Here is a 72089-nt window from a genome sequence, read left to right on the forward strand (position 1 = left end):
GTGTCGGTCACGCGTATGCGTCACTGGTCTTCTACGCCTGTCACGCGTACGCGTCAGTCACGCATACGCATCGCTGTGAAATGCTCCAAGTCACGCGCACGCGTGAGCGATGCGTGCACGTCGATCCTCACTGGTCATCTCCTTTGTTTCTTGTATTCCTTCCATATTTTGCTTGCTTCCTTTCCATTCTCTAAGCCATTCCTGCCCTATAAAGCCTAAAAACACTTAACACACATATCACGGCATCGAATGGTATAAAGGGAAATTAAAAATTGATAATTTAAAGGCTTTGGAAGCAAGTTTTCAATCATGGAACAAAATTAGGAAGGATTTGTAACACCATGCAATTTGTATGAATAAGTGTGCGAAAAACTGATGAAAACCACTCAATTTAGCACAAGATAAACCACAAAATAGTGGTTTATCATTAGTCTTAGATTTTACTATTTCTTGTTAATTTTCTATGTTTTTTTTGTGCCTTCCAAGTGTTTGATAAAATGCTTGGTTGGATTTTAAAATATATTTTTGTGTTCTTAGCTTGGATTGAGTAATTTGGAGACTCTTGAATTGTCAAAGTCTCTTGTTGATTGGTGATTAAAAGTTGCTAGTTGGCTTGAGCTTCACTAAATCTAGTCTTTGATTAGGATTTGTGAACTTAAGTTGATTTTTCTCACTTGACTTTCCTTCAATTGTCAAAGGTTATCTAAGTGATAGCAGAAGGCAATTATCATCACAATTGACGATGATAATGAGGATAGGAATTCCAATTCTCAACCCTTTCTAGGACTTTTCTTAGTTGTTAGTTTATTTCCTTATTATTTACATTCCTTGTTCATCATTCAAAGACTCCAAAAATACTTTCTCACAACCAATAATAACTACACTTCCCTGTAATTCCTTTGAGAGACGACCCGAGGTTTAAATACTTCGGTTATTTTTATTGGTTTGCATTGTGACAAACAAATTAAATGTTGACCGAGGATTGTATGTCAGTTTAGAACTATACCTGCAACGTGATTTTATTGAGAAATTCTTTACCGACATTTGTCCTCCGTCAAGTTTTTGGTGCTGTTGCTGAGGAATTGTAAATGTATGCCTTATTATTGGTTATTGTTTATATTGTGAATAGTTGCTTTTGCTTCTTTGTTGATTTTTGCTAGTTCTAGGAGTTTATTTTCATTAGTTCTTATTAGTGTTTATTTTTATTTTGTATTCCTACTATGAATTCTTATCACTTTGGCTATGGGTGTGGTTACAACTATGTTGCAGGAAATTGGAACTACAATGAAAACATGCATTAAGGATGGGACAATCAAAAGTAGGAGGAGCCTCAAGCTTATGGACAATCTTCATGGCAACAACCTTCTCCAATACACTATGAGCGAGAGCCATTCCAAGATGCATACCAATCCAATGGCTATGGTGGACCTCCTTGTGATTATCAACAACCTCCACCATATTCCTATGAACCTCTGATGAGCGGATATTTTATACGCTTTTTGGAATCACTTTCATATAGTTTTTATTATGTTTTTTTTAAATTTTATTACATTTTCATAGGTTTTAGTGCAAAATTCATATTTTTGGATTCTACTTTGAGTTGTGTTTTATGATGATTTCAGGTATTTTTTGGCTAAAATTGAAGAGTTTTGGCAAAGTTTGATTCTGAGACAGAGAAAGGACTACAAATGCTGTCAGATTCTGACTTCCATGCACTCGAAAGAGCATTTCTAGAGCCACAAAAGTCCACATGGTGCGCCCTTAACAGATATGTAAAGCTAACATCCAGGGCTTTCTAGAAATATATAATAGTCCATATTTTACTTTGGAAATGAAGGCCAAAAACTGGGATTCAACACCACCCACCAACCCCACTCCTGGCGTCTAATGCCCAAAAGGGAGCAGCTGGAGTCCAATGCCCATTCAGGAGCCCAAAGTTGGCGTCCAACACCCCAGAGGGAGTACCAACTTGTGGCTTCACTCAAGCTCAGCCCAAACACTCACTAAGTGGGCCCGGAAAGTGGATTTTCGCACTACTAAACTAGTTTATCTTATTTCTGTAATTCTTAGTTATCAGATTTGTTATATAGGAGGATATCACCCTTGTTTAGGACCTTCTTCCCCCACTTTTACATTCGAACATTATTGTACAGTATGAGTCAAACCTCCTAAGTCAAGGTTAGCAGCTCTGCTGATTCTTATGGATTAATAATATCACTATTCTAATTCAATCTATGACTGGTTCCATTCTAAGGTGTATCTTCGTTCTTCATCCTAATGAATTGGGAGTGTATCTTAACCGTCATCCCTATTTCACATGGGTTCGTCGAGTCCTTGACGGGATAGTACTGAACCACAAGCTTGATTGTACATCTCTTAGACAACTAATCCATGACTTCGTTGGGTACTTGGAGACATCAGTGCAGCTGAGGTACGGGTCGATTACGGCCTTTGTGGTATAAGCTAGAATCAAAGTAGCAATGTTCTCAGATCCGGAAGATCCGACCTTGTCTTTGGCATTTTGAGTAGGATCACCAAGGGAATGGACTGCTAGAGCTTCACCCCCGTTCATATTGGATGACCGCTGACCCGGCGTTTGATATGAAGCAGAGGAGATTAATGACCGCTGAGCCGGCGTTAATCATTTACAGCTTGCCATGGAATGGATCAATCAAAAGTTGGAGTAGATGGTGAGAAACGTTGATCCAGATGGACGAAGCATCTCCGAAGCCTCAACCATTCTCTCATCACTGATTTCACACCTATCTAGTAACATTTTATTTATTTATCTGCTTTATGCGTTTTTCACAACAACTATCATATTTTCTATCTTCCTGACTAAGATCTACAAGGTAACCCTTGCTTGCTCACTCCAACAATATCCGTGGGATCAAACCTCACTCACATGAGGTATTACTTGGACAACCCGGTGCACTTGCCGGTCTATCTATGCTAATATTGCGGAGTCAATTTTGTGCAACAAATTTTTGGCACCGTTGCCAGGGATTGTTCGGATTTGACAAACTACCGGATTATCTTGTTGCTTAGATTAGGTACTTTTCATTTTTGTTTGTGCCTTTTGTTTTCTTTTTCAAAAACTTTTTCAAAATCCATCTTTTCTTTGACTTTCGTTTGAGTCTAGTGTTAATTCTTAAGTTTGGTGTCCTTTGTGTTTTTTTAAATTTTTGAATTTGTTCTTGAGTGTTCTTCTTGGTATTCAAGTTGTTCTTGTTTCTTTAAATTTTTAAGTTTGGTGTCTTTTGGTGTTTTTCATTCTAATTTTCGAAAAACTATTGTCTTTAATCTAAAAATTTGAAGTTTGGTGTCTTTCAGTTGTTTTTCTCTTTCTCCATTAACTCAAAAAAATCAAAAAGATTTCTTTTATCTTTATTTAAATTTTCGAAAATCTAGCTTTCTTTTCTTATCTTGATTTAAAAATTTTAAGTTTGGTGTTTCCTTCTTAATCAAGTTTGCATTTTTAAAATTTTAAAATCCTATCTTTTCAAATCTTTTCAAATCTTGTCATATCTTTTTAATAAAAAAAAACTTTTCTATCTTATCTTCTTTTAAATTTTAATTTCAAATCTTTTTAATATTTACTATCTTTTCAAATTTAATTTTTCAAATCTTTATCTTATCATGTTTCATTTTCAAAATTCAAATTCAAATCTTTTTCAAATCTTTTCAATTCTTATCTTATCTTGTTGAATTTTCCTTTCCAATTTTAAATTTAAAAATTTTTTAAATCAAATCTTTTTCAAATCATCTATCTTATCTTATTTTTAAATCTTTCTTAATTAGTTACTTATTTTATCTTATTTTAATTTTAAAAGTTTGGTATCTCTTTAATACTCTCCCTTCTCTTTTCTCTTTTTCAAAACTTCCTAACTAATTCCTCTCTTTTCTATTTTTGAAAAATTCTTACCTTTTTCTCTTTCTTCTTTTTTGAAAATCACCTATTTAATTTTCAAATCTTTTTAATCATGTAGTTATCTTAGTCTTTAATTTTGTTTTTCTTTTTGAATTTAATTAATAAATAAAAATAAAAACAAAAATATTTTAATTCTAGTTTCCCTTTTTACCTTCTTAATATCCAAATTCTTCTACCTTTCTTCACTATGAACCCGAATGGGAATGAACATTTCAGAAGAACTTTGGGGTCCTATACGGCCCCACTCCTTATTTCTATGGGAGAAGTATTAGTATACCCCCCATTACAGCAAGTAATTTTGAGCTAAACCCTCAGCTCATTACTCTGGTGCAGCAAAGCTGCCAGTACTCTGGACTTCCACAGGAAGAGCCTACTGAGTTCAAATTTCTTACAAATTGCTGACACAGTACATACTGAGGAAGTGGATCAAGATGTCTACAGACTGCTACTCTTTCCTTTTGCTGTAAGAGATCAAGCAAAGAGGTGCTTAGATAACCAACCCAAATCCAACTAGAAAACATGAAAGTAGCTAGTAGACAAGTTTCTGAATCAATACTTTCTCCTAAGGAAGTTGGCCCAGTTAAGGCTGGACATCCAAGGCTTCAAGCAAGAGAATGATGAATCTCTTTATGATGCCCGGGGGAGGTATAGAAAAATATTACAGAAATGCCCCACTGAAATGTTTTCAAAATGGGTGCAATTAGACATCTTTTATTACGGCCTAACAAACATGGTTAGGATGTCTCTCGACCACTCTGCTAGTGGTTCTATACATCTGAGAAAAATAATTGAAGAAGCTCACGAACTTTTTGAGATAGTTGCCACGAACCAGCATCTGTACTCGGTTGATGAGCCTTCCATAAAAGGAGAGGTTAAAGCAATATCTACTGAATTTAACCCTCCAAAACGAAATGGTCCATTGACTCAGTAGCTACACCCCCTTGCACAGCAGTTGCTGGAATTTCAAGATCCTTTCTGAGAAACTCAGACTTCTAATAGGAATGTAGAAGCACAGTTGAGTCAAACTAGGCGACAATTGTCTAAGCAGATAAAAGAAGAGTGTCAGGCTATTCAACTGAGGAGTGGGAAAACATTAAACACTTAACCTCAGAACAACAGAAGACCAAGGGAAAAAAAGCTGACAGAAGGGAACCAGACTGCAATCCAAGATACCTCTGAGGGCATTGAACGCCCAGAGAGGAATGTCATTGGCATTCAACGCCAAGAAAGGGGTTGAATGCTCAAAAGGGGACAATATTCCTGGCATTGAACGCCAAGAAGATGGCAGCAACCCTGGTGTTGAACGCCTAAAAGAGGATAGTATTCCTGGCGTTGAACGCCAGGAAAGGGGTAACAAGGGGTTTAAACGCCCAAACAGGGATGATCAGACACATACAAGTGCTAATAAGACCCCTCCTAAGCAGGCCAATAAACTCCCTTATAATTCTGTAAGCATTCAAACTACATGAAGTAAAGTTGATGAATACAGGGCCAAGATGCCATATCCTCAGAAACTCCGTCAAGTGGAAAAGGATAAATAGTTTTTCTGCTTTACGGATTATCTCAAAACACTTAAGATCTAGATCCCTTTTGCAGTGGCTCTTGAGAAGATATCTTCTTATGCTAAGTTCATGAAAGACATCTTAAGTCATAACAAGGATTGGAGAGAAGCAAAAATAGTCCTCCTCACTGAAGAATGCAGTGCAGTAACCCAAAAGAGTTTACCAGAGAAACTCAAAGACCCTGGGAGCTTTTTGATACCCTACACCTTAGGGATGCCTGCACAAAGATAGCCCGATGTGATCTTAGAACAAGTATTAACCTAATACCTGCATCACTAATAAAGATGCTCTATTTAACTCATGAAGTTAAACCGACCCGCATATGTCTTTAACTTGCTGATGGCTCTGTTAAGCTTCCATCAGGCGTGATTGAGGACATGATTGTTAGGGTTAGACCCTTTTCTTTCCCCATAGATTTCATGGTGCTGGAAATGGACGAGCACAAGAGGGCAATCCTCATTCTACGAAGACCCTTCCTAGCTACAGGACAGACCCTTGAGAGTCAATGAGGATGATTTTGTGCTGAATGCTTTCAAAGACATGTAGAATCTAGACACTCCAGAGGAGTGCATGAGTATTGATATCATTGATTCCCTGGTGGAAGAAGTGAACATGGTTGAGAGACTCATAGAAGAGATGAACGACATCTTTTATGATGCTCAGCTTGAATTAGAGGAGCCAGAAGAAATAAAAGAGCCTTTGAAAACTCCTAAGGAAGAGGATAAGACTCCTAAACTCGAGCTCAAGCCATTACCATCCTCCTTGAAATATGCATTTCTTGGAGATGAGGATACTTATTCTGTGGTTATCAGTTTTGCCTTAGAACCATAGGAAGAAAAAACACTAATTCAAGCGCTAAAGACATACACGATAGCTCTTGGGTGGATAATAAGTGACCTTAAGGGCATTAGCCCAACCCGATGCATGCACAAGATCCTGCTGGAAGATGATGCCAAACCAGTGGTTCAACCACAGAGGGGACTGAATCCAGTCATGAAGAAAGTGGTGCAAAAGGAAGTCACAAAATTATGGGAGGCTAGGATTATTTATCCCATTTCTAACAGCCCCTGCTGAGCCCTGTCCAGGTTGTTCCCAAAAAAGGAGGCATGACAATGGTTCATAATGAAAAGAATGAACTGATTCCCATAAGGACAGTTACAGTGTGGCGTATGTGCATTGACTATAGGAGGCTCAATAATGCCACCAGAAAGGAACATTTTTCTTTACCATTTATAGATTAAATGCTGGAGAGACTAGCAGGTCATGCAGTCTACTGCTTTTTGGATGGCTATTTAGGCTATAATCAAATTGCAGTAGATCCTCAGGACCATGAAAAGATAGCATTTACATGCCCATATGGCGTATTTGCTTATAAGCGGATGCCATTTGGCCTGTGCAATGTCCCTGCCACCTTTCAAAGACATGACAAGCTTCTGCATGTCATTTATTATGCCAGTCGTGTCCTAAATGACGCATAGAAGAACTACACTACTACAGAGAAGGAATTACTCGGAGTTGTTTATGCCATTGACAAGTTCAGATCCTATTTAATAGGATCTAAGCTCATTATCTACACTGACCATGCTGCTCTCAAATATCTACTCAACAAACAGGATTCTAAGCTTGGCTGATAAGATGGGTACTACTCCTGCAAGAGTTTGATATAGAAATCAGAGACAAAAAAAGGTCAGAAAATCAAGTGGCACACCACTTGTCTCAGATTGAACCAGTAGAGGGGACATCTCCTTCCTCTACTGAGGTGTCTGAAACCTTCCCGGATGAGCACCTCTTTGCCATTCAGACAACACCTTGATTTTTAGATATTGCGAATTACAAGGCTATAAGGTTCATCCACAAAGAATACAGTAGGCAGCAAGATCGAAAACTCATTCATGATGTAAGGTACTACTTGTGGGATGAACCATATCTCTTTAAGAGATGCTTGGATGGTATCATCCCCCGCTGTGTGTCTGAGGAAGAGGCACAAAATATCCTATGGCATTGCCATGGCTCCGATTATGGAGGACACTTTGGAGGTGAGCGAACAGCTACAAAGGTTCTCCAAAGTGGTTTCTACTAGCCCACACTCTTTAAGGATTCCCAAAAGTTTGTCCGTCACTGTGACAGTTGCCAAAGGGCTGGCAATCTCCCTCATGGTCATGACATGCCTCAGCAACGAATCTTAGAGATTGAGCTGTTTGATGTATGGGGCATAGACTTCATGGGTCCTTTCCCACCTTCATACTCAAACACCTATATCCTCGTGGAAGTGGATTATGTGTCTAAGTGGGTTGAGGCAGTCGCATTATCCACGAATGACATTAGAGTAGTGATGAAGTTCCTTCAGAAGAACATCTTCAATAGGTTTAGTGTCCCTCGGACACTGATCAGTGATGGAGGAACTCATTTCTGCAATAAACAACTTGACTCTGTTCTGAGCCGATATGGAGTTCACCATAAAGTGGCTACCCCATATCATCCATAGACAAATGGCTAAGCTAACGTCTCAAATAGAGAGGTGAAGAGAATCCTGGAAAGGACGGTGAATACCACTAGAAAGGATTGGGCAAGAAAGCTTGATGATGCTCTCTGGGCATACAGAACAGCTTTCAAGACCCCTATAGGAACGTCAGCATATCAATTGGTGTATGGGAAGGCGTGCCACTTGCCAGTGGAGCTGGAGCACAAGGCTTATTAGGCAACCAATCTCCTAAACCTTGATATAAAGGCAACAGGAGAGAGAAGGTTGCTCCAGCTGAATGAGTTGAATGAATTCCGACATGTTGCATTTGAAAATGCAAAAGTTTATAAGGAAAGGGCTAACAAGTGGCATGACAAAAAGATATCTTCTAGAGTCTTTGAACCTAGACAGAAAGTTCTACTCTTTAACTCTAGACTAAAGCTCTTCCCAAGAAAGCTTAAGTCACGCTGGACAAGACTTTTCTTGATCACTAATGTGTCACTCTATGGTCATATAGAACTCCTGACTAATTACTCTGATGAAAGATTTACTGTTAATGGCCAGAGAGTGAAACATTATTTGGTTGGTGAAGTTGAGCAAGAGTAATCCACCCTATTGCTGACATAAGCACAGTACAGTCCAACTAAATGATAGTAAAGAAGCGCTTGTTAGGAGGTAACCCAACCATAATTAAAGTTATTTCTATTTTTCATTAAGTCTATTTCAATTATATCAGTTTTATTTTCATAATTGTTTCCTTAGGTTTGTGATCATATGTAGTATATAAAACAGAAATAGAGACAAGTCATAACTAAAATCAGAGTACCCTGGGGAAAGCCCCTTGCTGGCGTCGAACACCAGGCAAGAGCGAAGGATGGGCGTTGAACGCCCTAAAAGGAGTAGCAAGCTGGCTTTGAACGCCATCCAGGGGACACTGGTTGGGCGTTAAACGCCCCCAAGGAGCAACAAGTCTGGCGTTGAATGCCAGCCAGGGAGCACTGGCTGGGCGTTCAACGCCCTGAAGGGGGAAGAAAAGCTGGCGTTGAACACCAGCCAGGGAGCACTGGCTGGGCGTTCAATGCCATGAAAGGAGTAGTAAGCTGGCGTTGAACGCCAGCCAGGAGGCACTGTTTGGGCATTCAATGCCCAGGAGGGCCATACAGCTGGCGTTGAATGCCAGAATATGGGCATTTTGGGCCTTCAACGCCCAACAAAGGTGATGAGTTTTTTTTGACTTCTTCAAAACATATCTTTCTCAATTTTATCTTTTGACTATATCCTTTAAACAAGATTCTTTCAACCATCATCTTTAAATTTCAAATTCCTTTCAAATTTAAAATCTTTTTAAATTTTTCCCAATTCTTTTTCAAATCTTTTTCAAATTTAGATTCTTTTCATATCTTTTGCAATACTTTTTCAAATCCTTCATTCAACTTTCAAATATTTTCCATATCTTTAATAACTTATATCTTATCTTTCTTTATCTTTTTTATATCTTTAATACTCCAACAATTTTAAAAGTTATCTTTCTTATCTTTTACCAAAGTGTGAATCATATCTTCTTTATCTTTTATCTAATTAATTTTGAAAACCTACCCTTCACTCCTTATATATAACATTCGCCCCACACACTCCCTCATCCACATCTTATTCAAATCCCTCTCCTCTTCCTCGTCTTCTTTCTTTTCTTTTTTTGCTTAGGGACGAGCAAACCTTTTAGGTTTGGTGAGGAAAGAGCCTTGCTTTCTCACTCTATTCGAATTCCATGGCTCCAAAAAGTGGAAAATCCGCTTCAAGAAGCAAGAAAGAAGACAAGCCAATAGCTGTTTTCAAACCTTTCAGATTTTACACCAAGCAGCATGAAGAACATTATTACAAAATAATGAGCAAGAGGATAGTGATCCTAGAAGCCAAATTCGAATTAAAAGAAGATGAGTACTCGGAGATCCAAGAGCAGATTCAAAAGAGAGGCTGGGAAGCCCTGGCCGACCCTGTGACCAATGTTGGATTAACAATGGTTCATGAATTCTATGCAAATCTGTGAATGATAGATAAGAAAAAAAAGATGGACAAAGGTTCCATACTTTTTGCATCATGGTCAGGAGTAAGACTCTCTATTTCTATCGTGACAAGGTGAGAGATGTCTTTAAATTTCCTCCACAAATGGATGATCTAGAATCCTTTAATAGGAGGGTGGTAGCTAATCCCAAGCTGGATCAGATTCTAGAAGGCATATATCTATCTTAAACTCAGTGGATCAATAACATAAAAGGTAAACCTAACTGTTCCGAGGGTTACCTGAAACGGAGAGGTCGATCTCAGGCGAGATCTTTTGGTATGGTCTAGTCTGCCGTACCCGATCTGTTTGAGATGGAGGAGCAGTTGTTCCACGTCCACCGGATGGGAGTGGTACCTGCAAGAGACTCCGATGCTTAAGTTAGTACAGGCTTTAGGCAGGTTTTTTGTAGAATTAGAGTATGAGTAATACGTGGGTGCTCCAGTGTATTTATAGTAGCGTTTGGCGATCTTCCTTTGAGATAAGTTTGTTATCTTATCTTATCTTTTGTGGGTGAGATCCTATCTTTAGGCCAACCGCTTTCTAGCGGACGGTGGCCTTTTTGTTCCGGGCCTTTTAGGGCCTCTACGGTGACAGTCTGACCTCTTTACAGAAGAGGTCGTCCAAGGGGCCAACCTTTAGAAGAGGTCGGTCCTTCCATCCTTGTCCGGCCTAGACCTTATAGCTCGGTCCAGGGTATGAACAGTGCCCCTGCTTGAGCTTTGATCTTCCCCGTGAGGTCGTGCTTCTAAGCTTCGATCCCTTTGAGGAAGTCGTGTTCAAGCATCTGGCTGGTCATCTTCTTCTTATGTGAGTTTCGTGTCATTTAAATGCTGTTGTTTTAAAAATGCGATGCGTTTTTTGCTTTCTCTCCTTTATTGCTATGTTCATTTCTCGTGAGCGTTGTTTCCTTGGGAATATGCGAGCATTTTTAAAGCCTATTGATTGGGCTTTTTATCCCTTTGGCCGTTTCTTCGTCCCTCTTTACATTTTGTTTGAAACCATCATTTTTTGCTTGCTCTTCGTTTTTGCTTTCTCATACCTAGAAAAAAGAATTTCTTTCCTTCGGCTCTTGTTTCTTTGATTTTTCCCTAAGCTTCCTACTTTCTTTGAAGTTTCGAAGCGCTCATTGGTGTGGATTTGTTCGTGTCTCTATTGTACGCTTGTTATCGCTTTTTTTTTTCCTCGCTTGCAGGTTGGTATCTTGTCGCATTTTCTTTTTTGTTTGATGGCTGTGATCTTCCTTAGTGTTGGTTGCATGCTTTTTGTTTTCTTGAAAAAGTTTGGATATTTTGTTTTGCTGTGCCCTGAAGTTATTGGCGACTGTGTTTCTTGGTTTTCTCTTTGCATTTTTCTTTTTGCTGAAAAAGGTTAGTGTTTTGTCTTTTTGCATTCCTTCTTTCTTGTGCCTGTGTTGTTGCCTCCAAAGGGTGCCCCTGGTTTCTGATTGATTATCTTCCACTATTTTCGTGAAGCTTGGGGCGTCCTTTTGCCTGCTATTGATTTTCTACCTTTGCTCGAGTTGTTTGATAGTAACCCTTCTAAGCTCTAAAATTAATTATTTTAATTACCTTTATTTCCATTCGATGCCATGATCAGTGTGTTGAGTAGTTTCAGATTTTCTAAGGCAGAATGACTTAAAGGATGGAAAAGAAAACATACTAAAATGGAAGGAGAAAGCAAAACGGAGCTTTAAGGAAACTGGTATCCACGCTATCACATGGACGACGCGATCGCGTGCCAAGCACGAATCAGCAGCGACGCGGCCGCATGACTGGCGCGACCGCGCGCCTTAAGCAGAACGCACATGACGCGGTCGCATGACTGACGCGACCGCGTGGCAAGGAAAAGCTCCAAATGACGCGACCGCGTGACCCACGCGGACGCGTGACAGAGGCCACGCACCAGAAATTGCAGAAAACGCTCATAGCGATTTCTGAAGCCCTTTTTGGCCCAGATCCAAGTACAGACAGCATAGATCAGAGGTTATAAAGTGTGGGAATGCATCCATTCAAGGAGAGCTCGCACATATTTTACTTTTCAATGATTTAGATTTAGTTGAGAGGGAGATCTTCTCCTCTGTCTCCCTTAGGATTTAGGATTTCTTCTTGTTTTAAGAATGACTCTCAATCCAGGTTTTACGTTCCTTTGTTTTAGCTTCCTTTTTCTTTTATTTATTCCAGCACCTGAATTGATCAGTGAATTTATGAATTTCTTCCATGTTATAGATTGTTATTTGAATTAATAATATTTGAGGTATTTTCAGTTTATGATTGTTCTCTTTGAATTAAGTTACCATTGCTTCCCATCTAAGGATATTTTTTATTATTCCAGCAATTTTACTTTTTCCCCTTTTGGCCCTGGTTAAGAATTCAGTAACTCAACAGTTATTAAACTCAACATAACTGATAATCGTTATCTTGCTAATTGAGCTGAACTTAAGTAATCCCAACCTTTTCTTAGGAAATAAATAGGATTCAAAGGTCAATTTAATTAGTCCCTTGACTTTCCTTTGCCCTAGTAAAGGTTGACCAAGTGGAGTTTAGATTCAACTTTCATTATAGTTGAGAGAGATAACTACGTTGGATCTCCAACTTCTCTTACCTTGCCAAAATTCTGCTTTACAGTATTTATTTATTTTAATTGCCATTCACTTTACTTGTCATTTAGATTACTTGCTTCTCATCTTCTAAACCCCGATTACAACCTTTATAGCCAATAATAAGAACATACTTCCTCGCAGTTCCTTGAGAAGCCGACCCGAGGTTTGAATACTTGGTTAACAATTTTTAAAGGGGTTTGTTACTTGTGACACTCAACACATTTGTACGAAGGGATTTTTGTCGGTTTAGAGACTATATCTACAACGCAACTGTTTCTATGAATCTCTTTACTGGTAAAAAGCCCAACGTCAACTAGCAAGCCACAACAGCATGAAAACAAACAGACAGTAAATAAATCTACGATGACACTACTCAACTGGGAACATTTGCACTTTCAATTAGCATGTTTAAGCTAAAGTCAGTTAGAGAACAATACAATCTCTTGGAGTCCATTTGTTTCCTCTGTGTCCTCATCATTGTTGGGTTCCATATCCTTCCTTTGTTCATCCACATGATGATGTATCTTTCCTTCCAAGAGATTGAATGACTTTCTACAATAGATATTGAAAGTTGCTTGTTCCCGAAGCACTTGAGAAACAGTTAGCATGCATGTATGCTTGTGATTATCTGAACCTAAGTTGGTGTGAAAACACCAAACTTAGTTCCTTGCCTACTTCTATATGCAGCAAAATAAATACATGCATGAAACATCAAGTACTTTTTATTAAGAAAGTAGACTATGAACTAGAAAACAAATATACACTAGAAAACAAACTAAAAACTAGAAACTTAACAATCATTAAGTAGTTTCTCTTATTGTTTGGAGCCGATACTAGTCATGCTGAGGGCGCAATGTGTTCTTAATGAAATTTTTGGTGGAACACCAAACTTAGCATCCAACATTCACCCCTTAATTATTTTGGTGTGCAACACCAAACTTAGCTCTTTGCAATACAGAGAAATCTACTTAACTCCTTTATTGAAATAATTAAGAAAGGAAAACTACTGACCTGTAGCTGATGACTTTCTTCCTCTTCTTCCAATTTGTCAAGAAGAATGACCTCAAAGGTAGAGAGTAGCCAGTTAGTGCCCCCTTCTTAGCTTCCTCCCAGCATGCTTCCTTTTGTAAATGGTTTGATTAAGCTTGCTTGCTGGTGGTTCAGGGGTTGGATTGTTCGTGGTTGACCTCTTCCTTTCCCTTGATATGATCAATTGTAGCTTGGTCACAATCGTCTTCTCGGTGTTGTTATTGGTTGCCTTCACTTCTTGTATATCAAGACTTGGTGGTTGTGTGATTGTTGGAGTGTTCCCTTCATCAAGAGCTTCTTGCATTGGTAGTTCCATGAGCCCTTCTTCTATGTAACTTTCTACTTTAATTAAGTGTAGACTTCCTTTATTGTCTTCCTCCATTTCTTCTTCATGATTTTCCATTAAGTCCTTTGGAAGGGAATCTTTATATTCCATTGTCACTTCAATTAGCCTCTGTGGATATGGAATCCTTGGCTCATATACCTCCACCACCTCATTCTCCCTTGATGTGTCACTCGATACAGGGACCTCTTCTTCCTCTTCTTCACTCACAGTTTGTTCTTCACCCTTACAATTTGGCAATACTGAATGTGTCCTCCTTTGCTCTAAATGCCCCTCTATCTTCTTGAAGAGGAATTCTTGCTTTGTCCAGAATTATTTTTGTTCTTTCAGGAGTTGTTCTTGTCTTTCCCATAATTATCTGGACTTTTGAAGGGGATCTTCAACTGCTGGCTCAAGAGATGAAGGCTGAGAGTAATTTTATGGTCATGGATGTGTTATGGTGAAGTTGTTTTGAGGGATATGGAAGGAGCTTTGTGTTGAGGTATATTCAAGTGATGGAAAATTCTGACATGAGAAATCAGGAGGTGGGGTTTTACTTTGTTCAGGAGCTTCTTCATTTTGCTCTTCCACCTCCTCTCTTGCACTTAATATTTGGTTTACCAGCACTTCCATATTTTTGAAGGAGTTCTCTTATTTTTTCTAGGATATCTGTGCCTCCCCCTCATATCTTTCAAGCATGGTCTCAAGCTTTGAGAGGCTTTGGTTCATGAAAGTTTGTGTGGACTGTGAGTTTTGGAAGAGATTTTGTGTCAAGGGATAGTTAAGTGATGAAGAATTTTCAGATGAAAAACTGGGAGGTGAGGTTTGACAACTTTCCTTGAATGAATTGAAGGTTTGCTCAAGTGATGATGACTCTTGATATGTGGAATATGAACTGTCAAATGCTTTCTGATTTTGATCCTCCCAAGCACAACTTGAAGAATTATTGAATTCATCACAGTATGGATCATCTTGTGGCATTGGGGGACAATCTTGCATGAATTTATTGACAACATAATCAAGTGATAGTGTCTTTGAACGATTAGGATGTGAATCATTGCAATTTCCTTCCCAGCCATCATTTTTATCCCATGAAATTTGTTTGATCAAAAGATGCGTTGAACTCCATTTGAATTTTGTAAAACACAACACCAATGAAGATTGAAATTCATGTCACAGATGAGAATCTCTTAGGGAGGCAATAACTCAAACACCTTGGTATCAGCCTTAAACAGAAATTTTAAAAGAACAAAAATAAAGAAATTACTTAATCTAGACTTCTCACCCACTTAATCATTGTCGATCTAAATCAATCCCTGGCAATGGTGCCAAAAACTTGATGATGGAAAAATGATTCCACACAAACTCACCGGCAAGTGTACCGGGTCGTATCAAGTAGTAATAACTCACAAGAGTGAGGTCGATCCCATAGGGATTGATGGATCAAGCAACTTTAGTGAGGTGATTAGTTTAATTAAGCTAACAGTGGTGAATTGGGTGAAATTGGAGCAACAGAAAGTGAATTGCAAGAATTGTAAATTGCAGAAAGTAAATTAGCTGAATCTTAAAGAGCAAGAAACATAAATTGTAGCAAAAGTAAAGGGATTTGGGTGCTGGGAAATTTAATGAAAGCAGTAAATCAGATCTCAGAACAATCACAGAAGAATTAAATTGCATAAAAAGTAAATTCAAATCATAGCAAACTCAAATGTAAAGTTGTAGAAAGTAAAATTGCAGAAATTTAGAATTTCATTGAAATAAAACTGAATTCAATACTGAAGTGCAAAATTCCTATTTCAGATGATCCTTGTGCCTTTGAGTGATGTCAATTGGGCTCTGATTGCTTTTGTGTGTTAATGGGCTTGGAATCAGCTTTAATTGAGTAGAGATTCACTTCCAGGAGAACGGAGCATTTTCAAATTGAGCGCAGCATTCATTCAACCACGCGTACGTATCCCTCATGCTTGCGCGTGCTTTTGCATTTTCACCCATCGACGCATACGCGTTATGTACGCGTGCGCGTCCCTTGCAGCGTTCTCTTAATGAGCACTACGTGTGCTTAACGAATGCTGTCCCACGCGTGCACGTCATGTATGCATGCGTGTGGGTAGCAAAATCTCAATTCCAGGCTTCAGCGCCAGCCATGCGTGCGCGTGCTTCATCTGAGGTTCTCCATCGACACGTGCGCGTCAAGCACGCGTGCACATCGATTACAAAACTTTGCCTCCAAATTTGAATATGCCCGAAAATGCTGGCTTACTGAACGTAGCGTTCTCTTTCGAAAACGAGCACCAAACACTTCCACGAGTACGCGTCATGCATGCGTACGCGTGGTTTTTCGAAAATTGCCACTGACGCGTAAGCGTCCCATGCACGTGCATGTTGCTTACTGAAAGTGGCGTTCTTACTTATTTTGTGCTTTCTACTTCTTTTTTTCTCCATATTTTCACCTGTCATCAACCAAACAGATACATTAAAGCCTTGGCATAATAATCAATTCTTACATCATTCATATTATCAACCAAATCTTGCAAGAAATCTAATGAAAATGCATAAAATTATCAATGTTTGATTGATTCAAGACAAGCATCAAATTCTCACTCAAACACTTATTTGTTGCCTAAAATTGCATGAAATACAAATAAAAACTAATAAAATAGGCTTGTGAAACTAGCCTAAGATGACTTGTCATCAGCAGTCTTTCTTGTTGCTTTTATTTGTTCACCGTGTAACTATTTCTTGTGGTCTTTTGATTTTTTTTTCAAAGATGGTTGCCAACTCCAATTCGATGAAGTTCCTCAGAAGGACCAAAAAAATAGTGGCTGCTCAAAATATTTAGGGTAAGACGTTGGGGGAGGGTTCTAGCCAGGTTCCCCCCAAGAAGCCGGAGTCCGATCCTTCGGGTCCAGGGAAGGTCATCCCGACTCCTCGAGTTTGGTCAGTTTCTACTGATCCACCCTTGTCAACTTCTGGTATTGCCTCCTCTCCGTCTTCATCTGGCCCTCCTCCCAAGAAACCGAGGACCGCCAGGACTTATCATTTGGATGATAAAGATTTTGATGGTGCGGGTTTTGCTTCATAGCTTATTGCTCCTTATGGCAAAGTTCTGACCGATGACGTGCTAATCCTACACCATATTGACTTTATTTCGAGAAATAGTATCCGAATGGCTAATCTTAGTGCTGCTTTGTCTCAGGACTTCCGGAAATCCCCTATCCATGCTACTAGTGCTTTTCTTGAGAAGGCCAAAGCCGATTATGATAGGGTGGAGGGGTTAAGGCTTGAGCTGAAGGTGAAGAACGTCGGGCTGGAGCTTGATCTGGAGAAGGAGAAGGCTTGGGCTACTGTCACGGAGGCTGCTGCTAACACTGCTGATGATATGGCCAAGAAGGCCAAGGAGAGCTATACTCGGACCTATGGCAAGCTGTTGGAGACCAAGGAGAGGCTTCAGTCCGCTTATGATGACTATGCCGAGCTCCAGGGTCATGTGGTGAAGGGTATGACTGCTTTGTATGAGAATCTAAAGGCTCAAGACCGGGTTATTTCTCCTGATGCCGACCTTAGTCTGTTTAGCATGGAAAATATTGTGGAGGATGGCAAAATTGTGCCTGCTCCTGATGATGATGATGAGGCCCCTCCTTTGGTGTCAGCTGCTAAAGCTTCTACAGCCCCTCCTGCCGAGACATCCCAGCCTGAGGCGGAGCCTGACTTGGAGATTCTGAATGGGCCTAACGGTGTGGTCGGTGCTGTCCTGATCTCTATCATCCCTACTGGCCCTCAGGATGCGGCGACTGGGGCAAAGCTGGATCCTCTGTGATTTTCTCTCTTTATTTTTACTATGTATTTTGATATGGTCTGACCTGTGGACCTTTTTGTACTTTTGGTTTGTAATTCTGCTTGGGCAGTTTCCTAACACTCTATAGTTGCTTCTTGGCAACTTTTTTCTTTAATAAAAACACTTTGTTACTCTTGGATTGTCGTGGGGTAGCCCTTGAGTCTTCAATGTTTAAAAAAGCATTTTTGTGGAGTCTGACTGTAGGTATTCAGTTTTGGCGAAGTACCTCTGTCTTTAGGTTATTTTTTCTTCTACCTTCGTGCGGTCCTGTGTTTGGTGATGGTATCCCTTCGCGGGTTCTCATGCCTTTGGGATTTAGATTTTTGGAGCTCTCTGATCTGACATCTTCTGAGGTAGTGTTTTCTTTATGAACTTCTACCTTTTCCCTTTGGACCGCGCCTTATTTTAGTTATGTAGGCAACCTTTTATCTGGGCGACGTCATCCTCACGGTTTATTGTCCGGGCTTTTTAGTCAATTTCCAAAAACCTTTTAGGTAGTGTTCTCATGTAGAACCTTTTCTTTTTAGTTTATTTGGATGACTTTTTAGCCCTGTCTTGAGGTCGTGCTTTCACTTTTTAAGTGGCGTCCCTTTTCAGGCCTAGGATTTTTAACCTTTTTCGGCCTTTGTATGGCGTCATTCCCCTTGTAGTGATCCTTTCATTGGTCCAACTTCTCTGTCAGGCCTTCTTAAGTTATTTTTAGTAATCCCATTTTAGTTCAACCTCGTCAGGCCGCTTTATATGGGTTACCTCTTATAACTTCTTGCATTAACTTGGGCTTTTATCGCTTCACCTTACCGACCTTTTCTGGTCGGCGATGAACTTTGCGTTTATTTTGAGCGTAGATTAATGCGTCTTGGCAAGAATATTTATAGGTAATATTAAATTTTTATTCAAGTAGCAAAATAAAAAATGTAAATAAGAGTATGTGCATATGAGGGCTTACCCTACTAGTCGGGCAGCTTTTGGGTCTCAGCCTAGTGCCTCATTAAAAAACCCTTTAGGGGGAAAAAGAGTGTGCCTTGGCCTGAGACCACTTCCTAGATGTAGTACCTTCTTAGGTTACATGCATGCCATGAACTCGGAAGCTCTAGGCCTTAGAGGTCGGCCACCTTATAGTAACATTTTCCTAGTACTTCTGTGACTCGGTATGGCCCTTTCCTGTTAGCTGCTAGCTTCTCTTCTCCTGACCGACCTGCTCCGATATCATTTTAGATTAGAATGAGGTTGCGGTAGTGAAGCTTCGTTGAATTACCTTCCGGTTGTACCTTCAAGCCCTTCGACGCTTTAGCGCTTCCTCACTGATCCGAACTCTTTCTCAGACTTCTAGAATAGGTCGAGCTCTTCCTTTTGTGCTTGGGAGTTGGTATCCTCCTTATAGAATATTACTCTAGGGGATCTTTCATCTAACTCTATGGGAATCATTGCCTCCATCCATAGGCAAGTCGGAAAGGTGATACTCCAGTGGTGGAGTGTGGCGTCGTCCGGTATGCCCATAGAACTTGTTGGAGCTCTTCAGCCCAGGCTCCTTTTGCATCCTGAAGTCTATGTTTTAACCCGGCCAATATAACTTTGTTGGCGGCTTCTGCTTGTCGATTGGCTTGTGGGTGTTTGACCGAGGTGAACTGGTGTTTGATTTTCAAATCAGCTACCAGGTTTCTGAAGCCCGTGTTGGGGAACTGAGTACCATTGTCCGTGGTGATGGAGCATAGGAACCCAAACCTTATGACAATTTTTCTGTATAGGAATTTCTGACTTCTTTTGGGCGGTGGCGGCGGCCGATGGCTTTGTCTCGATCCAGTTTATTAAGTAGTGTATTCCTACAATGAGGACCTTAACTTGTCCTGATCCATGGGAGAATGGTCTGAGGAGGTCGAGCCCCCACTTTGCGAATGGCCAGGGTAACGTGATGCAGATAAGCTCTTCGGGTGGGGCGATATGAAAGTTGGTGTGCTTATAGCATGGGGGGCATGTCTTGACGAACTCTGTTGCTTCCTTTTGCAAGGTCGGCTAGTAAAAACCAGCTCAGAGTACCTTTTTGGAAACAGCTCATGCCCCTAGGTGGTTACCACACATGCCACTGTGGACCTCTTCTAGGACTTCCTTTGTGGCAGAGGTCGGGACGCATTTTAGGAGGGGTGTTGAGATCCCTCTTCTGTATAGGATGTCATGCACTATGGTGAAATATTGTGCTTCTCGTATGAGTCTTTTTATCTGCGGGGAGTGTTTCGGATTTGAGATAGTTGATTTTGGGAGCCATCTACCCTTGGTTTTGGTCTAATATGTTTAGGACCTTCTTTTCTTCCGAGGTTGATGGGTTTTGTAGGGTCTCTTGGATGAGACTCCAATTATTGCCCCCTGGTTTGGTGCTGGCTAGTTTTGAAAGTGCGTCGGCTCGGGCATTTTGCTCTCGAGGTATATGTCGGATCTCATATCCCGTGAATTTCCCGAGCTGCTCTCTGGTTTTTAAAGGTACCTTTTCATGATGGGGTCTTTTGCCTGGTAGCTTCCTAATGAACGGATCTTTGACGGTTTAGAATTCACAATAAATTCTCATTGCTAGTATAATTTCTAAACCAACAAAGAATCCTTTCATACAAAAATTTGGTTGTCACTAAAGCAAACCCAATAAAATTAAACCGAAGTATTCAAACCTCAGGTCGTCTCTTAAGGAATTGCAAGGAGGTGTGTTACTTATAATTGGTTATGAGATTGTATCTTTTTGGGTTTTTGAAATAAGGAACAAGGAAAGTAAGTTGCAAGAAAGTAGATTAATAACTAGAAAAGCTCTTGGCAAGGTATGAGAATTAGAAGTCATATCCTAGCTATTCTTATCAATTGTGACATCAATTGTCCATTGCTCCCACTAAGTTAACCTCTAACTATGAAGGAAAGTCAAGTGGATGAATCAATTTGATTCCTCAAGTCCTAGTCAACTCCTAAGAAAAGACTAGCTTTAGAGGGATCCAAATCAACTGGCAACTTTCAATTATCAATCAACAAAGGAGTTTGATAACTCAAGAGTCTCCAATTACTCAACCAAAGCCAAGAGGAGAAAAATCTACACTAAAATCCAATCAAGCATTCTATCAAACACTTGGAAGGCATAACATAAAAGCATAGAAAAGCAATAAGAGATAATAAAATCCAAACAACCATTTGAAAGAATCAATAACATAATTTGAAGAAAGCAATCATAAATATAAAATACCTCAAATTGCATTAAATAGAAAATCAAATCTAACATGAGAATTCATAAACTAAAGTAGCAACACAAAGTAATCAATAAGGTAAATAAATAAACAAGAATGCTAGAACAAATAAGAGTAGAAGAGAAACTAAATTAAATTAAGATAGATACCTAAAATTGAAAATAGCTAAACCTAAGAATCCCAAAACCTAGAGAGAGGAGAGAGCCTTTCTCTAGAAAATTACATCTAAAACCTAAAATTATGTCAATGAAAGTTGTGTGAATGAATGAACGATTCCCCCACTCTGCAGCCTATAATCTGTGTTTTTCAGTCTTGGAACTGGGCTAAAAAGAGCCCAAAAATCACCCCCAGCATTTTCTACAATTTCTGCACATGGCGCATGTCACGCGTACGCGTACGTCACACGTATGCGTCGCTGAACTTTTGCAAAGTTACGCGTACGCATGATGCACGCTTGCGCGTCACTTAACTGCATGACAACCATGGCATGTTGCATATCATTTTGAAGCTCCGGATGTTAGCTTTTCAACGCAACTAGAACCGCCTCATTTGGACCTCTGTAGCTCAAGTTATGATCAATTTAGTACGAAGAGATCAGGCTTGACAACTTAACAATTCCTTCAATTTCTTGTATTCCTTCCACTTTTGCATGCTTCCTTTCCATCCTCTAAGCTATTCCTGCCTTATAAACCCTAAAATCACTTAACATACATATCAAGGCATCGAATGGTAATAAGAGAGGATTAATAATTAGCAATGTTAAGGCCAAAGAAGTATGTTTTCAATCAAAGCACAAAATTAGGAAGGAAAATGTAAAACATGTGAATTATATGAATAAATGTGAGTTTAGTGGATAAAATCCACTAAATTAAGCACAAGATAAACCTTAAAATAATGGTTTATCAATCTCCCCACACTTAAACATTAGCATGTCCCCATGCTAAGCTCAAGAGGAGCTATAAAGAAGTGAAGAGGAATGGTAAAACTTATGAAATGCAACCTATCTATATGAATGCAACTAAATGCAAAAATACTTTTACCTACTTGGTTAAAGGTAAACAAATTCTCCAAGACAAATATAAATCAGATTCTACTAATTCAAATTACACAATAAGAGAGAAGTAAACTTGTAAGAAGATAGCTCATGAAAGCCGGGAACACAGAATCAAGCATTGAACCCTCACTGGAAGTGTATATGCACTCTAATCGCTCAAGTGTCTAGGGTTAATTCACTCTAATATCCTCTAGTCATGCTTTCTAAAACTTTGTTCTTCATCTAACCAATCAACAAATATTTAATGTACAAATGCAAACATCATGAGGGCTTTTTAAGGTTGTAATGGGGCTAAGGTAAGCGTGAGGATACATGTATGGCCAACTGAGTTATACTTTGAATCTTTGACTAACCTAAATTCTCACCTAACACATACACACACTCTATATAATTCTAAAATTATGCCTAGCTATCCAAAATCCCACTTTTGTATATTTCACATACTCATGCATCAATTTTTAATTCCATCACATGTGCATTGATGTTTTTATTGAACTTAGTATTTGGGTGATTTTATCCCCTATTCATTTATTTCTTTTTCTTCTCTTTTTTTTCTCTTTTTTTTTATCATAAATGATAACAAAATATATCAATGCATATGGTTTTTCTTATTTCACATGAATAAGCACCCAAATTTCTAATATTTGTCAGTAAAAACACAACACATTCTCATCAACCCAAGTTCCCACATTTCCCACGCTTAGTTGATACACAATCTATCTTAAGCTAACCAAAGATTCAAATGGGATAATTAATTATTTTTTTGCTTAAGGCTAGTGATGTGGTAAAATACAGAACAAATGGGGGTTAAGAAGGCACAAAGTGGCAAACAAAGGTAAATGAAATGGTGGGCTATTTGGTATAAGTGAGCTAATAACAAATGATGGCCTCAATCATATGTATGCATGAATATACACTAAACAATGGACATATAGAATGGAACAAACCATAGATTGCAATCATAGAGAAGAAAACACACAAGAATAAAAATCATGGTTAAATAATGTAACCATATAATTAAGTTCAAAATCTCACAGGTTAAGTGTTCTTAGCTATAAACCATGTTCCAAATTAGAATCTTCAAATAAGTTGAACAAAAAAGTTTTAATTTAAATTAATGAAATGCTATAAAAAGGGTCTCGAAAAAGAACTTATCACTCCAACCAAGTAGTGGTAGAAGAATATACACAAAATCAAACAAACATGCAATCAAACATGCAAATGCAACAACTAATTTAACAAGGAAAATTAAACATTGGTGTTGAAATAGGAAATAACTAACCTACAAAAGTCAGTATCAACCTCCCCACACTTAAAGATTGCACCGTCCTCGGTGCATGCTAAGATGTGCAAGTGGATAGGCTGCTACAATTGATGCGTTTCTCCATAGATTGTGCAGATGGACTTGTTTGTCGCCCCATTGAGAAGCTTCTCTTTTTCCCTTCTCGGTGGCCATCCTGAAGGAAGAGGAAAAGGAAGAAATGTAACCCATAAATAAAAATAAGAAAACAAATAAAGTTTGGGCGGATTAATGCCAAATAATGAGGGTCTCAATTACATGGTAGCTACAACATGCAAGTGAGAAAACAGTAGAAGCAAATGGCATATCAATAATGCAAAAAATTGCAACATAGGGGAAGAAAGAGTGGGTCATGAAAGATAATATAAATTCATGTCAATACAAAGGGAATACAGGTATCATAAAAAATTGGTATTGACAAATAAATAATATCACCCAACAATGTAAAAAAAGTCACTAGGCACCAAAATAACACCAGAAAAGATACAACAGTTGAATAAGAATATTTAACACCAACGGAGAAAATAATAAATTTAGAATATGGAAAGAGATGAGAATGTAAAGAAATGAAGAATTGGAAATGCAGTAAGAGAATATGGAAATGAAGAATTGGAAAGTAAGAAAGGATATGGATGAGAAATGAAGAATTGGAAATGCAAATGCAGTAAGTAAAAGAATTGGAAAGAGAATATGGATGAGAATGTAAAAAAATGAAGAAGAAGAAAGTAAGAAAGGAGGAAGAAAGAGGGAGAAATGATAAGAGAACAAGAAATAGACGCGACGCACGCGCATGCATCACGCGTACGCGTAGATGGCCAAACATGCACACTGACACGTGAGCATCGCTCACGCGTATGCGTGACTACTCGCACGCTTCCAGCACGGTGGCCGCACAGCTCTCTGTGAAATTCACGCTTTTACGCCGTTTTCATGCCCACGCGTACGCGTCCTTGACGCTTACTGATGAGTCCATATTTGATGGTATATTGTGACTCAATTTAGATGGATTCTAGCACATGAACTCACACTTAAGCACTAGAATAGCGTACTTTTGTGTTTGATCCCTAATTTGGACTTAAATATGAAAACATGCATTTTTGTGCTTAAATCGAGTAATTTAATTCCACTTTTAAGCCATTCGATGCCGTGATATGTTTTGTGAGTAATTTCAGGTCATTTTGGCAAGATTGGCTAAGCAAAAGTGGAAGAAATCATGAAGAAGGGAGAACACATAAAGAAAACAAGGAAAAGCACACAGAGCAAGGTGTGCGTGCGCACAAGCAAGCGTGCGTACGCACAAGACCGCATCAGCCAAGTGTGCGTGCGCACAAGCCAGCGTGCATACGCACAAGAGGAAATTTCCATGCGTGCGTGCGCACAAGTACCCGTGCATACGCACAGGAGCCAAAACAGCCGAGTAATTAGGAGTAGGAGTAGTCCAGAGTAGAAAGCTCTCCTATGGTTTTTGTAGTTTCCATGTAGCATTTTATAGCAAGCTTAATCTTAGATTTTGATCATCTTTAATTGTAAGTACTCTTGATCTTCTCTTTAATTACATTACCTTTGCCTTTATTTTCTTTTGGTTTAAGCACTTTGTTTATAAATGCAATTTTGAGTTCTTGAAGTTTTGATTGATGAATTTAATGTTTCATGCTTTCTTTATGTTTGATTTCTTGTTTATGTTTAGTTTTGTTGATAGTTGGTTATAGTTTCCGTTTTACTTTGCAATTTTCTCATGTTTTACTTTTATGCACACAAGGTGTTTGTGAAAACGCCAACATTAGAATTTGAGTAGATTTTCCCACCTTGGCTTGTGGTTTGAGTTACTAGGATACTAGAGTCATAATGTCTGACATTTAGTGGTAATTCTTGGGTAGTTAGTTGACTCTTGTTTGCGTTGACGCTAGCCTTTTATCAACTAGTTTGGTAAGTTGGCTAGGACTTATGGATTAAGGTCAATTATGCTTGCTTGACTTACCCCTCGATGGTTGGGGTTGACTAGGCGAGATCGACTCATCATAATTACCATAGTTGTGGTTATGGCGATGATAGGATTCATTGGATCCTCATTCCCAAGTCAAGGCTCTTTGTTTCATTTATAGCATTTTCACTAGTTTTGACCTTGTTTCCTTTTACTTGCATTAATTCCAATTTTTGGTCATTGCTTAGTTCTTTTAATCTTTAGTTCTTTGATTGCACAAAACCCCTTTTTTGCCCCGTTAACAACCGAAAGCGTAACACTTCCAATTGCGTCCTAGGGAGAACGATCCGAGGTTTCATTACTCTTGGTTAATTTGAATTAGAAATATTAAACTTTGATTTTGAGGATTATTTGTTGGCTTGGACTATACTACCAACGGAGAAATTATTTTGCTATTTCCGAACTATCGTGATCCTCTCCATCAAGTTTTTGGCGCCGTTGCCGGGGATGCAATTGAGTGCTGTCTTTTGGTTGTTGTAAATATGTCCATAGTGTAAATAGCTTACTTTTTGGTTATTTGGTTGTTTTTGTTAATATTTGGGTGTCTATTTTTCTTGTTTGTTGATGCCTTTGGCTTTTATTTTCTACTTTCTCTATGAGCTATCACCCTTGTTGCTTGGAGCTTGGTTGTGACTATTTTCTAGGGTACGATGAATTCATGTTGGGATGGCTTCATGGAGAGGGAGAATCAATTAAGGGAGGAACCAATTGTGTATGAGCAACACTCATGGCAAACACCTCCCTCATGCCACAACGAGCCACACTCTCCCCTATATGAATATCAAACCAAGGATATGAAGGATACCTCATACACAACCCTCAACCACTAAACCTTTAAGCACCACCCTATACACCTCCATGGAATCAAAACGTCTACACACCTTATTACCAACCATATGAACCACACCCTTATACACCACCTCAATACCCTCATCCACATGATGCACCGTCCAACTATACAACCTTCTTCCCAACTTTTGAACCTTCTCTTCTACCTCAATGCAAAGTTTTCCAACCCTTGCCCCAAGAAGAACAATACCTTCAAGCATTCTTCCAAGTGCAAGAAGGGTTCCAAAGGAAGCAAGGGGAGTTCATAGCTACCATAGCCGAAGCAGTGAACCGCTTAGCCTCACTACGCTCAAGCAATCAAGACATTCCCCTTGAGGAATGTGGAGGAGCAACGAAGGAGTGTAGTGAAGAGGAGAACGTGGAGCCTCAAGAGAAAGAAGAAAAGCTGGAACAAGAGTTGCAACATGAGGAGGAAGGTAGAGCTAGTGAACTAGAAGAGTTAAATGGAGAATTGAGGGAGTTTGATCAAGAAGCGGATTGCATCATCAATGATTTTTTTTCTACCTTGGTCAACCCCCTCAATGATCTTGAGGAGCCTTCTACTCTTGAGTTTCAGAGGGATATGGAAGAGCTTGAAAAGGTAGGTGAGGAAGAGGTGATGACCCAAGAAGTGGAAGCAATTGTGTAAGAGCTAAATAGGTTAACTCCACCCCAAGGACAAATTGAGTGGGTAACAATTTCCTCCATGAGCTTCACAGGCCCGCATCAATTTTCTCTCTTGGAAATGGATTATCAACTAAAGGTGCTTCTTGGAGTGTTACATGATGAAAAATTGGGTGTTGGGTTCCAAAGAAATTCAAAGCATGAATTATGCAAGGTCCAACTAGGAGGAGTCCAACATTCAAATGGGTGCTTTAAAGGTGCTTCAAGAGGTTGTTTATCCAAAGACACAAGTGAAAGGCAACAAGAGGATGATAGAAAAACCAAGGTGTGGGATCCGGGCATACAATTCTACAACCAACAATTTTGGATCCCAATATTTGCTTGAGGTTTCTATAGAGCTTGATGTACCTTGTGTGGGATCCCGGAGGATTTGTGAAGAACAAACATCGGTGGCAACTCAAGGACGAGTGGAAGCACAAGCCACCATGACACAAGCTTCATCTCTTTTACCTTTTGTTTCATGAATAATTGGCTATATTGCTTGTTCGGTTAGATTTACTTTGATGTTTGTTAGGTAATTTTAGTAGAATAATATGTTTTTGGGAGTTTTATGATTATTTGAGACTTGAAAATCTGTTTTGGATGTCAAGTTTGGTGCCTTAGAACCAAAATTTTTGTTGCAGGAACAGAGACCTGTGCGTCCACACAGTCCTGTTCGTGCGTACAGCTCCCTTGTTTTCCCATCACTATGCATCCGCACAGCATTGTGTGCATGCATGACCCTCAACACTCCTTCTGTTCGCAGCACGCGCACGTCCTGTGCGTGTGTACACCCTTTCCTTCCCCCTGTGCGTCCGCACCCCAAGCGTGCAAATGCACACTTCACCCTGTACTCAAAAAAAAAAAAAACCTCGTGTGCCAGCGCATAGCTCTTTGTGCCCGCATAGCTTGCAGCGATCCCTCTGGTCACAGCGCACGCATAGGCTGTGCGTGTGCATCCAACCCCTTTCCTTCTTCTGTGCAAATGCACACCCTCCTGTGCGTCCGCATAGGTTGTGATACATCTTCTGCTCGCAGCGCCCGCACACCTCTGTGCACGCGCATACCCTCCTCTCTTTCTTTCGTGCGTTCGCACACAACCTTATGCGTCCGCACAGGTCTTTTCTCTCTTCTCTATTTCTTTCTTTCCTCTTCTTTTCTTTCTTTCTTTTATTTCTTCTTTCTTTCTTCTTTTTCTTCTTTCTTTCTTCTCTACTCCGGCGAAACTCCATAGTCGTGAGCCTCGCCGTGGCTAACACAAGTGCCACTGTTGTCTATCCCTTTCTTTTCCATCCTTCACCTTTTTAATTTTCTTGTTTTCATCTTCCTTTTTATGCTTAGCTGCACGCTTAATTTTTGTTTCCATTATTTAATTTTGGTTATTTAGTTTAAGACTTTTTAATTATCTATTTGTTTGTTGTATTACAAGTGTTCAATTTTTTTCATTTATGGGTTGTTGATGTTTGAATTTTTGCTTGAATTGTTGAATTTGTGCACTGGACTCGATGTGTTTGACATAATGCCTACATGAACTTTTTGTTTAATGCATGTGTTGTCGCGACCATGTGTGTTGGACTATATCCTTGATTGGCATTCTAATCATGATTATGAAGATATCTTGGAGTGAAATTTCAATAATGCACTTGTGGTTTTGAGTTGCTAACATCAAATGAATATGGACATTGATATTTAATTTCTTGTTTGGTAAAATTTTTAACAATTACATATTGAATTTAGTGAATTTAATTGAATTGCTTGTTCATCATGATTTTTAAGTCAATATAATCACATCACGAGGTATTTGCTCCTTGTTATGCTTTGCATTTGTTTGAGTTGACTTGACTTGATTTTTATCAAGACCGGTTACTTTTTGTAGCAAACACCTTCCCATGTGATTATTGCCTTATTCCTTAGAATGAATAAGTAGTTTCTCTTCATCATTGCATTGGTTATTGTTTGTTGTGCTGTTTTATCGCTCTTGTACTTTCACTTGCACACCTTCAATATCCAATATTTTCTAAATTCAATTCACTCTTGTTGCAATTGCCTAAGCTTGCTTGTGTTTAACTAATTCTCATCTTTTAGTTGCATCTTAGGCCATTTAATTGAGGAACTCATTATTACCTTTAAGTGTGTGGATGCCATCTTAACTGGCCGTTCTATGTATTCTAACCATGTGCACAATTGGAATACACACATGGCTCATCTTTTCATCATACCACACAACTATGCAAGTTTCCTCAATTAGATGCTTAATTGCTTACTCCTTTACCCTTTTGTGCCACTTGCCTTTTGATTCTTAATTATACTTTATTCATTCTTTTTGAGGATGAGCCGTGAAGGCAAGATCCGGTAGAGGAGAAGCAAACCGACAATGGAGATACTGAGCATCCATTGGACTAGGCGATTTCCACATAACCCGAGCCCCCGCATCCACCAACCGAAGGTGGAGCTCTTGAGAGGCGTTCTCCCTGGATCGTGTTCGTGCACAGAAGACTGTGTAACACTTAAGTGTGGGGAGGATTCGTCATTTTTGGGGTGTAGATTCCTTTTCCGAACACTTTGCACTTTCATTTTTTGTGTTCTTTTATTACATTCTTGCAGATGTTTGGAGTGTTTTTAATTGTTAGATTGCATTTTCTTTTTGTATACATATCATTGTTTATTTCTAGTTATTGCATTATGCATTTTTGCATGGTATATAGCTTATAGATAGATAGCTGTGATTGGATGATGTAAATAGCATATGCCTAGTTTGTCTTGATCCTAATTGTTCATGTTACTTTTTGCTTGTTAAAAATTAGGAAAAGAACTAGGAAATTTTGAAAAGTTTGCATCCATCACATCATATAGACATATAAGAAATAAGTTTTGCTGAAAAACAACAAATTTTCCAAGAATTTTGTTTTAAAGGCATTCTATTGAATTGATTGAGAAAATTGTTTTCAAACTTGCTTGAATGATTTCCTTATGGAACATAGAAGAGTAAAGAACAAATACCTTGTGAGTTTTTGAGATTGAATGAGTGGTTACATCTTTTAACCACTAATTTTATTCATGTGTGATATATCTCTCCTATTATTGTAATCTTGGTTTTGCTTGATTCTTTATGTCCAATGTTTGATGTTTTGAATTGCATTGAGTATGATTGAGGCCATCCTTGATAATAGCTCACTTTACCCAAATATCCTACCCTTTGCATCTACTATTGTTGAACCCCTTTGAGCTTTATTTATCCCATTGTTCTTGATATTAGCACATCACAACCTTAAGTGGAAAACCATGAATTACCTTGGATTGTATCCTTGATTAGCTTAGGTTGAAGGAGTGTGTTATATTTAAGTGTGGGGGAATCTTTTGGGAAACTTTGGTAGTAAAAGAAAATGTTTAATTTGGGTATTCATTGAAAATTTGGAAAATGGGTGCATTCATGTATGAGCTATTGAACCATATTGATGAGCGGATAATTTATACGCTTTTTGGCATTGTTTTTAGTATGTTTTTAGTAGGATCTAGTTACTTTTAGGGATGTTTTCATTAGTTTTTATGATAAATTCACATTTCTGGACTTTACTATGAGTTTGTGTGTTTTTCTATGATTTCAGATATTTTCTGGCTGAAATTGAGGGACTTGAGCAGAAATCAGATTCAGAGGTTGAAGAAGGACTGCTGATGCTGTTGGATTCTGACCTCCCTGCACTCAAAGTGGAATTTCTAGAGCTACAGAACTCGAAATGGCGCGCTTTCAATTGCGTTGGAAAGTAGACATCCAGGGCTTTCCAGCAATATATAATAGTCCATACTTTGGCCAAGAATTGACGACGTAAACTGGCATTCAACGCCAGCCTTCTGCCCAAATCTGGCGTTCAGCGCCAGAAAAGGATCCAAAACCAGAGTTGAACGCCCAAACTGGCACAGAAACTGGCGTTCAACTCCACAAATGGCCTCTGCACGTGCAACACTTAGGCTCAGCCCAAACACACACCAAGTGGGCCCCGGAAGTGGATTTATTCATCAATTACTTACTCATGTAAACCCTAGTGACTAGTTTATTATAAATAGGACCTCTTACTATTGTATTAGACGTCTTTTTGACCATCTTTGGACGCCTGGTTCTTAGATCAGAGGGGCTGGCCATCTCGGCCATGCCTGGACCTTTCACTTATGTATTTTCATACGGTAGAGTTTCTACACTCCATAGATTAAGGTGTGGAGCTCTGCTGTTCCTCAAAGATTAATGCAAAGTACTACTGTTTTCTATTCAATTCTTCTTATTTCGCTTCTAAGATATCCATTCGCACCCAAGAATGTGATGAAGGTGATGATTATGTGTGACGCTCATCATCCTTCTCCCTTATGAACGCGTGCCTGACAAACACTTCTGTTCTACATGAATTAAGCTAGAATGAGTATCTCTGAGATCTCCTAACCAGAATCTTCGTGGCGTAAGCTAGAATGATGGCGGCATTCAAGAGAATCCGGAAGGTCTAAACCTTGTCTGTGGTATTCTGAGTAGGATTCAATAATTGAATGACTGTGACGAGCTTCAAACTCGCGAGTGCTGGGCGTTAGTGACAGACGCAAAAGGAGGGTGAATCCTATTCCAGCATGATTGGGAACCGACAGATGAATAGCCGTGCCGTGACAGGGTGCGTGAGCATATTATTCACTGAGAGGAGGGGATGTAGCCACTGACAACGGTGATGCCCTTGCATAAAGCCAGCCATGGAAAGGAGTAAGACTGATTGGATGAAGATAGCAGGAAAGCAGAGGTTCAGAGGAATGAAAAGCATCTCCATTCGCTTATCTGAAATTCCTACCAATGATTTACATAAGTATCTCTATCCCTATTTTACTATATAATATTCAAAAACACCATTATCACTTTATATCTGCCTGACTGAGATTTACAAGGTGACCATAGCTTGCTTCATACCAACAATCTCCGTGGGATTCGACCCTTACTCACGTAAGGTATTACTTGGACGACCCAGTGCACTTGCTGGTTAGTTGTATCGAAGTTGTGACAATTATGAATTAAGATCAAAGCACCAAGCTTTGGAGCCATTACCAGGGATTGTTCGAGCCTGGACATCACAATTTCGTGCACCAAGTTTTTGGCGCCGTTGTCGGCGACTTAATTGTTCCTGTTTGGCGCCAAGAATCGTCTGAGATCCCAATCCCGGCAACAACACCATGTTTTTGGCGTCGTTGCCGGGGATTGTTCGTGTTTGGACAACTGACGGTTCATCTTGTTACTCAGATTAGGTAATTTTCTTTTTGTTTTCTTTTCAAAAAATTTTTCAAAAATATTTCAAAATATTCTCATCTGTTTTCGAAAAAAAAAATGTTTTCAAAAATTTATTCAAAATTTTTAAGAATGAATTCTGGTGTTTCATGAAGCATGTGAAGCCTGGCTGGCTGTAAAGCCATGTCTAAATTCATTTGGACTGAGGCTTGCAATTTGTTATCAAGAGCAACTTAGTTGTTGCTCATCCACCTGCTGCTGATCCATGATCACCTGCTGAAGCTTGGCTGGCCATTGGCCATGTCTAGTGTTTTGGACCGGAGCTTTCTTTGAAAGCTTGGCTGGCTAGTGAGCCATGTCTAATTCCTGGACTGAAGCTTTAGACTAACATGACAAGATTCCTGGAATTCATATTAAAAATTTTTGGAATCCTTATTTTTCCTTTTAATATGCGAAAAATATAAAATAAAAATCCAAAAAAATTAGAAAATCATAAAAATAAAAAATATTTTGTGTTTCTTATTTGAGTCTTGAGTCATATCATAAGTTTGGTGTCACTTGCATAAGCATCTTGCATTTTTTTCGAAAATATCATGCATCCATAGTGTTCTTCATGATCTTCAAGTTGTTCTTGGTAAGTCTTCTTGTTTGATCTTGATGATTTTTTTGTTTTGTGTCTTTTCATGTTTATCATATGCATTCTTGAATTCTTAGTGCGTAAGCATTAAAGAATTCTAAGTTTGGTGTCTTGCATGATTTCTTTGCATTAAAAATTTTTCAAAATTGTGTCTATGATGTTCATCTTGACATTCATAGTGTTCTTGGTGTTCATCTTGACATTCATAGCATTCTTGCATGCATTCATTGTTTTGATCTAAAAATTTCATGCATTGCATAATTTTCATGTTTTTCAAAAAAAATTCAAAAATCAAAAAAAATTTCTTTCCCTTTTTCTCTCATCAAATTCGAAAATTTGGATTGACTTTTTAAAAAATTTTTAAAATCAAATTGTTTCTCATGAGTCAAATCAAATTTTCAATTTGAAAATCTTATCTTTTTCAAAATCTTTTTCAAAAATCAAATCTTTTTCAAAATTCTTAGTTATTTTCGAAAATTCCAAAAACATTTTTCAAAAATCTTTTTCTTATTTTTATATCAAATTTTCGAAAATAACATAATCAATTAATGTTTTGATTCAAAAATTTGAAGTTTGTTACTTGCTTGTTAAGAAAGATTCAAACTTTGAGTTCTAGAATCATATCTTGTGATTTCTTGTGAATCAAGTCATTAATTGTGATTTTAAAAATCAAATCTTTTTTTTCAAAAACTAATTTCAATCATATCTTTTCAAAAATATCTTCTTATCTTATCTTTTTCAAAAATATCTTTTCAAATATCTTTCCTAACTTCCTAACTTCTTATCTTTTCAAAATTTGTTTCAACTAACTAACTAACTTTTTGTTTGTTTCTTAACTTTTTCAAAACTACCTAACTAACTCTCTCTCTCTAATTTTCGAAAATATCTTCCCCCTTTTTCAAAAATTTCTTTTTAATTAACTAATTAATTTTATTTTTTATTTTTGATTTCAAAAATTTTCGAAAATTACTAACATTTTTCAAAAACCATTTTCGAAAATCACTAACTCTTTTTCAAAATAATTTTCGAAAATTATCCCTCCCCCATCTCATTCTATTTATTCATTCATATCCTAACATCTCATCTCACATCTCTTCTATTCGTACAGTTGTGTTTCTTCCTTTACATCACATTCTTTGTCTCCCCCTCTTTTCTTCCACTCACAAAGGGATCCCTATACTGTGGTATAAAGGATCTCTATTATTATTATTATTATTTTTCTGTGCCTTCTTCTTTGTCATATGAGCAGGAGCAAGGATAAGAACATTCTTGTGGAAGCAGATCCAGAACCTGAAAGGACTCTGAAGAGAAAATTAAGAGAAGCTAAAATACAACAATCCAGAGATAACCTTTCAGAAATTTTCGAACAGGAAGAGGAGATGGCAGCCGAAAATAATAATAATGTAAGGAAGATGCTTGGTGACTTTACTGCACCTAATTCCAATTTACATGGAAGAAGCATCTCCATTCCTGCCATTGGAGCAAACAACTTTGAGCTGAAACCTCAATTAGTTTCTCTGATGCAGCAGAACTGCAAGTTTCATGGACTTCCATCTGAAGATCCTTTTCAGTTCTTAACTGAATTCTTGCAGATATGTGATACTGTTAAGACTAATGGAGTAGATCCTGAAGTCTACAGGCTCATGCTTTTCCCTTTTGCTGTAAGAGACAGAGCTAGATTATGGTTGGATTCTCAACCCAAAGACAGCCTGAACTCTTGGGATAAGCTGGTCACGGCTTTCTTAGCCAAGTACTTTCCTCCTCAAAAGCTGAGCAAGCTTAGAGCTGATGTTCAAACCTTCAGACAGAAAGAAGGTGAATCCCTCTATGAAGCTTGGGAAAGATACAAACAGTTGACCAAAAAGTGTCCTTCTGACATGCTTTCAGAATGGACCATCCTGGATATATTCTATGATGGTTTATCTGAGCTATCAAAGATGTCATTGGATACCTCTGCAGGTGGATCCATTCACCTAAAGAAAACACCTGCAGAAGCTCAAGAACTCATTGACATGGTTGCTAATAACCAGTTCATGTACACTTCTGAAAGGAATCCTGTGAGTAATGGGACGCCTATGAAGAAGGGAGTTCTTGAAGTTGATACTCTGAATGCCATATTGGCTCAGAACAAAATATTGACTCAGCAAGTCAATATGATCTCTCAGAGTCTGCATGGAATGCAAGCTGCATCCAACAGTACTCAAGAGGCATCTTCTGAAGAAGAAGCCTATGATCCTGAGAACCCTGCAATAGCAGAGGTAAATTACTTAGGTGAACCTTATGGAAACACCTATAACTCAACATGGAGAAATCATCCAAATTTCTCATGGAAGGATCAAAAGCCTCAACAAGGCTTTAATAATGGTGGAAGAAACAGGTTTAGCAATAGCAAACCTTTTCCATCATCAACTCAGCAACAGACAGAGAACTCTGAACAAAATGCTTCTAATTTAGCAAATCTAGTCTCTGATCTATCTAAGGCCACTGTAAGTTTCATGAATGAAACAAGGTCTTCCATTAGAAATCTGGAAGCACAAGTGGGCCAGCTGAGTAAAAGGATCACTGAAATCCCTCCTAGTACTCTCCCAAGCAATACAGAAGAGAACCCAAAAGGAGAGTGCAAGGCCATTGACATAAGTGCCATGGCCGAACCTGTGAGGAGAGGAGAGGACGTGAATCCCAAGGAGGAAGACCTCCTGGGACGTCCAATGGTCAATAAGAAGCTTCCCTCTAGGGAATCAAAGGACTCTGAGGCTCATCTAGAGACTATAGAGATCCCATTGAACCTCCTAATGCCCTTCATGAGCTCTGATGAGTATTCCTCTTCTGAAGAGAATGAGGATGTCACTGAAGAGCAAACTGCCAAGTTTCTTGGTGCAATCATGAAGCTGAATGCCAAATTGTTTGGCATTGATGCTTGGGAAGTTGAACCTCCCTTGTTCATCAATGAACTAAGTGATTTGGATCAACTGACATTGCCTCAGGAGAGATAGGATCCTGGAAAGTTCATAATACCCTGTACCATAGGCACCATGATCTTTAAGGCTCTGTGTGACCTTGGTTCAGGAATAAACCTCATGCCCCTCTCTGTAAAAGAGAAACTGGGAATCTATGGGGTGCAAGCTGCTAAAATCTCACTAGAGATGGCAGACAGCTCAAGAAGACAGGCTTATGGACAAGTAGAAGATGTATTAGTAAAGGTTGAGGGCCTTTACATACCTACTGATTTCATAGTCCTGGATACTGGAAAGGAAGAGGATGAATCCATCATCCTAGGAAAACCTTTCCTGGCCACAGCAAGAGCTGTGATTGATGTTGACAGAGGTGTAATAGTCCTTCAATGGAATGAGAACTCCCTTGTATTCAAAACTCAAGGATCTCCCTCTGCAACCATGGAGAGGAAGCAGAAAAAGCTTCTCTCCAAGCAGAGTCAACCAGAGCCCCCACAGTCAAACTCTAAGTTTGGTGTTGGGAGGCCACAACCAAACTCTAAGTTTGATGTTTAACTCCCATATCCAAACTCTAAGTTTGGTGTTGGAAAGTCTCAACAAAGCTCTGCACATCTGTGAGGCTCCATGAGAGCCCACTGTCAAGCTATTGACATTAAAGAAGCGCTTGTTGGGAGGCAACCCAATGTTTATTTATCTAACTCTATTATTATTGTTTTTCATGTTTTCTTAGGTTCATGATCATGTGGAGTCAAAAAATAAATATAAAAATTGAAAATAGAATCAAAAACAGCAGAAGAAAAATCACACCCTGGAGGAGCATCTGTCTGGCGTTCAGCGCCAGAACAGAGCATGGTTCTGGCGCTGAACGCCCAAAATGGGCAGCTTCTGGGTGCTGAACACCAGAACAGGCATGGTTCTGGCGTTCAACGCCAGAAATGGCACACAGATGGGCGTTGAACGCCCAAAATGGCCACCAACCTGGCGCTGAACGCCCAGAGTTGGGTACAAAGGCATTTTTACATGCCTAATGGGTGCAGGGATGTAAATCCTTGAACACCTCAGGATCTGTGGACCCCACAGGATCCACTCAGGATCTGTGGACCCCACAGGATCCCCAACTACCTCCACCCACTTCTTCTCACCACTCTCTTTCACACAACCCCATAAACACTCTTCCCCAAAAACCCTTCACCAATCACCTCAAACTCTCTACCCCATCACCTCTTCACCACTCACATCCACCCACTCTTCCCCATAAACCTACCTCATAAACTCCACCTACCATCAAAATTCAAAACCAATTTCCCACCCAAACCCACCCATATGGCCGAACCTTAACCCCCCTCCCTTCCCTATATAAAGACCTCCATTCTTCATCAAATTCACACAACACACCCCTCTACACTCTCCTTGGCCGAAACCACATCTCCCTCTCCCTCTCCATATTTCTTCTTCTTCTTCTATTCTTTTGTTTATTGCTCGAGGGCGAGCAATATTCTAAGTTTGGTGTGGTAAAAGCATAGCTTTTTTGTTTTTCCATTACCATTGATGGCACCCAAGACCGGAGAATCCTCTAGAAGAGGGAAAGGGAAGACAAAAGCTTCCACATCCGAGTCATGAGAGATGGAAAGATTCATCTCTAAAGCCCATCAAAACCACTTCTATGATGTTGTGGCCAAGAAGAAGGTGATCCCTGAGGTCCCTTTTAAACTCAAAAGAAATGAGTATCCGGAGATCCGACATGAAATTCAAAGAAGAGGTTGGGAAGTTCTAACAAATCCCATCCAACAAGTCGGCATCCTAATGGTTCAAGAGTTCTATGCCAATGCATGGATCACCAAGAACCATGATCAAAGTAAGAACCCGGATCCAAAGAACTATGTTACAATGGTTCGGGGGAAATACTTAGATTTTAGTTCGGAGAATGTGAGGTTGGCGTTCAACTTGCCATACATGGAAGAGAACGCACGCCCCTACACAAGGAGAGTCAACTTTGATCAAAGGTTGGACCAAGTCCTTATGGACATATGTGTAGAAGGAGCTCAATGGAAGATTGACTCCAAAGGCAAGCCGGTTCAACTAAGAAGATTAGACCTCAAGCCTGTAGCTAGAGGATGGTTGGAGTTTATTCAATGCTCAATCATTCTCACTAGCAACCGGTCTGAAGTTACTATAGACCGGGCCATCATGATCCATAGCATCATGATTGGAGAAGAGGTGGAAGTTCATGAGATTATACCTCAAGAACTCTACAAGGTGGCTGACAAGTCCTCCACCATGGCAAGGTTAGCCTTTCCTCACCTCATTTGCCACCTATGCAATTCAGCTGGGATTGACATAGAGGGAGATATCCTCATTAAAGAGGACAAGCCCATCACTAAGAAAAAGATGGAGCAAGCAAGAGAGCCCAATCATGGAGCTCAAGAGGCGCAAGAAGCTCATTTCCTTGAGATCCCGGAGATGCCTCAAATGCACTTTCCTCCACAAAATTATTGGGAGCAAATCAACACCTCCCTAGGAGAATTGAGTTCCAATATGGGACAACTAAGGGTGGAACATCAAGAACACTCCATCATGCTTCAAGAAATAAGAGAAGATCAAAAAGCAATGAGGGAGGAGCAACAAAGACAAGGAAGAGACAAAGAAGAGCTCAAGGACATCATTGGTTCCTCAAGAAGGAAGCGCCACCATCACTAAGGTGGATTCATTCCTTGTTCTTCTTTCTTCTATTTTTCGTTTTCTATGTTATGTGCCTATCTATGTTTGTGTCTTCACTACATGATCATTAGTAGTTAGTAACTTTGTCTTAAAGATATGAATGTCCTATGAATCCATCACCTCTCTTAAATGAAAAATGTTTTAATTCAAAAGAACAAAAAGTACATGAGTTTCGAATTTATCCTTGAACTTAGCTTAATTATATTGATGTGGTGACAATGCTTCTTGTTTTCTGAATGTATGCTTGAACAGTGCATATGTCTTTTGAAGTTGTTGTTTAAGAATGTTAAATATGTTGGCTCTTGAAAGAATGATGACTAGGAGACATGTTATTTGATAATCTGAAAAATCATAAAAATGATTCTTGAAGCAAGAAAAAGCAGCAAAAAAAAACAAAGCTTGCAGAAAAAAAAAAAAAAGAGAAAGAGGAAAAAAATAGGCGAAAAAAAAAATAGAAAGAAAAAGAAAAAGCAAGCAGAAAAAGCCAATAACCCTTAAAACCAAAAGGCAAGGGCAAATAAAAAGGATCCCAAGGCTTTGAGCATCAGTGGATAGGAGGGCCTAAAGGAATAAAATCCTGGTCTAAGTGGCTAAACCAAGCTGTCCCTAACCATGTGCTTGTGGCGTGTAGGTGTCAAGTGAAAACTTGAGACTGAGCGGTTAAAGTCAAGGTCCAAAGCAAAAACAAAGAGTGTGCTTAAGAACCCTGGACACCTCTAATTGGGGACTTTAGCAAAGCTGAGTCACAATCTGAAAAGGTTCACCCAATTATGTGTCTGTGGCATTTATGTATCCGGTGGTATTACTGGAAAACAAAGTGCTTAGGGCCACGGCCAAGACTCATAAAGAAGCTGTGTTCAAGAATCATCATACTGAACTAGGAGAGTCAATAACACTATTCGAAATCTGAAGTTCCTATAGATGCCAATCATTCTGAACCTCAATGGATAAAGTGAGATGCCAAAACTATTCAAGAGGCAAAAAGCTATAAGTCCCGCTCATATGATTGGAGCTATGTTTCATTGATAGTTTGGAATTTATAGTATATTCTCTTCTTTTTATCCTATTTGATTTTCAGTTGCTTGGGGACAAGCAACAATTTAAGTTTGGTGTTGTGATGAGCGGATAATTTATACGCTTTTTGGCATTGTTTTTAGTATGTTTTTAGTAGGATCTAGTTACTTTTAGGGATGTTTTCATTAGTTTTTATGATAAATTCACATTTCTAGACTTTACTATGAGTTTGTGTATTTTTCTGTGATTTCAGGTATTTTCTGGCTGAAATTGAGGGACTTGAGCAGAAATCAGATTCAGAGGTTGAAGAAGGACTGCTGATGTTGTTGGATTCTGACCTCCCTGCACTCAAAGTGGATATTCTGGAGCTACGGAACTCGAAATGGCGCGCTTTCAATTGCGTTGGAAAGTAGACATCCAGGGCTTTCCAGCAATATATAATAGTCCATACTTTGGCCAAGAATTGACGACGTAAACTGGCGTTCAACGCCAGCCTTCTGCCCAAATTTGGCGTCCAACGCCAGAAAAGGATCCAAAACCAGAGTTGAACGCCCAAACTGGCACAGAAACTGGCGTTCAACTCCACAAATGGCCTCTGCACGTGCAACACTTAGGCTCAGCCCAAACACACACCAAGTGGGCCCCGGAAGTGGATTTATTCATCAATTACTTACTCATGTAAACCCTAGTGACTAGTTTATTATAAATAGGACCTCTTACTATTGTATTAGACGTCTTTTTGACCATATTTGGACGCCTGGTTCTTAGATCAGAGGGGCTGGCCATCTCGGCCATGCCTGGACCTTTCACTTATGTATTTTCATACGGTAGAGTTTCTACACTCCATAGATTAAGGTGTGGAGCTCTGCTGTTCCTCAAAGATTAATGCAAAGTACTACTGTTTTCTATTCAATTCTTCTTATTTCGCTTCTAAGATATCCATTCGCACCCAAGAACGTGATGAAGGTGATGATTATGTGTGATGCTCATCATCCTTCTCTCTTATGAACGCGTGCCTGACAAACACTTCTGTTCTACATGAATTAAGCTAGAATGAGTATCTCTGAGATCTCCTAACCAGAATCTTCGTGGCGTAAGCTAGAATGATGGCGGCATTCAAGAGAATCCGGAAGGTCTAAACCTTGTCTGTGGTATTCTGAGTAGGATTCAATGATTGAATGACTGTGACGAGCTTCAAACTCGCGAGTGTTGGGCGTTAGTGACAGACGCAAAAGGAGGGTGAATCCTATTCCAACATGATCGGGAACCGACAGATGAATAGCCGTGCCGTGACAGGGTGCGTGAGCATATTATTCACTGAGAGGAGGGGATGTAGCCACTGACAATGGTGATGCCCTTGCATAAAGCCAGCCATGGAAAGGAGTAAGACTGATTGGATGAAGATAGCAGGAAAGCAGAGGTTCAGAGGAACGAAAAGCATCTCCATTCGCTTATCTGAAATTCCTACCAATGATTTACATAAGTATCTCTATCCCTATTTTACTATATAATATTCGAAAACACCATTATCACTTTATATCTGCCTGACTGAGATTTACAAGGTGACCATAGCTTGCTTCATACCAACAATCTCCGTGGGATTCGACCCTTACTCACGTAAGGTATTACTTGGACGACCCAGTGCACTTGCTGGTTAGTTGTATCGAAGTTGTGACAATTATGAATTAAGATCAAAGCACCAAGCTTTGGAGCCATTACCAGGGATTGTTCGAGCCTGGACATCACAATTTCGTGCACCACATATGCATTGTCTTTTTAAAAAAATATATATATATAATATCATAAAAAGGGGACAAAAGTTACCCCAAAGGGAAAAGAAATGAATAAGGAATGCATATGTGATGTAAATGAAATAGCATACATGAACGTGAATAAAAAGTGAGAATAGGAAGGTTAGGTTGCATATTCTTGTCATTGGATTGAGAAACGTTAAGTTGGATACTTAAACTAATCAAGGATTCAATCATATTAGTCCACTTAGCCATATTTATCCTACCTCAGCCCTAACTTGATTACAACCCTATGAAGTCCTCATGATAATTACATTCATGCATCCATGGTTGTTGATTGCTAGATGAAAAGCAAATCCTTGAAAGCATGATTAGGAGGAGGCTTGAGTGATTGAAACCCTAGACACCGAGTGATTAGAGTGTATACACACCTAGTGAGGGTTCAATTACTCATTCTATGTTTCCATACCTTCTTATCATGCATTCTTGCAAGTTGCTTTTTATTGATGAGTTGGATCAATTCAATAGATTTTGTTTGCATTGAGTTAATTCTTTGCTTAGCCCTATATGTTATTACTCTTGCTTGGAATTTTATTGTCTGTTTTCACCAAACCAATAGGATACATAGATAGATATATATAGATAGTATATAATATACTTGCATGTATATAAGTAGTTGCATTTAATAAGTTGATTTCCCCTCTTGATTATTTTCCTTGTTAGTTTAGCATGAGGACATGCTATTGTTTAAGTGTGGAGGAATTGATGAGTCCATATTTGATGGTATATTTTGACTCAATTTAGATGGATTCTAGCACATAAACTCACACTTAAGCACCAGAATAGCATACTTTTCTGTTTGATCCCTAATTTGGACTTAAATGGGAAAACATGCATTTTTGTGCTTAAATCGAGTAATTTAATTCCACTTTTATGCCATTCGATGCCGTGATATGTTTTGTGAGTAATTTCAGGTCATTTTGGCAAGATTGGCTAAGCAAAAGTGGAAGAAAGCATGTAGAAGGGAGAACACATGAAGAAAACAAGGAAAAGCACACACAGCAAGGTGCACGTGCGCACAAGCAAGTGTGAGTACGCACAAGACCGCATCAGCCAAGTGTGCGTGCACACAAGCCAGCGTGCGTACGCACAGGAGCCAAAACAGCCGAGTGTGCGGACGCACACACCTGTGCATCCGCACAGGTCCCTGCACGTGATTTCATTAAAGAAATGCGTGCTGCGTGATTTTGGGGGCCTTTGGCCCAGTTTTGGAAGCTCCAATGCTAAAAGGGAAGTGCTATATCAAGGGGGATTGAAGCCATCTGAAGGCACTTTTTTACATTTTTTTGCATAGTAATTAGGAGTAGGAGTAGTGTAAAGTAGAGAGCTCTCCTAGGGTTTATGTAGTTCCCATGTAGCATTTTACAGCAAGCTTAATCTTGGATTTTGATCATCTTTAATGGTAAGTACTCTTGATCTTCTCTTTAATTACATTACCTTTGCCTTTATTTTCTTATGATTCAAGCACTTTGTTTATAAATGCAATTTTGAGTTCTTGAAGTTTTGATTGATGAATTTAACGTTTCAAGCTTTCTTTATGTTTGATTGCTTGTTTATGTTTGGTTTTGGTGATAGTTGGTTATAGTTTCCATTTTACTTTGCAATTTTCTCATGTTTTACTTTTATGCACACAAGGTGTTTGTGAAAATGCCAACATTAGAATTTGAGTAGATTTTCCCACCTTGGCTTGTGGTTTGAGTTCCTAGGATACTAGAGTCATAATGTCCGACATTTAGTGGTAATTCTTGGGTATTTAGTTGACTCTTGTTTCCATTGACGCTAGCCTTTTATCAACTAGTTTGGTAAGTTGGCTAGGACTTATGGATTAAGGACAATTATGTTTGCTTGACTTACCCCTCAATGGTTGGGGTTGACTAGGCGAGATCGATAATCATAATTACCATAGTTGTGGTTATGGCGATGATAGGATTCCTTGGATCCTCATTCTAAAGTCAAGACTCTTTGTTTCATTTATAGCATTTTCACTAGTTTTGACATTGTTTCCTTTTACTTGCATTAATTCCAATTTTTGGTCATTGCTTAGTTCTTTCATTGCTAAGTTCTTTTAATCTTTAGTTCTTTGATTGCACAAAACCCTTTTTTCCCCCTTAACAACCGAAAGTGTAACACATCCAATTGCGTCCTAGGGAGAACGACCCGAGGTTTTATTACTCTCGGTTGATTTGAATTAGAAATATTAAAATTTGATTTTGAGGGTTATTTGTTGGTTTTGACTATACTACCAATGAAGAAATTGTTTTACTGTTTCCGAACCATTGTGATCCACTCCATCACTTACGCGTGGGTTGAAATTTCCACAGGGGACGCGTACGCGTGAGGCACGTGTATGCGTGGGGTGGTTCATGCTCCAGGCACCCCTCCCGCGCGTCTCCATCCCAACTCTCTGTTCGTTTTCTCTTTGTTGCGCAGTCACACACGACACGTGCGCGTCTTAGACGGTTGCGCGTCGATTCCTCTTTTTTTTTAAATGCAAAATAAAAGTAAATATGCAGAATTGGAAATTAAAACTGACAGAAAAAATTAAAACTAATAAAAAGGAGGATCATACGATGGTGGGTTGTCTCCCACCTAGCACTTTTAGTTATTATCCTTAAGTTGGACATTTGGTGAGCTCCCTGTCATGGTGGCTTGTGCTTGAACTCATCTTTGAACCTCCACCAACGCTTGGACTTCCAATAAGCTTTAACATCTCCAAATAAATTCACCAAGCCGTGATGAAGTTCTCCACAAGCTTTGAGCTCCCAAAGTTGATCCTCTTGTATGCCCGGATCCCAAATCTGGTTTCTACACCCGTCTTGAAGTGGATCACCATTGTCCTAACCGGGTGGCAAGCAATCCGAATGTTCACTAGTTCTACCCTTGCATCTAGTTCTTGAAGTATCAACCTTGATGAGCCTTGATTTGCAACTCCAACCACTAAACATCCTTCTCTTACGCTTAATGCCACAAAGCTTCCTAAGTTGGCCATCCGTTTCAAGAATACCATATTCAAGTGGGAAAGTAAAGCAAATAGAGATAAGTCTTACCTACTCAAATGAAGGAGTAGATGACCACCTAAGTAGAGAAGTCTCCAACGTTCTTGACAAAGCGTACTCAACTCCTGTCCACCCTTTCTGAAGGACGTCTGCTTCCACATCATTCTCAGACTCAATCAGGGAAGGGTCTTCATATTCGTGGAGTTCATTTGCGGATGTAGATTCATCACTAGGAGGAATTGATTCTTGATCCTCATCACCAAGGGAACTTGCTTCTTGATCTATCCCATCCAAGTCTTCATAGGGAATATGCCATGGAGGTTGTGCACTAGCCTTCTTGACATCAATTTCAATCTTCTTGGAGGAATACTCTACAACTCTAGATTCCCATGGAGGTTCAGCATCTCCTAAGTCTTCAACCACTTCTTCCTCTTCAACTATTATAGCTTCCTCCACTTGTTCCAATACAAAGTCATGTTCTTCATTGTCCACCGGGGTTTCTAGTGTCTCCTTCATGCTAGGCTCTTCTATTGATTCTCCACATGTAGCCATGGGATTACTTTGAGTGTCCAAATGTTGGGAAGCTAATCGATTTACTACCTCAGTCAAGGTAGCCGTGAATTCCAATACTTCCCTTTTCATCTCTCTTTGCCCTTGAGGAAGAAAACCAAGAGTTTCATGCATTGAAGATTGAGGTGGATATGAGGGCTCATTACTTGAGAGGAAAGATTTATGATAAGAGGGTGGTTCATCATAATAAGGATGTGGTGGTTCATCACTCTCCATCTTTTCCACTTGTTGCACAACACACTTCAGTTCCTTGTTCTCAAGTTGAGATTCTTTAGCCATAAGAGCTTCATGTGCTCTTCGGCATACCACTCGCTCCAATTGATGAATGGTTGCTTGAAATCGATCCAATGTTTCCTTGAGACGATCTTTTGATTCTTGTTCCGCTCAGATTGCATGATTAGGATCATATGGCTCTTGGGTTGATGGATATGGACATCGTGTATATAGAGGTGGTGTTTGGTAGTAGGGAGCTTGTGAGTATGGTGGTTCAAAGCTACATTGAGGAGGTGGTTCATAAGCATATGGTGGTGGTTGTTGACAAGTACAATAAGGACTACCACATCTATTAGATTGATATGGTAGGGCTTGTTGGTAACTACAAGGAGGTCCACCATATCCATTGAATTGATGTGCACCTCAGAATGGCTTTTGCTCATAGTACGTTGGTGGGGGTTGGTTGTCACGAAAAGGTCCACCATAACCATGGTCTTGGGATGCATCGTAGAATGGTTGTTGCTCATGGCACATTGGAGGAGGATGTTGCCGAAAGGGTTAATCAAATCCTTGTGGCTCCTCCCATCTTTGATTATCCCAACCTTGATGCATGCTCCTATTATAGCTTCCATTCCCTACGCATAATTTGAACCAAACTCATAGCCAAAGGGGTGAGAATTCATAGTAACAAAAGAAAGTAAAAACAAAGACTAATAAGAAAATAATGAGAATAAACTTCTAAAACTAGAAACAACTAACAAAGAAACAAAAAAAGCAAAATTATTCACAATATTCACAATAACCAATAATAATGCACACGTTTGCAATTCCCCGGCAACGGTGCCATTTTGATGAATGGATCTTTGACGGTTTAGAATTCATAATAAATTCTCGTTGCTAGTATAGTTTCTAAACCAACAAAGAATCCTTTCATACAAAAATTTGGTTGTCACTAAAGCAAACCCAATAAAACTAAACCGAAGTATTAAAACCCCGGGTCGTCTCTCAAGAAATTGCAGGGAGGTGTGTTACTTATAATTGGTTATGAGATTGTATCTTTCTAGGGTTTTTAAAATAAGGAATAAGGAAAGTAAGTTGCAAGAAAGTAAATTAAAAACTAGAAAAGCTCTTGGCAAGGTATGAGAATTTGAAATCCTATCCTAGCTATCCTTATCAATTGTGACATCAATTGTCCATTGCTCCCACTTAGTTAACCTCTAACTATGAAGGAATGTCAAGTGGATGAATCAATTTGATTCCTCAAGTCCTAGTCAACTCCTAAGGAAAGACTAGCTTTAGAGGGATCCAAATCAACTAGCAACTTTCAATTATCAATCAACAAAGGAGTTTGATAACTCAAGAGTCTCCAATTACTCAACCAAAGCCAAGAGGAGAAAAATCAACACTAAAATCCAATCAAGCATTCTATCAAATACTTGGAAGGCATAACATGAAAGCATAGAAAAGCAATAATAGATAATAAAATCCAAACAACCAATTGAAAGCATCAATAACATAATTTGAAGAAAGAAATCATAAATATGAAATACCTCAAATTACACTAAATAGAAAATCAAATCTAACATGAGATTCATAAACTAAAGTAGCAACACAAAGTAATCAATAAGGTAAATAAATAAACTAGAATGCTAGAAAAAATAAGAGTAGAAGAGAAACTAAATTAAACTAAGATAGAAACCTGAAATTGAAAATAGCTAAACCTAAGAATCCTAAAACCTAGAGAGAGGAGAGAGCTTCTCTCTCAAAAAAACTACATCTAAAATCTAAAATTATGTCAATGAAAGTTGTGTGAATGAATGAATGATTCCCCCACTCTGTATCCTCTAATCTGTGTTTTTTGGGCTTGGAACTGGGCCAAAATTAGCCCAAAAATCTCCCCCAGCGTTTTCTACAATTTTTGCACGTGGCGCATGTCACGCGTACGCGTACGTCACGCGTATGCGTCGCTGAACTTTTGCAAGGTCACGCGTACGCGTGATGCACGCGTGATGAGCGGATAATTTATACGCTTTTTGGCATTATTTTTTACATAGTTTTTAGTATGATTTGATTAGTTTTTAGTATATTTTTATTAGTTTTTAATTAAAAATCACATTTCTGGACTTTACTAGGAGTTTGTGTATTTTTCTGTGATTTCAGGTATCTTCTGACTGAAAATGAAGGACTTGAGCAAAAATCTGATTCAGAGGCTGAAGAAGGACTGCAGATGTTGTTGGATTCTGACCTCCCTGCACTCAAAGTGGATTTTCTGGAGTTATAGAAACCTAAATGGCGCGCTCTGAATTGCGTTGGAAAGTAGACATCCAGGGCTTTCCAGCAATATATAATAGTCCATACTTTGCCCAAGTTTAGACAATGCAAACTGGCATTTAACGCCAGCTTTCTGTCCTATTCTGGCATTCAACTCCAAGGTAGACCTCTACACGTGAAAGCTTCAATGCTCAACCCAAGCACACACCAAGTGGGCCCAGAAGTGGATTTCTGCATCATTTACTCATTTCTATAAACTCTAGTAACTAGTTTAGTATAAATAGGATTTTTTACTATTGTATTCAGAGTCTTTTGACCACCTTTAGGGTCTTGGTTATTCTAGTTCCCCCTCTGGGGCCGAAGCCAATGAACACCATTATCACTTATGTATTTTCAACGGTAGAGTTTCTACACACCATAGATTAAGGTGTGGAGCTCTGATATTCCTCAGGAATTAATGCAAAGTACTATTGTTTTTCTATTCAACTCAAGCCTATTTCTTCTCTAAGATATTCATTCGCACACAAGAACATGATGAATGTGATGATTATGTGACGCTCATCACCATTCTCACCTATGAACGCGTGCCTGACAAACACTTCCATTCTACATGAAAGCAAGCTTGAATACATATCTCTTAGCCTCCTGATCTACGATCAGAGTCTTCGTGGTATAGGCTAGAATTATTGGCAGCCATTCCTGAGATCCGGAAAGTCTAAACCTTGTCTGTGGTATTCCGAGTAGGATCTGAGATGGGATGACTGTGACGAGCTTCAAACTCGCGAGTACTAGGCGTAGTGACAGATGTAAAAGGATTATTGAATCCTATTCTAGCATGATCGAGAAACGATAGATGATTAGCCGTGCGATGACAGCGCATTTGGACCATTTTCACTGAGAGGACGGGATGTAGCCATTGATAACGGTGATGCCCAATATACAGCTTGCCATGGAAAGGAGTATGAATGATTGGATGAAAGCAGTAGGAAAGCAGAGTTTTAGAAGGAATAAAAGCATCTCCATACGCTTATCTGAAACTCTAACCAATGAATTGCATAAGTATCTCTATCCTATTTTATATTTTAATTATATTTTAATTATCAAATCTCCATAACCAATTGAATCTGCCTGACTGAGATTTACAAGGTGACCATAGCTTGCTTCAAGCCGACAATCTCCGTGGGATCGACCCTTACTCACGTAAGGTTTATTACTTGGACGACCCAGTGCACTTGCTGGTTAGTTGTGCGAAGTTGTGAAAAAGCACTAAGATTATGAACGTGTGTATTAAGTTTTTGGCGCCGTTACCTAGGTATGAACAATCACGATTTCATGCACCAAGTTTTTGGCGCCGTTGCCGGGGATTGTTCGAGTTTTGACAACTGACGGTTCATCTTGTTGCTCAGATTAGGTAATTTTATTTTAATTTTAAGTTTTTGTTTTTATTCTTTTTATTTTCGAAAAATTTTCAAAAAAATAATAATAAATTATTATATGGCTTCAGAATTTTTAAGAATGAATTCTAGAGTTTTACGATGATCTATTGAAGTCTGGCTGGCTGTGAAGCCATGTCTAATCCTTTGGACCAAGATTTCAAATTATCATCACAAGAGTCCGTGGACTCCCATCTGATCAGCTGTTGAATGCCTGATTTGTATGTTAAAGCTTGGCTGGCCATTGGCCATGTCTAGTCTTTTGGACCAGAGCTTTCACTAAAAGCTTGGCTGGCTAGTAAGCCATGTCTAATTCATGGACTGGAGCTTTAGACTAACATTGCATGATTCCTGGAATTCTCATTAAAAATTTTGAAATCCTTATTTTTCTTTTCCAATTAACTTTCTAAAAATTCAAAAAAAAAATTATACAAAAAAATTAATAAAATCATAAAACCAAAAATAATTTTGTGTTTCTTGTTTGAGTCTAGTGTCAAATTTTAAGTTTGGTGTCAATTTCATGTTCTAATTTTTCATAAAAATTTTCAAAGCCTCATGCATAATGTTCTTCATGATCTTTAAGTTGTTCTTGATGAATTTCCTTGTTTGATCTTTGCATTTTCTTGTTTTTGTCTTTTCTTGTTTTTCATATGCATTTTTGAATTATTAGTGTCTAAAGTTTTAAAATTTCTAAGTGTGGTGTCTTGCATATTTTTCTTTTCTTAAAAATTTTCAAAAATAAGTTTTGATGTTCATCTTGATCTTCAAAGTCTTCTTGGTGTTCATCTTGACATTCAAAGTGTTCTTGCATGCATCATGTGTTTTGATCTTGAATTTTCATGTTTTGAGTCATTTTCATGTTTTTCTCTTTCTTCATTAAAAATTAAAAAATAAAAAAAATTCTTTCCCTTATTCTCTCATAAATTTTCGAAAATTTGGTTTGATTTAGTCAAAAAGTTTTTAAATTTAATTGTTTCTTATGAGTCAAATCAAATTTTCAATTTAAAAATTCTATCCTTTTCAAATCTTTTTCATTTTTTCTTTCATAATTTCGAAATTTTCAAAATTTATTTTCAAAATCTTTTTCTTATTTCCATTTCATATTTTCAAAATTAATGCTAACAATTAATGTGATTGATTCAAAAATTTTAAGTTTGTTACTTGCCTAGTAAGAAAGGTTCAATCTTTAAATTTTAAAATCATACCTTTTTGTTTCTTGTTAGTCAAGTAATCAACTTTAATTTTCAAAATCAAATATTTTTGAATTTCTTTTTCAAATCTTTTTCAAAATAAATGTGAATCACATCTTTTTCAAAATAAATTTCAAAATATTTTCTAACCTCTTATCTTTTCAAAATTGATTTGCAAATCTTTTTCAAATTAATCCTATCTTTTTGTTTGATTCGTATCTTTTTCAAAACTACTTAACTAATTTTCTGTCTCTAATTTTCGAAAATCACTAACCTCTTTTTCAAAATTTCTTTTCATTAACTAATTATTTTAAATTTTAATTTTAATTTTAATTTTATTCCTTTTCGTATTTTCAAATTCTAACTAATATTTAAAATAAAAACAAAAATATTTATATTTTATTTTATTTAATTTTCGAATTCTTCTCCCTCTCATCTCCTTCTATTTATTTATTTATCTACTAACACCCTTCTTTCACTCAAAAATTCGAACCCACTATTCTCCTCTGTGTTCGAATTCTTATATTTTCCTTCTTTTATTCTTCTCTTCTTATACTCATATAAGGAATCTCTATACTGTGACATAGAGGATTCTATATTTTTTTTTTCTGTTCTCTTCTTTTTCATATGAGCAGGAACAAGGATAAGACCATTCTTGTTGAAGCTGATCCTGAACCTGAAAGGACTCTGAAGAGGAAGCTAAAGCACAACTCTCTGGAGAAAATCTGACAGAAATTTTTGAAAAAGAAGGAGACATGGCCGAACCCAACAATAATGCAAGGAAGATGCTTGGTGAATTCACTACACCAAATTCCAACTTACATGGAAAAAGCATCTCAATCCCTGCCATTGGAGCAAACAATTTTGAGCTAAAACCTCAATTAGTTTATCTGATGCAACAGAATTGTAAGTTTCATGGACTTCCATCAGAAGATCCTTTTCAGTTCTTAACTGAATTCTTACAGATCTGTGATACTGTTAAGACCAATCGGGTTGATTCCGAGGTCTACAGGCTTATGGTTTTCCCATTTGCTGTAAGAGACAGAACTAGAATATGGTTGGACTCTCAACCTAAAGATAGCCTGAACTCTTCGGATAAGCTGGTCACGGCTTTCTTAGCCAAGTTCTTTCCTCCTCAAAAGATTAGCAAACTTAGAGTGGATGTTCAAAACTTCAAACAGAAAGAAGGTGAATCCCTCTATGAAGCTTGGGAGAGATACAAGCAACTGACCAAAAAGTGTCCTTCTGACATGCTTTCAGAATGGACCATCCTGGATATATTCTATGATGGTCTGTCTGAATTATCTAAGATGTCATTGGACCATTCTGTAGGTGGATCCATTCACCTAAAGAAAACACTTGCAGAAGCTCAGGAACTCATTAACATGGTTAGAAATAACCAGTTCATGTACACTTCTGAAAGGAATCCTGTGATTAATGGGACGCCTCAGAGGAAGGGAGTTCTTGAAATTGATACTCTGAATGCCATATTGGCTCAGAATAAAATATTGACTCAGCAAGTCAACATGATTTCTCAGAGTCTGAATGGATTGCAAGCTGCATCCAACAGTACTAAAGAAGCATCTTCTGAAGAAGAAGCTTATGATCCTGAGAACCCTGCAATTGCAGAGGTGAATTACATGGGAGAACCCTATGGAAACAACTATAATCCCTCATGGAGAAACCATCCAAATTTCTCATGGAAGGATCAACAAAAGCCTCAACAAGGCTTTAATAATGGTGGAAGAAACAGGTTTAACAATAGCAAGCCTTTTCCATCATCCTCTCAGCAACAGACAGATAATTCTGAGCAGAATATATCTAGCTTAGCAAATATAGTCTCTGATCTATCTAAGGCCACTCTAAGTTTCATGAATGAAACAAGGTCCTCTATTAGAAATTTGGAGGCACAAGTGGGCCAGCTGAGTAAAAGAGTCACTGAAACTCCTCCTAGTACTCTCCCAAGCAATACAGAAGAGAATCCAAAAGAGAGTGCAAGGCCATAACCTTACTTGGTGTGGCCGAACCCAGAGAGGAGGAGGAGGACGTGAATCCTAGTGAGGAAGACCTCCTGGGATGTTCACTGACCAATAAGGAGTTTCCCTTTGAGGAACCAAAGGAATCTGAGGCTCATCTAGAGACCATAGAGATTCCATTGAACCTCCTTTTACCATTCATGAGCTCTGATGACTATTCTTCCTCTGAAGAGGATGAAGACATCATTAAAGAGCAGGTTGCTAAATATCTAGGAGCCATCATGAAGTTGAATGCCAGTTTATTTGGTAATGAGACTTGGGAGGATGAACCCTCCTTGTTCACCAATGAACTAAGTGCATTGATAAGGCAAACATTGCCTCAGAAGAAACCGGATCCTGAAAAGTTCTTTATACCTTGTACCATAGGCACCATGACCTTTGAGAAGGCTCTGTGTGACCTTGGGTCAGGGATAAACCTCATGCCACTCTCTGTAATAGAGAAACTGGAAATCTGTGAGGTACAAGCTGCAAGAATCTCACTAGAGATGGCAGATAAATCAACGAAACAAGCTTATAGATTAGTAGAGAACCTATTAGTAAAGGTTGAAGGCCTTTACATCCCTGCTGATTTCATAATCCTAGACACTGGGAAGGATGAGGATGAATCCATCATCCTTGGAAGACCCTTCCTCGCCACAGCAAAAGTTGTGATTGATGTGGACAGAGGAGAGTTGGTCCTTCAACTAAATGAGGACTACCATGTATTTAAGACTCAAGGTTCTCCTTCTGTAACCATGGAGAGCAAGCATGAAAAGCTTCTCTCACTGCAGAGTCAACCAAAGCCCCACAGTCAAACTCTAAGTTTGGTGTTGGGAGGCCATGATAAACCCATATTTCATGAGTTCTTTTGTGCTTAATTTGAGTGATTTATACAATCCTTCATCTACTTATTCACATTAATTGCATGGTTTTACTTTCCCTTCCTTATTACGTCATATTGTGAAAAACATGTTTCCTAAGCTTTAAAAATTAATTATTTTAATTACCTTAATTTCCATTCGATGCCGTGATTAGTGTGTTGAGTAGTTTCAGATTTTCTAAGACAGAATGACTTAAAGGATGGAAAAGGAAACATATAAAATGGAAGGAGAAAGCAAAATGGAGCTTCAAGGAAACTGGTATCCACGCGATCGCATGGATGACGCGATCACGTGCCAGAAGCGAAGATGCAGCGACGCGGCCGCATGACTGACGCAACCGCGCGACCTAAGCAGAACGCATATGACGCAGTCGCATGACTGACGTGACTGCGTGGCAAAGAAAAGCTCCGAATGATGCGACCGCGTGGCCCATGCGGACGCGTGACAGAGGCCACCTATCAGAATTTACAGAATGCGCCCCTAGCGATTTCTGAAGCCCTTTTTCGCCCAGATCCAAGTACATACAGCATAGACCAGAGGTTATAATGTGTGGGAATGCACCCATTCAAGAGGGCTCGCATATTTTACTTTTCAATGATTTAGATTTAGTTGAGAGGGAGATCTTCTCCTCTCTCTTTTAGGATTAGGATTTAGGATTTCTTCTTGTTTTAAGAGTGACTCTCAATCCAGGTTTTACATTTCTTTATTTTAGCTTCCTTTTACTTTTTATTTATTCCAGCACTTGAATTGATCAGTGAATTTATGAATTTCTTCCATGTTACAGACTGTTATTTGAATTAATGATAATTGAGGTATTTTCAGTTCATGATTGTTCTCTTTGATTTAAGTCACCATTGCTTCCCATCTAAGGATATTTTTATTATTCTATCAATTTTACTTTTTCCCCTTTTGGTTCTGGTTAAGGATTCAGTAACTCAACAGTTATTAAACTCAACATAATTGATAATCGTTATCTTGCTAATTGAGCTGAACTTAAGTAATCCCAACCTTTTCTTAGGAAATAAATAGGATTCAAAGGTCAATTTAATTAGTCCCTTGACTTTCCTTTGCTTTAGTAAAGGTTGACCAAGTGGAGTTTAGATTCAACTTTCATTATAGTTGAGCGAAATAACTACGTTGGACCTCCAACTTCTTTTACCTTACCAAAAGTCTGCTTTACAGTATTTATTTATTTTAATTGCCATTTACTTTACTTGTCATTCAAATTACTTGCTTCTCATCTTCTAAACCCTGATTACAACCTTTATAGCCAATAATAAGAACATACTTCCTCGCAGTTCCTTGAGAAGACGACCCGAGGTTTGAATACTCGGTTAACAATTTTTAAAGGGATTTGTTACTTGTGACAACCAAAACGTTTGTATGAAAGAACTTTTGAAGGTTTAGAAACTATACTTGCAACGAGGATTTATCCGCAAATTTCTAGACCACGCAAAAGTTCTCTCATCAGGCCACAACCAAACTCTATGTTTCGTGTTGAACCCCCACATTCAAACTCTAAGTTTGCTGTTGGGAGGACCCAACAATGCTCTGAACATCTGTGAGGCTCCATGAGAGCTCACTGTCAAGCTATTGACATTAAAGAAGCGCTTGTTGGGAGGCAAACCAATGTTATTTAATTATATCTATTTATTTTCCATTGCTATTTTATGTTTTCTTTAGGTTGATGATAATGTGAAGTCACAAAAACTACTGAAAAATAAAAAATAGAATAAAAAACAGCATAAAAAATAGCTCACCCTGGAGGAAGAGCTTACTGGCGTTTAAACGTCAGTAAGAAGCATCAAACTGGCGTTTAACGCCAGAAAGAAGCATCAAGCTGGCGTTAAACGCCAGAAACAAGCACCAGACTGGCGTTTAACGCCAGAACAGAGCATGGAATTGGCGTTAAACGCCAGGAACAAGCAGCAAGCTAGCGTTTAAACGCCAGACATACATTCTAAGGGCGTTTGCACGCCTAATTGGAGCAGGGATATTAAGTCCTTGACCCCTCTGGATCTGTGGACCCCACAGGATCTCCACCTACCCCACCTCTTTTTCTCTCCTCTTCACACCTTTTCATAACTCTCTTCCCCAAATACCCTTCACCAATCACCTCCATATCTCTTCTCCAAATACCCTTAACCACTCACATCCATCCACTCTTCCCCAAAAACCCCACCTACCTCCAAAATTCAAATTTTTTCCCTCCCAAACCCAACCCTAATGGCCGAAACCTACCTTCCCCCTACCCTTATATAAACCCCTCAATACTACTCCATTTTCACACATTACAACCACCACTTCTTCCCCTTGGCCGAATAGACTCTCTCCCTCCATCAAATCCATTTTCTTCTTCTTCTACTACTTTCTTTCTTCTTTTGCTCGAGGACGAGCAAACCTTTTAAGTTTGGTGTGGTAAAAGTATTGCTTTTTGTTTTTCCATAACCATCAATGGCACCTAAGGCCAGAGAAACCTCAAGAAAGAGGAAAGGGAAGGCAATTGCTTCCACCTCTGAGTCATGGGAGATAGAGAGATTCATCTCAAAGGTCCATCAAGACCACTTCTATGAAGTCGTGGCCAAGAAGAAGGTGATCCCTGAGGTCCCTTTTAAGCTCAAAAAGAGAGAGTATCCACAGATCCGACAAGAGATTAAAAGAAGAGGATGGGAAGTTCTCTCTAATCCTATTCAATAAGTTGGGATCCTAATGGTTTAAGAGTTCTATGCAAACGCATGGATCACTAGGAACCATGATCAAAGTAGGAACCCGAATCCAAATAATTGGCTTACAATGGTTCGAGAGAAATACTTAGTTTTCAGTCTGGAAAATGTAAGGTTGGTGTTCAACTTGCCAATGATGCAAGAAAACACACGCCCCTACACTAGAAGGGTCAACTTTGATCAAAGGTTGGACCAAGTCCTCATGGACATATGTATGGAAGGAGCTCAATGGAAAGTTGACTCAAGAGGCAAGCCGGTTCAATTGATAAGACCGGACCTTAAGCCTGTAGCTAGAGGATGGTTGGAGTTCATCCAACGCTCTATCATTCCTACTAGCAACCGATCCGAAGTAAGTGTGGATCGGGCCATCATGATCCATAGTATCATGATTGGGGAGAAAGTGGAAGTTTATGAGATTATACCTCAAGAACTCTACAAAGTGGCTGACAAGTCCTCCACTTTGGCAAAGTTAGCCTTTCCTCACCTCATTTGCCACCTCTGCAATTCATCTGGGATTGACATAGAGGGAGATATCCTCATTGATGAGGACAAGCCCATCACTAAGAAAAGGATGGAGTAAACAAGAGATCATGGACCTCAACATGAGCATGAGGAAATTCCTCACCATGAAATCCCTGAGATACCTCAAGGGATGCACTTCCCTCCACGAAACTATTGGGAGCAAATCAACACCTCCCTAGGAGAATTAAGTTCCAACATGGAACAACTAAGGATGGAGCACCAAGAACACTCCATCATTCTCCATGAGATTAGAGAAGATCAAAGAGCTATAAGGGAGGAGCAACAAAGACAAGAAAGAGACATAGAGGAGATCAAGAACACCATTGGTTCTTCAAGAGGAAGAAGACACCACCCTCACTAAGGTGGACCCGTTCCTTAATCTCTTTATCTATTTATTTTCTCTATTTTTTGTCTACTATGCCTTATGTCTATTTATGTTTGTGTCTTATTACATGATCACTAGTGTCAAAGTGTCCATGTCTTAAAGCTATGAATGTCCTATGAATCCATCACCTTTCTTAAATGAAAGATGCTTTTAATCTCAAAAGAACAAGAAGTACATGATTTCGAATTCATCCTTGAAACTAGTTTAATTATTTTGATGTGGTGATAATACTTTTTGTTTTCTGAATGAATGCATGAACAGTGCATATGTCTTTTGAATTTGTTGTTTATGAATGTTAAAATTGTTGGCTCTTGAACGAATGATGAAAAAGGAGAAATGTTATTTGATGATCTGAAAAATCATAAAAATGATTCTTAAAGCAAGAAAAAGCATTGAATAGAGAAAAGCTTGCGAAAAAAAAAGAAGGCGAAAAAAAAAGAAAGAAAAAGAAAAAAAGCAAGCAGAAAAAGCCAATAGCCCTTAAAACCAAAAGTCAAGGGTAAAAGGGATCCAAGGCTTTGAGCATCAGTGGATAGGAGGGCCCAAAGGAATAAAATCCTAGCCTAAGCGGCTAAACCAAGCTGTCCCTAACCATGTGCTTGTGGAGTGAAGGTGTCAAGTGAAAAGCTTGAGACTGAGCGGTTAAAGTCGAGGTCCAAAGAAAAAACAGAGTGTGCTTAAGAACCCTGGACACCTCTAATTGGGGATTTTAGCAAAGCTGAGTCATAATCTGAAAAGGTTCACCTAATTATGTGTCTGTGGCATTTATGTATCCGGTGGTAATACTGGAAAACAAAGTGCTTAGGGCCACGGCCAAGACTCATAAAGTAGCTGTGTTCAAGAATCAACATACTGAACTAGGAGAATCATTAACACTATCTGAATTCTGAGTTCCTATAGATGCCAATCATTCTGAACTTCAAAAGATAAAGTGAGATGCCAAAACTGTTCAGAGGAAAAAAGCTACTAGTCCCGCTCATCTGATTGGAGCTAAGTTTCACTGATATTTTTGGATTTATAGTATATACTCTTCTTTTTATCCTATTTGATTTTCAGTTTCTTGGGCACAAGCAACAATTTAAGTTTGGTGTTGTGAGGAGCGGATAATTTATACGCTTTTGGCATTGTTTTTTACATAGTTTTTAGTATGATTTGATTAGTTTTTAGTATATTTTTATTAGTTTTTAATTAAAAATCACATTTATGGACTTTTCTAGGAGTTTGTGTATTTTTCTGTGATTTCAGGTATCTTCTGACTGAAATTGAAGGACTTGAGCAAAAATCTGATTCAGAGGCTGAAGACGGACTGCAGATGCTGTTGGATTCTGACCTCCCTGCACTCAAAGTAGATTTTCTGGAGCTACAGAAACCCAAATGGCGCGCTCTCAATTGCGTTGGAAAGTAGACATCCAGGACTTTCCAGCAATATATAATAGTCTATTCTTTGTCCAATTTTAGATGATGCAAACTGGTATTTAACGCCAGCTTTTTGCCCTATTCTGGCGTTAAACGCCAGAAACAAGTTACAAACCGGCGTTCAACTCCAAGGTAGACCTCTACATGTGAAAGCATCAATGCTCAGCCCAAGCACACACCAAGTGGGCCCGGAAGTGGATTTCTGCATCATTTACTCATTTCTGTAAACTCTAGTAACTAGATTAGTATAAATAGGACTTTTTACTATTGTATTCAGAGTCTTTTGACCACCTTTAGGGTCTTGGTTATTCTGGTTCCCTCTCTGGGGCCAAAGCCATTGAACACCATTATCACTTATGTATTTTCAATGGTAGAGTTTCTACACACCATAGATTAAGGTGTGGAGCTCTGCTGTTCCTCATGAATTAATGCAAAGTACTATTGTTTTTCTATTCAACTCAAGCCTATTTCTTATCTAAGATATTCATTCACACACAAGAACATGATGAATGTGATGATTATCTAACGCTCATCACCATTCTCACCTATGAACGCGTGCCTAACAAACACTTCCGTTCTCTATGAAAGCAAGCTTGAATGCATATCTCTTAGCCTCCTGATCTACGATCAGAGTCTTCATGGTATAGGCTAGAATTATTGGCGGCCATTCTTGAGATCCAGAAAGTCTAAACCTTGTCTGTGGTATTCTGAGTAGCATCTGGGATGGGATGACTTTGACGAGCTTCAAACTCACGAGTGCTGGGCGTAGTGACAGACGCAAAAGGATTACTGAATCCTATTCTAGCATGATCAAGAACCGACAGATGATTAGCCGTGCGGCGACAGCGCATTTGGACCATTTTCACTGAGAGGACGGGATGTAGCCATTGACAACGGTGATGCCCAATATACAGCTTGCCATGGAAAGGAGTATGAATGATTGGATGAAAGCAGTAGGAAAGCAGAGGTTCAGAAGGAATAAAAGCATCTTCATACGCTTATCTGAAACTCTCACCAATGAATTGCATAAGTTTCTCTATCCTATTTTATATTTTAATTATATTTTAATTATCAAATCTCCATAACCAATTGAATCCGCCTGACTGAGATTTACAAGGTGACCATAACTTGATTCAAGCCGACAATCTCCATAGGATCGACCCTTACTCACTTAAGGTTTATTACTTGGATGACCCAGTGCACTTGCTGGTTAGTTGTGCAAAGTTGTGAAATAGAACTATGATTATGAACGTGCGTATTAAGTTTTTGGCGCCGTTACCAAGGAATGAACAATCATAATTTCGTGCACCAATGCGTGTGCATCGCTTAACTGCATGGCATTTATGGCAAATTGCATATCATTTTGAAGTATCGGATGTTAGCTTTTCAACGCAACTGGAACCGCCTCATTTGGACCTATGTAGCTCAAGTTATGATCGATTTAGTACGAAGAGGTCAGGCCTGACAGCTTAGCAATTCCTTCAATATCTTGTATTCCTTCTACTTTTGCATGCTTCCTTTCCATCCTCTAAGTCATTCCTGCCCTATAAACCTTGAAATCACTTAACACACATATCAAAGCATCGAATGGTAATAAAAGAGGATTAATAATTAGCAATGTTAAGGCCAAAGAAGCATGTTTTCAATCAAAGCATATAATTAGAAAGGAAAATGTAAAACATGTGAATTATATGAATAAGTGTGAGTTTAGTGGATAAAATCCACTAAATTAAGCACAAGATAAACCCTAAAATAGTGATTTATCAATCTCTCCCCACTTAAACATTAGCATGTCCTCATGCTAAGCTCAAGAGGAGCTATAAAGGAGTGAAGAGGAATGGTAAAACTTATGAAATGCAACCTATCTATATGAATGCAGCTAAATGCAAAAATACTTCTACCTTCTTAGTTAAAGGTAAACAAATTCTCCAAGAAAAACATAAATCAGATTCCACTAATTCAAATCACACAATAAGAGACAAGTAAACTTGTAAGAAGATAGCTCATGAAAGCCGGGAACACGGAATCAAGCATTGAACCCTCACTGGAAGTGTATATGCACTCTAATCGCTCAAGTGTCTAGGGTTAATTCACTCTAATCTCCTCTAGTCATGCTTTCTAATACTTTGTTCTTCATCTAACCAATCAACAAATATTTAATGTACAAATGCAAACATCATGAGGGCTTTTTAAGGTTGTAATGGAGCTAAGGTAAGGGTGAGGATACATGTATGGCCAACTGAGTTATACTTTGAATCTTTGAATAACCTAAATTCTCACTTAACACACACACATACTCTATATAATTCTAAAATCATGCCTAGCTACCTAAAATCTCACTTTTGTATATTTCACATACTCAGGCATCAATTTTTAATTCCATCACATGTGCATTGATCTTTTTATTGAACTTAACATTGGGGTAATTTTATCCCCTATTCATTTATTTCTTTTCTTTTCTCTTTTCTTTTTTCTCTTTTTTTATCATAAATAAAAACATAATATATCAATGCATATGGTTTTTCTGATTTCACATGAATAAGCACCCAAATTTCCAATATTTGTTAGTAAAAATACAACACATTCTCATCAACCCAAGTCCCCACATTTCCCACACTAAGTTGACACACAATCTATCTTAAGCTAACCAAAGATTCAAATGGGATAATTAATTGTTTTTCCGCTTAAGGCTAGTGATATGGTAAAATACAGAACAAATGGGGGTTAAGAAGGCTTAAAGTGGCAAACAAAGGTAAATGAAATGGTGGGCTATTTGGGATAAGTGAGCTAATAACAAATAATGGCCTCAATCATATGTATACATGAATATACACTAAACAATAGACATATAGAATGGAACAAACCATAGATTGCAATCATAGAGAAGAAAACACACAAGAATAAAAATCATGGTTAAATAATGTAACCATATAATTAAGCTCAAAATCTCACAGGTTAAGTGTTCTTAGCTATAAACCATGTTCCAAATTACAATCTTCAAATAAGTTTAACAAAAAAGTTTTAATTTAAATTAGTGAAATGCTATATAAAGGGTCTTGAAAAAGAACTTATCACTCCAACCAAGTAGTGGTAGAAGAATATACACAAAATCAAACAAACATGCAATTAAACATGCAAATGCAACAACTAATTTAACAAGAAAAATTAAACATTGGTGTTGAAATAGAAAATAACTAACCCACGGAAGTCGGTATCAACCTCCCCACACTTAAAGATTGCACTGTCCTCGGTGCATGCCAAGATGTGCAAGTGGACGGGCTGCTACAACTGATGCATTTCTCCATAGATTGTGCAGATGGACTTGTCTGTCACTCCATTGAGAAGCTTCTCTTTTCCCTTCTCGGTGGCCATCCTGAAGGAAGAGGAAAAGGAAGAAAAGTAACCCAGAAATAAAGATAAGAAAGCAAATAAAGTATGGGCGGATTAATGCCAAATAATGAGGGTCTCAATTACATGGTAGCTACAACATGTAAGTGAGAAAACAATAGAAGCAAATGGCATATCAATAATGCAAAAAATTGCAACAAAGGGGAAGAGAGAGTGGGTCATGAAAGATAATATAAATTAATGTCAATGCAAAAGGAATACAGGTATCATAAAAAATTGGTATTGACAGATAAATAATATCACCAAACAATGTAAAACAAGTCACTAGGCACCAAAATAATACCATAAAAGATACAACAGTGGAATAAGAACATTTAACACCAACGGAGAAAATAATAAATGTAGAAAAGAAAATAAAAACATGAACAAAATTAAAATGCAAGGAAGAAAAGTATGCAAATGCAGTAAGTAAAAGAATTTAAAAGAGAATATGGATGAGAATGTAAAGAAATTAAAAAGAAGAAAGTAAGAAAGAAGGAAGAAAGAGGGAGAAATGATAAGAGAACAAGAAATGGACGCGACGCGCGAGCATGCATCACGCGTACGCATGAAAACTAAAGAAGTAAGTGTTGCACACGCGTACGCGTAGGTGGCCAAACATGCGCACTGACGAGTGAGCATCGGTCACACGTATGTGTGACTACTCGCACGCTTCCAGTACAGTGGCCGCACAACTCTCTATGAAATTCACGATTTTATGTTGTTTTGATGCCCACGCGTACGCGTCCTTGACGCTTACTAATAAGTCAATCTTTGATGCAATATTGTGACTCAATTTAGATGGATTCTAGCACACGAACTAACACTTAAGCATCAGAATAGCATACTTTTGTGTTTGATCCCTAATTTGGACTTAAATGTGAAAACATGCATTTTTGTGCTTAAATCGAGTAATTTAATTCCACTTTTATGCCATTCGATGCCGTGATATATTTTGTGAGTAATTTTACGTCATTTTGGCAAGATTGGCTAAGCAAAAGTGGAAGAAAGCATGTAGAAGGGAGAACAGATGAAGAAAACAAGGAAAAGCACACACAGCAAGGTGTGCGTGCGCACAAGCAAGCGTGCATACGCACAAGACCGCATCAGCCAAGTGTGCGTGCGCACAAGCCAGCGTGCGTACACACAAGAGGAAATTTCCATGCGTGCGTGCACACAAATACCCGTGCGTACGCACAGGAGCCAAAATAGCCGAGTGTGCGGACGCACACACCTGTGCGTCCGCATAGGTCCCTGCACGTGATTTCATTCAAGAAACGCGTGCTGTGCGATTTTGGGGGCCTTTCGCCCAGTTTTGGAAGCTCCAATGCTGAAAGGGAAGTGCTATATCAAGAGGGATTGAAGCCATATGAAGGCATTAGAGTAGAAGGCCACTTTTTTTCATTTTTTTGCATAGTAATTAGGAGTTGGAGTAGTGTAGAGTAGAGAGCTCTCCTAGGGTTTATGTAGTTTCCATGTTGCATTTTATAGCAAACTTAATCTTGGATTTTGATCATCTTCAATTGTAAGTACTCTTGATCTTCACTTTAATTACATTACCTTTGCCTTTATTTTCTTATGGTTCAAGCACTTTGTTTATAAATGCAATTTTGAGTTCTTGAAGTTTTGATTGATGAATTTAATGTTTTATGCTTTCTTTATGTTTGATTTCTTGTTTATGTTTGGTTTTGTTGATAGTTGGTTATAGTTTCAATTTTACTTTGCAATTTTCTCATGTTTTACTTTTATGCACACAAGGTGTTTGTGAAAATGCCAACATTAGAATTTGAGTAGATTTTTCCACCTTGGCTTGAGGTTTGAGTTCCTAGGATACTAGAGTCATAATTTCTGACATTTAGTGGTAATTCTTGGGTAGTTAGTTGACTCTTGTTTCCATTGACGCTAGCCTTTTATCAACTAGTTTGGTAAGTTGGCTAGGACTTATGGATTAAGGTCAATTATGCTTGCTTGACTTACCCCTCGATGGTTGGGGTTGACTAGGCAAGATCGACTCATCATAATTACCATAGGTGTGGTTATAGCGATGATAGGATTCCTTGGATCCTCATTCCCAAGTCAAGGCTCTATGTTTCATTTATAGCATTTTCACTAGTTTTGACCTTGTTTCCTTTTACTTGCGTTAATTCCAATTTTTGGTCATTGCTTAGTTCTTTCATTGCTTAGTTCTTTTAATCTTTAGTTATTTGATCGCACAAAACCCCTTTTTCCCCCTTAACAAAAGAAAGCGTAACACTTCCAATTGCGTCCTAGGGAGAACGACCCGAGGTTTCATTACTCTCGGTTAATTTGAATTAGAAATATTAAACTTTGATTTTGAGGATTATTTGTTGGTTTGGACTATACTACCAACGAAGAATTTTGTTTTGCTATTTCTGAACCATCGTGATCCATTCCATCAAGTTTTTGGCGCCGTTACCGGGGATGCAATTGAGTGCTATCTTTTGGTTGTTGTAAATATGTCCATAGTGTAAATAGCTTACTTTTTCGTTATTTGGTTGTTTTTGTTAATATTTGGGTGTCAATTTTTCTTGTTTGTTGATACCTTTGGCTTTTATTTTCTACTTTCTCTATGAGATATCACCCTTGTTGCTTGGAGCTTGGTTGTGAGTATTTTGTAGGGTACAATGAATTCAAGTTGGGATGGATTCATGGAGAGGGAGAATCAATTAAGGGAGGAACCAATTGTGTATGAGCAACACTCATGGCAAACACCTCCCTCATGCCACAACGAGCCACACTCTCCCTTATATGAATATCAAACCCAAGGAAATGAAGGATACCCGATATACAACCCTCAACCACCAAACCTTCAAGCACCACCCTATACACCTCCATGGAATCAAAATGTCTACACACCTTGTTACCAACCATATGAACCACACCTTTATACACCACCTCAATACCCTCAACCACATGATGCACCGTCCAACTATAAAACCTTCCTCCCAACTTTTGAACCTTCTCTTCCACCCCAATGCGAAATTTTCTAACCCTTGCCCCAAGAAGAACAAGACCTTCAAGTATTCTTCCTAGAGCAAGAAGGGTTCCGAAGGAAGCAAGGAGAGTTCATGGCTACCATAGCCGAAGCGGTGAACCGCTTAGCCTCACTATGCTCAAGTAATCAAGACATTCCCCTTGAGGAATGTGGAGGAGCAACGAAGGAATGTAGTGAAGAGGAGAACGTGGAGCCTCAAGAGAAAGAAGAAAAGCTGGAACAAGAGTTGCAACATGAGGAGGAAGGTGGAGCTAGTGAACCAAAAGAGTTAAATGGAGAATTGAGGGAGTTTGATCAAGAAGAAGATTGCATCATCAATGATTTTTTGTCCACCTTGGTCAACCCCCTCAATGATCTTGAGGAGCCTTCCACTCTTGAGTTTGAGAGGGATATGGAAGAGCTTGAAAAGGCAGGTGAGGAAGAGGTGATCACCCAAGAAGTGGAAGCAATTGTGCAAGAGCTAAATAGGATAACTCCACTCCAAGGACAAATTGAGTGGGTAACAATTTCCTCCATGAGCTTCATAGGCCCGCATCAATTTGCTCTCTTGGAAACGGATTATCAACTAAAGGTGCTTCTTGGAGTGTTACTTGGTGAAAAATTGGGTGTTGGTCTCCAAAGAAATTCAAAGCATGAATGGTGCAAGGTCCAACTGGGAGGAGTCCAACAGTTAAATGGGTGCTTTAAAGGTGCTTCAAGAGGTTGTTTATCCAAAGGCACAAGTAAAAGGCAACAAGAGGATGATAGAAAAACCAAGGTGTGGGATCCGGGCATACAATTCTACAACCAACAATTTTGGATCCCAATTATTTGCTTGAGGTTGCTTGAGAGCTTGATGTACCTTGTGTGGGATCTCGGAAGATTTGTGAAGAACAAACATCGGTGGCAACTCAAGGACGAGTGGAAGCACAAGCCACCATGACACAAGCTTCACTCAAAAGTCCAACTTGAGGACTTAAAACAAAAGTGCTAGGTGAGAGACACCCCACCATGGTAATGTCCTTCTAGCTTTCTCACTTTTACCTTTTGTTTCATGAATAATTGGCTATATTGCTTGTTTCATGGTACGTCCTGTGTGTGTGTACACCCTTTCCTTCCCACTGTGCGTCCACACCCCAAGCGTGCAAACGCACACTTCACCATGTATTCAAAAAAAAAAATCTCGTGTGCCAGCCATAGCTCTATGCGCCGCACAGCTTGCCGCGATCCCTCTGGTCGCAGTGCACGCACAGGCTGTGCGTGTGCATCCAACCCCTTTCCTTCTTCTGTGCGTCTGCATAGGTTGTGATACCTCTTCTGCTCGCAGGGCCCGCACACCTCTGTGCGCGCGCATACCCCCCCTCTTCCTTCCGTCCGTTCGAACACAACCTTATGTGTCCGCACAGGTCTTTTCTCTCTTCTCTATTTCTTTCTTTCCTCTTCTTTTCTTTCTTTCTTTTATTTCTTCTTTCTTCCTTCTTTTTCTTCTTTCTTTCTTCTCTACTCTGGCAAAACTCCATCACCGTGAGCCTCGCCGTGGCTAACACAAGTGCCACTGTTGCCTATCCCTTTCTTTTCCATCCTTCACCTTTTCAATTTTCTTGTTTTCATCTTCCTTTTTATGCTTAGTTGCATGCTTAATTTTTGTTTCCTTTATTTAATTTTGGTTATTTAGTTTAAGACTGCTTAATTATCTATTTGTTTGTTGCATTGCAAGTGTTCAATTTTTTCATTTATGGGTTGTTGATGTTTGAATTTTTTCTTGAATTGTTGAATCTGTGCATTGCACTCGATGTGTTTGACATAATGCCTACATGAACTTTTTTTAATGCATGTGTTGTCGCAACCATGTGTGTTGGACTATATCCTTGATTGGCATTCTAATCATGATTATGAAGATATCTTGGAGTGAAATTTCAATAATGCACTTGTGGTTTTGAGTTGCTAACATCAAATGAATATGGACATTGATATTTAATTTCTTGTTTGGTGAAATTTTTAACAAGTACATATTGAATTTAGTGAATTGAATTGAATTGCTTGTTCATCACGATTTTTAAGTCAATATAATTACATCATGAGGTATTTGCTCTTTGTTTATGCTTTGTATTTGTTTGAGTTGACTTGACTTGATTTTTATTAAGACCGATTACTTTTTGTAGCAAACACCTTCCCATGTGATTATTGCCTTATTCCTAAGAATGAATAAGTAGTTTCTCTTCATCATTGCCTTGGTTATTATTTGTTGTGCTATTTTATCGCTCTTGCACTTTCACTTGCACACCTTCAATATCCAATATTTTTCAAATTCAATTCACTCTTGTTGCAATTGCCTAAGCTTGCTTGTGTTTAACTGATGCTCATCTTTTAGTTGCATCTTAGGCCATTTAATTGAGGAACTCATTATTACCGTTAAGTGTGTGGATGCCATCTTAACCGGTTGTTGTATGTATTCTAGCCATGTGCACAATTGGAATACACACATGGCTCATCTTTTCATCATACCACACAACTGTGCAAGTTTCTTCAATTAGATGCTTAATTGCTTACTCCTTTACCCTTTTGTGCCACTTGCCTTTTGATTCTTAATTTTACTTTATTCATTCTTTTTTAGGATGAGCCGTGAAGGCAAGGAGCCGGTAGAGGAGAAGGAAACCGACGATGGAGATGCCGAGCATACATTGGACTTGGCAATTTCTACACAACCTGAGCCCCCGCATCCACCAACCAAAGGTGGAGCTCTTGAGAGACGTTCTCCCTGGATCGTGTACATGCACGGAGGACCGTGCAACGCTTAAGTGTGGGGGAGGATTCATCATTTTTGGGGTGTAAATTCCTTTTCTGAACACTTTCCACTTTCGTTTTTTGTGTTCTTTTATTACATTCTTGTAGATGTTTAGAGTGTTTTTAATTGTTGCATTGTATTTTCTTTTAGTATACATATCATAGTTTATTTCTAGTTATTGCATTATACATTTTTGCATGGTATATAGCTTATAGACAGATAGTTGTGATTAGATGATGTAAATAGCATATGCCTAGTTTGTCTTGATCCTAATTGTTCATGTTACTTTTTCCTTGTTGAAAATTAGGAAAAGTACTAGGAAATTTTGAAAAGTTTGCATCCATCACATCATATAGACATATAAGAAATAAGTTTTGGTGAAAAACAACAAATTTTCCAAGAATTTTGTTTCAAGGGCATTCTATTGAATTGATTGAGAAAATTATTTTCAAACTTGCTTGAATGATTTCCTTATGGAACATAGAAGTGTAAAGAATAAATACCTTGTGAGTTTTTGAGCTTGAATGAGTGGTTACATCTTTTAACCACTAATTTTGTTCATGTGTGATATATCTCTCCTCTGATTGTAATCTTGGTTTTGCTTGATTCTTTATGTCCAATGATTGATGTTTTGAATTGCATTGAGCATGATTGAGGCCATCCTTGATAATATCTCACTTACCCAAATAGCCTACCCTTTGCATCTACCATTGTTGAACCCCTTTGAGCTTTATTTACCCCATTGTTCTTGATATTAGCACATCACAACCCTAAGCAAAAAACCATGAATTACCTTAGATTGTATCATTGATTAGCTTAGGTTGAAGGAGTGTGTTACATTTAAGTGTGGGGGAATATTTTGGAAAACTTTGGTAGTAAAAGAAAATGTTTAATTCGGGTATTCATTGAAAATTTGGAAAATGGGTGCATTCATGTATGAGCTATTGAACCATATGCATTGTCTCTTTAAAAAAATATATATAATATCATAAAAAGGGGACAAAAGTTACCCCAAAAAGAAAAGAAATGAATAAGGAATGCATATGTGATGTAAATGAAAGAGCGTACATGAATGTGAATAAAAAGTGAGAATAGGAAGGTTAGGCTGCATATTCTTGTCATTAGATTGAGAAAGGTTGAGTTGGATACTTAAACTAATCAAGGATTCAATCATATTAGTCCACTTAGCCATATTTATCCTACCTCAGCCCTAACCTCATTACAACCCTATGAAGTCCTCATGATAATTGCATTCATGCATCCATGGTTGTTGATTGCTAGATGAAAAGCAAATCCTTGAAAGCATGATTAGGAGGAAGCTTGAGTGATTGAAACTCTAGACACCGAGTGATTAGAGTGTATACACACCTAGTGAGGGTTCAATTACTCAATTCTATGTTTCCATACCTTTTTATCATGCATTCTTGCATGTTGCTTCTTTTTTATGAGTTGGATCAATTCAATAGATATTGTTTGCATTGAGTTAATTCTTTGCTTAGCCCTATATGTTATTACTCTTGCTTGGAATTTTATTGTCTGATTTCACCAAAACAATAGGATACATATATAGATATATATATAGATAGTATATAATATACTTGCATGTATATAAGTAGATGCATTTAATAAGTTGATTACCCCTCTTGATTATTTTCCTTGTTGGTTTAGCATGAGGACATGCTATTGTTTAAGTGTGGGAGAATCGATGAGTCCATATTTGATGGTATATTGTTACTCAATTTAGATGGATTCTAGCACATGAATTAACACTTAAGCACCAGAATAGCATACTTTTGTGTTTGATCCCTAATTTGGACTTAAATGCGAAAACATGCAATTTTGTACTTAAATCGAGTAATTTAATTCCACTTTTATGCCATTCGATGCCGTGATATGTTTTGTGAGTAATTTCAGGTCATTTTGGCAACATTAGCTAAGCAAAAGCGGAAGAAAGCATGTAGAAGAGAGAACACATGAAGAAAACAAGGAAAAGCACACACACCAAGGTGTGCGTGAGCACAAGCAAGCATGCGTACACACAAGACCGCATCAGCCAAGTGTGCGTACGCGCAGGAGCCAAAACAGGCGAGTGTGCAATTTTGGGGGCCTTTGGCCCAGTTTTGGAAGGTCCCTGCACGTGATTTCATTAAAGAAATGCGTGCTGCGCAATTTTGGGGGCCTTTGGCCCAGTTTTGGAAGCTCCAATGCTAAAAGGGAAGTGCTATATAAAGGGGGATTGAAGCCATATGAAGGCATTAGAGTAGAATGCCAATTTTTACATTTTTTTGCATAGTAATTAGGAGTAGGAGTAGTGTAGAGTAGAGAGCTCTCCTAGGGTTTATGTAGTTTCCATGTAGCACATTACCTTTGATTTTGATCATCTTTAATTGTAAGTACTCTTGATCTTCTCTTTAATTACATTACCTTTGCCTTTATCTTCTTATGGTTCAAGCACTTTGTTTAAAAATGCAATTTTGAGTTCTTGAAGTTTTGATTGATGAATTTAATGTTTCATGCTTTCTTTATGTTTGATTGCTTGTTTATGTTTGGTTTTGTTGATAGTTGGTTATAGTTTCCATTTTACTTTGCAATTTTCTCATGTTTTACTTTTATGCACACAAGGTGTTTGTGAAAATGCCAACATCAGAGTTTCAGTAGATTTTCCCACCTTGGCTTGTGGTTTGAGTTCCTAGGATACTAGAGTCATAATGTCCGACATTTAGTGGTAATTCTTGGGTAGTTAGTTGACTCTTGTTTCCATTAACGCTAGCCTTTTATCAACTAGTTTGGCAAGTTGGCTAGGACTTATGGATTAAGGTCAATTATGCTTGCTTGACTTACCCGTCAATGGTTGGGGTTGACTAGGCAAGATCGACTCATCATAATTACCATAGTTGTGGTTCTGGCGATGATAGGATTCCTTGGATGCTCATTCCCAAGTCAAGGCTCTTTGTTTCATTTATAGCATTTTTACTAGTTTTGACCTTGTTTCCTTTTACTTGCATTAATTCCAATTTTTGGTCATTGCTTAGTTCTTTCATTGCTTAGTTCTTTTAATCTTTAGTCCTTTGATTACACAAAACCCCTTTTTTCCCCCTTAAAAACCAAAAGCGTAACACTTGCAATTGCATCCTAGGGAGAACGACCCGAGGTTTCATTACTTTCGGTTAATTTGAATTAGAAATATTAAAATTTGATTTTGAGGATTATTTGTTGGTTTTGACTATACTACCATCGTGATCCTCTCCATCACTTACGCGTGGGTTGAAATTTCTGCAGGGGACGCGTACGCGTGGGGTGGTTCGTGCTCCAGGCACCCTTCCGCGTGTCTCCATCCCAACTCTCTATTCGTTTTCTCTTTGTTGCGGAGTCACACACGACGCGTGTGCGTCGTAGACGCTTACGCATTGATTCCTCTTTTTTTAATGCAAAATAAAAGTAAATATGCAGAACTGGAATTCTCCACAAGCTTTGAGCTCCCAAAGTTGATCCTCTTGTATGCCTAGATCCCAAATCTAGTTTCTACACCCGTCTTGAAGTGGATCACCATTGTCCCAACCGGGTGGCAAGCAGTCCGAATTCTCAATGCAATACCAAACTCTTCTCTTAGATCCAACCAAATGTTCACTAGTTCCACCCTTGCATCTAGTTCTTGAAGTATCAACCTTGATGAGCCTTGATTTGCAACTACAACCACTAAACATTCTTCTCTTATGCTTAATGCCACAAAGCTTCCTAAGTTGGTCATCTGTTTCAAGAATACCATATTTAGGTGGGACAGTAAAGCGAATAGAGATAAGTCTTACCCACTCAAATGAAGGAACAGATGACCACATAGGTAGAGAAGTCTCCAACGTTCTTGACAAACCATACTCAACTCCCGTCCACCCTTTTTAAAGGACTTCTGCTTCCACATCATTCTCAGACTCAATCAGGGAAGGGTCTTCATATTCGTGGAGTTCATTTGTCGATGTAGATTCATCACTAGGAGGATATGATTCTTGATCCTCATCACCAAGGGAACTTGCTTCTTGATCTATCCCATCCAAGTCTTCATAGGGAATATGCCATGGAGGTTGTGCACTAGCCTTCTTGACATCAATTTCAATCTTCTTGGAGGAATACTCTACAACTCTAGATTCCCATGGAAGTTCAGCATCTCCTAAGTCTTCAACCACTTCTTCCTCTTCTACTATTATGGCTTCCTCCACTTGTTCCAATACAAAGTCATGTTCTTCATTGTCCACCGGAGTTTCTAGTGTCTCCTTCATGCTAAGCTCTTCTATTGATTTTCCACATGTAGCCATTGAGGACTTTGAGTGTCCAAATATTGGGAAGCTAATCGATTTACTACCTCAGTCAAGGCAGCCGTGAATTCTAGTACTTCCCTTTTCATCTCTCTTTGCCCTTGAAGAAGAACACCAAGAGTGTCATGCATTGAAGATTGAGATGGATATGAGGGCTCATTACTTGAGAGGAAAGGTTCATGATAAGAGAGTGGTTCATCATATTAAGGATGTGGTGGTTCATCACTCTCCATCTTTTCTACTTGTTGCAAAACACACTTCAGTTCCTTGTTCTCAAGTTGAGATTCTTTAGCCATTAGAGCTTCGTGTGCTCTTCGGCATACCACTCGCTCCAATTAATAAATGGTTGCATGAAATCGATCCATTGTTTCCTTGAGACGATCCTTTGATTCTTGTTCCACTCGGATTACATGATTAGGATCATATGGCTCTTAGGTTGATGGATATGGACATGGTGTATATGGAGGTGGTGTTTGGTAGTAGGGGGCTTGTGAGTATGGTGGTTCAAAGCTACATTGAGGAGGTGGTTCATAAGCATATGGTGGTGGTTGTTGAGAAGTACAATAAGGACTACCACATCTATTAGATTGATATGGTGGAGCTTGTTGGTAACTACAAGGAGGTCCACCATATCCATTGAATTGATGCACACCTCGGAATGGCTCTTGCTCATAGTATGTTGGTGGGGGTTGGTTGTCATGAAAAGGTCCACCATAACCATGGTCTTGGGATGCATCGTAGAATGGTTGTTGCTCATGGCATATTGAAGGAGGATGTTGCCGAAA

The 72089-nt window shown here is 38.6% G+C and overlaps 2 non-coding genes across 2 annotated transcripts; both read right to left on the minus strand.

The window, feature by feature from the left end:
* Positions 1 to 34496: 34496 nt before the first annotated feature.
* LOC112767646 (small nucleolar RNA R71) lies at positions 34497 to 34604 on the minus strand. Its single transcript, XR_003185087.1, has one exon. It is a non-coding gene; the product is annotated as a small nucleolar RNA R71 (small nucleolar RNA).
* Positions 34605 to 51036: 16432 nt separating this feature from the next.
* Positions 51037 to 51144, minus strand: LOC112768692 (small nucleolar RNA R71). The gene has a single exon (XR_003186092.1). It is a non-coding gene; the product is annotated as a small nucleolar RNA R71 (small nucleolar RNA).
* Between the last annotated feature and the right edge of the window lie 20945 nt (positions 51145 to 72089).

This window comes from Arachis hypogaea, chromosome 17 (genome assembly GCF_003086295.3).
Source record: "Arachis hypogaea cultivar Tifrunner chromosome 17, arahy.Tifrunner.gnm2.J5K5, whole genome shotgun sequence".
NCBI lineage: Eukaryota > Viridiplantae > Streptophyta > Magnoliopsida > Fabales > Fabaceae > Arachis > Arachis hypogaea.